The sequence below is a fragment of the Cynocephalus volans genome, chromosome 3 (assembly GCF_027409185.1).
Source record: "Cynocephalus volans isolate mCynVol1 chromosome 3, mCynVol1.pri, whole genome shotgun sequence".
NCBI classification, from domain to species: domain Eukaryota; kingdom Metazoa; phylum Chordata; class Mammalia; order Dermoptera; family Cynocephalidae; genus Cynocephalus; species Cynocephalus volans.
Window position 1 is genome coordinate 186583757 of NC_084462.1, and position 59814 is coordinate 186643570.

Genomic DNA, 59814 nt, shown 5'->3' on the forward strand with positions numbered 1-59814 from the left:
GCAATGGCACAGAGAAGGGCAGTGCACCTTCATGCTGGGTTGGCAGCCGGAGACAGGGGCTGGATATCCACATGAGGAAAAGATAAACTGGATCCTTAACACCAGTTATACTGTAAAAAAAAAAATTCAAGTTAAATTGTAGATTAAAATATGAAAATTAAAATGTTAGAGATTTAAACAATTTTAATTTCTATAGTATGCATAAAATGGAAACAAAAGAAAACAAACAAACAAACAAAACACAGGGCCTAAAATACAATAAATATAAAGGAAACATTTGATATATTGGGGTTTAAAATTTGAAATTTTCTTCATCATGTGACACCATTATGAGAATGAAATCAAGAGCAGCAATGTGGGAAAAAGTGAATCGACGTACATTTACCCCCCGAAGATTCCCATGCATGCACCTGCCAGAGTGGCTGAAAACACAGACGAGCAGCGGAGGACAGGTAGAGGGACAGGAGCAGCTCCGGTGCCCATGGGGATGACAGCCAATCACATTTTTCAGTGCCTCTGATGTGACAGTAGGTCGATGTGGGCAATGGGACCATCTGTGTGACAGTGTCTACTAATGCTGAGGAGAAGAGTCATCCACACATGACTCTATTTCTAACATGTGTTTACATGACAGATTTACCTACATATCTCCACAAAAGGACATGCAGTTTTGCCCCTAGCAGCACCATGTCTATGTCTTGAACTGGGCACCAGCTGCCTGTCCTCTCACAGCAGGTTTTCAGTGCACACAACACTCCATGTTTGGATTCATTCACATGCAGTCAGAGATGGGCAGCACGAACCCATGGTTTAGACATTGGGTGTGACTCATGTGCAGCAGGGCTTGGATAAAGGGGCTTCAGGGGCTGTGCTACAATTGTAAAGTTGCAGTGGTTATTTTACAGTTTTGGAGGCTGGAAGTCCAGGACTCAGGGGTGCATCTGGTGAGAGCCTTCTTCTGGGTGGGGGCTCTCTACAGGGTCCCAGGGTGTCACAGTTGTCACATGGTGGCTGAGCAAGAGCTTATGTCTATGTGCTTCTTCCTCTCTTTGTAAAGCCCCCAATCTCCTCCCTGGTAACTCATTAAACCCTTAACCCAAGAATCCATCCATGAGGTCCCAATACTCACAATCCAATCACCTGTTAAAGTCCCCAACTTTCAAGTACCTTATTGGGGATTAAGTTCCAACATAAGCTTTGGAGGGGAAACACATTGAGACCACAGAAGAGACCCTGGACACATTGTGAGTTTTGACATAGGTGCACTGTAGCGAGTGGTGTGCAGTGGTGACATATGTGGCATGTAAGGCTGGCACTGTTTTCTGCAGCACAGCCTTCTTGTCCTGGAGTGTCACCAGGGCAGTGGCTGGTGGGTTTACACTAATGAGCGCCCTCACAGACATGACATGGTACCTTGCCTGAACATCTTTGGCAGCATACCTACCAGAGTGCTACTCCCCATAGAGTTGTGTTCTGACACTTTCTCCTCCTGGCTTCTAGGAGCAAAGGTCATGCAAAGCGATGGCTGGAAGGACCTTCTGTCCCACATTAGGGGTTCTATCAAAGCTCCTGAGATGGGGGCCTGGAGATGTCTGCTTCTGGCTCTGGATACTTTTCACAGAAGAACGCACACCCATCTGTCCTCCCACACTCCGTTCTGACCCACGCTTATCCTCACCACTTTGGTGAATGGTCTCAGTTCATGGAGAGGTAGCAGGACTTGAACATGCCCTGGTGGAGGACAAATCATTGTCTACTTTTACCTTTTAAAGCTTATCCAAGTGTATCATTGGCGATGGGACAATTGATTCACTGTTGTTCATTCTCCTAAGAACGTGTCTGTTTTCCTGGATGAACAAATCCTATCACTAGAGCTATGACATGGGACCCACCTGGGACAGCTCAGCAGAACTCAGTAGCTTATGACTGGGCAGTGCAGGAGAGTTCCCTGGTGGCCTTGGGACTCCAGTTCTCCCCCTTTCCCTGCTTGTAGTTCTCAGGAATAACTGTTGAATGTGCTGGAAAGACAACGTCCTGAGACAGGAAGGGACTGGACAGAATGTCCTGGGCCGTGTTCCCATCCCTCCCAAGGAATGTAACATCTTGAGTTAGGGAGGAACTGGCTGGGACACTCCAGCATTTTTCCTTCCTCCGCTGGATACAGGATGCCCTTCAGAGCTTTAGCCAAGTGGGGCATGTGACCTCTGGGGTTCACCACCTGGAGTAGGCTGCCTTTCGGGGTCCTGTTGCTGTGGTACAGGTGGGACACACACAGTTGAGACTCCATCTGCCCTGGGCAGCTTTCCTGAGTGTTGGGGACAGCTCACAGAGATCCAAGGCTTCTGTCCCTTGTCTATCTGTGAGTGATAAGCCTACTTCGTGTAACCTGTTTGTGTGAGCATGCTCTGTCTTGCTGGATCCAGACACGTTGGTGACTGTGTGCAGTGAGCCTGTGTCTCCAGCTACACATTCACATTTTGGTGCGCTGCATCCACCCATTTCCACCTGAGCTCATGGCTGCTGCAGTCCCTCTGCCACTTGGCCAGGTCTGTTGTGGAGACCTGAGAGCAAGAGCCCCTCTACAGTCTGCAGGTAACCTTGAGACCCATGGGGACATGGAGAACTAGTGGCCAAGATGAGGTGTCTATGTCCCGCTCCACCAACCGGTCCTTAGCAGGAGTGGCCCTTGCTCCTCATGACTTCAGCCCAGCCAGGTGTGGACACATCCTCCTCACCTCAGGCTTGACCTTGGCTCTGGACACTTGGTTAGGGGGGACCATTGGAACCTGGACCACAGCTCCCTTCTCCCTCCCTGTGCCCATGCAGTGCCAGGGACCAAGGGACTTGTAGGTGAGTAGCAATTCAGAAAGGAAATCCTCCCAGGCCTCCCTTGCACTTGCCTCTGGGACTGGACCACTGCCTGCTGTGGGTTCCCTGTTCCACCTGGCGCCCCTGCGTGCCCTTGCAAGGAGGTCTGTGTCTGAGCTTGCACTGACATCCCCTCTCTATGTCTCACACAGTAATGCATGGCTGTGTCCTCAGGGGTCACACTGTATTGACAGATACAGCGTGTTCTTGGAATCATCTCTAGAAACAATAAATCTGCCTTTTACAGGCCCAGCGCACTTTTCGTGAGGCCACCTGCAGGGTGTCTTTTCAAACCAACCCACTACAGCCCTTCCCTTTAGCCTGCTGGACTCAGATCATTCAGTTGTTGCTGAAGGTGAACCCTGAGGCTACACAGGAGAGTCTCAGAGACCCCAGAGGCTGCACCAAGTCTCCCCTGGACTCCACCAGCTGCACCTCATGCCAGACACCTGCAAACAAAGAGACATAATATTTATGTTGACTCTAATGGATGCAACAGAGGCACACCCAAGACTCTCAATGCACCCCACTCCTGAAAAACGACTTTGGTCGATGATGAGGAATAAAACCCAGCTTGGCTTGGAGTTCCTGGTGGAGCTGCTGGGTTCTGTCCTGTCCCAAAACCTGGGTGGAGCTTCTCTGTGAGAATGCCTGGCAAGCCCCCCATTTGTAACAGCAGAGGAGAATCCATTTGCATGTGCTGCAGACACAACTGTGCAGCCCAGACATCGTGCTGTGTGCATGAAATTTTCATCCTATGAATGACCGAAGGTGCAGCCAGAACCAAGAATGCCTGCAAAAAGGTGGCCCCTGTCCTGAGCATCCCTCCCACTCTGTCTTCACAAGACCCAGGTGCTCCGACCCATCCCTTCTGATATGATCCTCAGGAATTGAAATTCCTCTGGCCTCAGGGTTCTGTGGATGTGGGTGAGGAGCCTGTGAGGTCTGCCCCAGAGGTGCCGTCGTTGGGGTCGTCTTCCTACTTTCCTTCATTTCCTGTGTGATGTGTGAACTTCCCAGGTCTTGGGAATAAGAATTTAAAATGGAACAGCATTTTTATTTTGAGTTGGAAACTCTTATTTTTCCCACTAGGGTCTTACACAAAACTCTAACATATAAACCTGGTAGAAAGCCTTCATCTGAGGCTGTCGCGGGCATCCCTGTTTTATTGACTTCTCTCTTGCAGCATGAAAACTGCCTTCCTGAAATGAAGGTCTTAGTCCCCGTCACCACTGTTATTGTGCGAGAGTTTTGTGTCCCGCAAGCATCTCCAGTTCTGATAATTTCCCTCAGTTGTAAACAAGAAAGGAACATGTTGGCTGTTAGGATCAAAACTCCTGGATATAAAGTTGAGTTGATGAAATATCCAGGCACAAAGGACCCCACAGGGATACCCCATCTCCTGCCGAGCCTGGGTCTTACAGAGGGAGCGAACTTTCCTAGGGCTACAGATTGGAGTTGAGGGGAGAGGGGGAAGGGAAAGGAAGTTGAGGGATCATTGGAAGGGGACAAAAGGGACAAAAGTATTTTCTGGTAATGGGTGTACCCCCAATATGAATCTGGCACCTACATTATGGGCAGAAGGGGGGACAATCAGCTTTGTATCTTGAGAATGTTCAAAATAAATAAATAAATAATGAAATAATGAAATAAATAAATTTTAAAAAAAGACAAACCAAGACTAGAACAACTTAATAGACCAAATGGACCCAAACAGTACGTAGAACTTTCAACCAAACCAAAAAATATGTACATTTTTCTCAAGCACACATGGAACATTCTACAGAATAGATTCTATTTTATGCAACAAACACATATGAAGATTAAAATTGTTCCAACATCTATTCTGACCACAGCAAATCAATAGTCACAATAAGGTGTAATTCACCAATGTGAAGAAACTAAAGAGCACTCATGTGAACAACCATTTTATCAACAGGAAATGAAAAGATGATTTTAAAATATCTCCAGAAATAAAAATTAAAACACAGTTTAACACAGGTTATGAGATGTGGCCAAACCTTCCCAGTGAAAAAGAACAGTGAGGAACAGCTTCGTTGGACAGTTATGGGACCTCAAACAGCCAGCCCTTGTTTGTTCTGAACACTCTAGTTCTAGAACATATTTTGAACCATGACTAAGTAGAGACATCGCTGGGATACACGGATGGTTAATATAAGCAAGTTGCTGCGTGAGATAAACCACATCACAGAATGAAATAAAAACAGCACAATCATCTCAGCAAACGCAAAAAGGGCACTTGCTACAATTCAAGATATTTTTTATAATAAAAAATTTCAGCACATTATTTATAGAAAAAATATACCTCATTACTTTAAAGGTAACACAGAGCAATCCCATAGTTAACCACATGCTTCACAGCGACAGTGAAAAGCTTTATACACATGATCAGGAACAAGACATAACCCCCCTCTCCACTACTCTTCAACATGGAACTGGAAGCACCAGCCAGATCAGTAAGTTAGTAATGAGAAATAAATGAGGGCTACATTGGAAAAAACAATGAAAACTGTTTCTGTTTGCTGATAACATCATCTCATATATGAAAAAACTAAAGTCCACACCCCACCTAATAACTGTGGGAACTAAGAATTTAGTATTGCTGCACGATACAAAATCAACACACAGAAATCAGTGGCATTTCTATAAACCAAAAACTATCTATAAAACAAATCAATAAAACAAATTCATTTTCTATAGCATCAGAAAAAAGAATTAAATTCTAGGAAAAAAATTAAGCAAATAGGTGAAAGATGTGTATACTTAAAATTCTAAAACATTAATGAAAAACTAATCAAATGATATAATGAAGGAAAGAATAACTTGTGTTCATTGATTTTAAGAATTAATGTAATTATACGGTTTATATTACTCAAGGCTAAAACACAATCATTACCAGCATCCCATTGTAACTTTTCACACATAAATGAAAAGTAACTCTAAAATGTGTTTAAAAACACAGAAAACTGCAAATACCCAAAGCAATTCTGAACTTAATAACAGAGTTGCAGGCCATCTATGATTTTTATATTACAAAAAAAAAAAAAAATGTTTTCTACTGAACCTTTCAAAGATCATTAGAGTTTAAGTCATGTTCAAATTTCCTGGAAAATATGGGTTTTAGATTTTTGGCTTCTTTAGACAACTGTAATCTCAAGTGGCTGCAGACTGCAAGTCCTGACGCTCCTGCTGGTAACTGTCATCCCAATGTCAATGTGGGCTTCTTAGTCCTTGACGCACAGCTCAGGCATGATCCCTTGCACACCTCTCAGGAGGCAGCCTGGAGCCTTGACTGTGATCTGCACGCACATTTCTTCTCACAGCCTGTGCTTTGTGGGTCCCCTTCAGCTACACACCTGCAGGTCAGGAGGTGAGCCAGGTCTCCATGCAGATGCAGCAGCTTCCTCTCCACCTGCTCCTCTCCCTGCTGCTGTCTCCACTGGGTGCTTCCTAGGGGGTTCCCTTTCTGTCTTTATTTCCACCAAGGCAGAGTTTTCACTGTTGCTGGTGTATGAGTTCAGCAGGGATGGAGAATTCCAGATTCTCACACCACTAGGTCATGGCTGGGATGGAAAGGGCTGCTGCCTGGTGGTTGTCACTTATGATGTTGTGTGAACCTGGCTGAACATTTCTGATCCACAGGAACCACAGTCATCACCTTCTAGTGTCCAGAATATGATACATGATGAAGGTGTATAACCCAACCAACCAAAGTTGTGAGAAGCTCAATTAAAAATGGGCAAGGAATGGAATATACAGTCAATGTGATTAAGATAAATATCTGAGGAGCAAATGAAAAGATCACTAAACTCATTAGTCATCAGGAAAGTGCAAATAAAAACACAATATAGCACTTCAGAGCCAATAACATGGCTGTAATTTTTAAGAAAAATACCGTTTTCCTCATGGATATCTAGACATTGGAAAAATTACAGAGAGCTGGTGGTCAGGCAAAATTGTAAAACTGCTGTGGCAATGATTTGGGCAGTTATAGAAAAGGTTAAATGCAGAAAAACCACATGACACAGTGATTCCACCTCTATATATATTCCAAGATAACTGAAAAGAGCTGTCCAACAGAATTTCCATGAACGTTCACAGCAGCACTATTCACAGTAGCCAAAAATAAACAATGCCAAACATTCACTGACTGATGAACTGATAAACAAATGTGGTAAATTGATAAAAATGTAAACTATTCACCTATAAAAATGAATGTGACACCGACAAATGCCACAACAGAATGCACTTTGAAAACATTACTCTACATTAAAGAAGCAGACACCAAAGGCCACATATTATATCAGTGAATTAATATGAAAAATCCAGAATAGGTGAGTCCATCGAGACAGAAATCATATTAGTGTTTTTTAGGGGCTTTGAGAGACAGGAATGTGAAGCGGCTGCTTTAAGGGAATGGGATTTCTTTTTGAGGCAAGAAATGTCCTCTAACTAGACAGTGGTGACATTTAACAAACCATGTGAAAATACTGTGTCACTAAACTGTACAGTTTAAAATGGTTAATATAGAGAATGTAATTTATTTCAATTCTGCCATCACACACCGTAAAAAAACATTACATTCAATTTATTTGTTATGTTAATCTTTTTTAGGGTAACAGAAACCACATTTTAAAGGAACCCACAAAGCAAATGAAGAAAAAGTAAGAGTTCCCAACTGTGACTTCTGTTGAACTTGGACAGGAGACACTGAGGACAGAAAGGACAGCCTGGGTACCCTCTGCACCTGCTCCTCAGTGGAAATTCTGTACTAAGTGCACACTGAGCTCCTCCTAATTCCAAGTCCCCTCTTGTCTATAAGCAAAGAGGTTTGTGTCTGGGCTCATGCTGAGTTCCCCTCACTGTGTTTCTTGTGCAGTCATACACAGCCATATCCTGGACAATCAGCTGCTCATGGTTAAATAATCTTGGCTCTTGGAGGTGTCCCTCATGATGCTGACTCAGGATTTAAGATCTGTATTATAAATTGTGCTTTCACAACCTCATATCACACTTACCCACTGCAGCCCCTTTCCTGAATGCTGGTGGATCCAGTGCAAACAATAGCTAGTTATAGAGAATCCAGAGACAGTGGAGGTGAGGGACAGGGTCTATGAAGTTACAGCAGGCCAGGTTCTGACTCCTGAAGCTGCACCTTGGATGGGACAGCTGGGAACAAGGAGCATCACCATCAGTCAAACACACCAGAAGCCCCATGCCCAGGTCCCATTCCTGAAGTCCCAGAGGCACTCACAGCAGGGAGCAGCCACCAAGCACAAGAGTCACCTCAGGACATCCATATTCTGATGAAGGGCTCCTGGTGAGAAGGAGACTGGGGATGCTCAACCCAGGGCTGTGCTTTCTTCCTGACACTGGGGTCTGCTCTGCATGAGGGGAGTCCCTGATGATATAAGTGGGAGAGCAGAGCGCAGGGTGTCGACCCACCCTTCATTGTGCAGAGTGTTTACGTCGTGCTGCTCAGAAGAACTGGGGAGACAGAACCTCAGGGACTCTTCTACGCATCACTGCCTGGTCTTCCTGTTTCCAGAGAAACATTAAGAGAAGTGGAGATGGAGGATGCAGGGCTTGATAGCACAGAACATGTAGAAGTGTTTAACTTAAAGTGATTTCTGGTTCAAGGAGAAATCCATGACCTTTTGATCCTCAGGTGCTCCCTTCACCATGTCTGGTGTTTGAATCTGGCTGTCAGCTGTGACCTCAGTCTCTCTGCACACAAAGCCCTTATGTGTGACTTCAATTGAGAAAGTTGGGCTTCTATAGATTGTAGTAGATTGTTCACTTCAGAACAGGCAGACGTTCCTCAGAGAGACAGATATGCATATGCATCTGTGTGTGTGTGTGTGTGTGTGTGTGTGTGAAGTTTATGAGAGAGAGAGAGAGACAGAGAGACAAAGGAAGACAGAGAGACAGAGAGAGACAGAGAGAAACAGAGAGAGACAGAGACAGAGAGACAGAGAGTCCTCTACTCCATCCTGCTTCTCAGAGACAATCACTAGGGGAAAAACAGACATAAGATCCCCCCTCCATTTTGATACAAACACACGGGATAAGAGATATTACTGTGGAGGTTTCTAGAAAACTCATCTTCTTCAGTCTCATTTAGAAATCCTCTGTTCACACTCCTGCCCCAACACTTCCAACGTCAGCCTTGACTGTCACATCAGACTCAGTCTTGAGGTTCGTGATCTCGTCACTTGCTTCAGGTCACAGGTGACTCCTCGGTGGTGTTTTCTCAAGCGCAGCTCCTCCTGCATCTGCAGACCTGTGAGATGGACACTCTGTGCCCTGCCTCCCCTTAACCCAATGTACTGTGGAGAGTCACATCCAGGTTGACCACTGTAGACCATTCTGTTCAAAGACTAATACCAGGCACCTGGGAGTCACTGGATCACAGCAATTCTGAGCGTTAGTTGGGCACGTGGTACCCCTGTCTGAGTTCTGGTCCATTTCTTGTGTCTGGGAATGACACTGCATGACTCACAGATTCACTATTTGGAATACTAGTCCCACCCTGTTTGGAATATTTCCTTTCTCAATTTGAAATTGGCATTTTCAGTTGATTACTTCTTTTAGGTTTTTTTATTTAAAATAAGCTGAAAGCAGTTACAGGTTGTGTAATTGTATTAAAATATATGTACAAAAGGTTACCTTATAGCAGTCAAGGGCATACAGCAGATAATCCTAGCTAATCACATCAAAAACAAACAAGCAAACACTAAAAGAAAAAAAAAAAAAAAACAGAGACTATGCATCTATGTAAAACAGCAGATTCCAAATGAGGAAATGGTAAAGTCACTGGAGTAAATGACTGTTTCTCAGAGTCTGGGCTTAATGGTAAATTGTCACCTTAAAGTGAGAATGTGGAGCAGGTCTAAAAGTATAGATTTGATCATAGAAAAGGAAAGTTCAGACCTCTACAAAAAAAAAAAAAATGCTCACCCCAAGCCTTGTTCTGCACCTGTCTCTGCAGCTGGGCCCTATGGGCACACGGTCCTCAGTGCCGTCTTGACCAGTTCACTGTCACCCTCCAGGGCTCTTGCTGCATTTCCCAGACCAATTTTGTAGATATTTTCCTCTCAGATTTATTCTAATAGTTTCATAGTTTCAGGATTCAAATTTAGGGTGCTGGCTGGTTAGCTTAGCTGGGCAGAGCATGGTTTTGTAACACCAAGGTTATGGTGTTATCTCCGTATCTGATAGAAAGTGAGCCAAAACACCAGGGACCAACCAAGATTTATTAAGGGAAGAAAATCTGCCAGGCTGCACTCAAAATGGAGGGCAGCACCAGGCCTGTGGGTGGGAGAGCGTGTCTAGACTGCAGGGAAGGCTGACGTAATCAGGGAGGGAGTTGGTGCTGGAGTGGAAGATAAGGCTGGTGGATGCCATCAGGTGGAAGGTTGCACCCATGTGGAAGTAGAGGAGTTTCTATTTCTCAGAAACCAAGAGTTTTCTTGTAAGGAAAGGCTGGCAGCTATTTTGTGCTTATTGTGTGTAAAATGGTACCAGTCAAGTTTATGTGTAAAATGGCACCAGTCAAGTCTAAGATCCATCATTCCCACCTTTTAAGTATAAGGAGAATGGAAAAGGGGTGAAGGTCTCATTCTTCTGAAGCTACTTCCTGCTGAAGATGGGCAAAGATATGAAAAAAATAAAATACTTATGTCAGCCTGAAAAACAATTGGATGGCAGGATATTGGTTTCATGTGGGGAGGCTGCATTCCTCCAGGGAAGGGTCGCTGATTCTGAGGGGCTGATATCCTCCTCCCATGAAGATTCCAGTGATCTTCTGGTTGGTGAAGGCCTGTAAGACACTAGAGAAACACCGAAAGAGGCAGGGGCCAAGGAGGACAATTCCCATCGTGGTCGGGGTCCGACGTGTGTTGCCCTGAACTCCTCCCCATCACCAAAGCCTAGGTGAGTGGTTTGGGTGAAGCACAAATGTTTTTATTGAGGTGGCGGGTACTGGACTCCAGCAGAATTCCCTTCAGAAAGAGCTACCCAGAAATTTTTACCCCCATAAGAACATGATGTGGCAGTTGTCTGGTCATAGCCTTTTGTGGGAATGTAGTCACAGATGTGAATGTGTCCTGTAGGGTTTCCCTGAGGATTCTGGGTAGCAGACCCAGGAGGTTGGAAAGTGTCTTTCCTCCCACCAAGACCTTGGTTATACATTGTGACCAGGGTGTGGCATTATGTCTCTGTTAGGAAAAGAAGCAAGAGGAAGAGAGAAGGCAAGTGCTCAGGGGCTGAGAGGTTGAGAGGGTGCATAGTAGGAAAAAGGAGTAGAGAGTAACCTTGTCGGGGTGTAATTGCAGAGGGCGCCCTGCCAGGCTAATTCAGTTACCCACTCAAGGATGCCTTCGACACTGGAGGTGGCACATTGGGACCAGTCTTGGAGCAGCTCCTCTGTGAAGGACGTGGAGCGGGCCTGCAGGAGTGAGAGGATAATCACCAGGGAAAGATCATCCCTCTCATGGGATTGGGGGAAGAGTGAAGGTCCTGGAGATTTTCAATTATGTGGATCCTAAAATGGATGAAGTGTGAGGAGATGATGGGTTGGGGGTTGAGCAGAGGGAACCCTCTGGCTTGATGTTAACAGATTCTTTGGGTAAATTCTCAGGTGCTAATTTTACCAAGGATAAGTGATACCAAGGGGCCTTTCCTAGTACCTTTACTGCCATGGGGGTGGTGAGAAGTGCTGTATAAGGCCCTTCCAAACATGGTGAGAGGAGCTTTGGGATTCTGGTTTTAATATACACTTGCTGTCCCGGGCTCAATTTCAAGTCTGAGGAGGTGGTGAGGAAAGGATGAGGTAATAGAAAGTTGGCCTGTTCCCTAAGAAGATCCCTAATGAGTGAAAAAGTAGGGAGATACTGGCCTAAAGGTGATGAGCTGGAAGGGAGAGGTGTGAGGGTGAAGGGTCTGCCATGCATGAGTTTGAAGGGGCTGAGGCCAGTGGGTTTATGGGGGGCAGCTCACAAGTAAGTGAGTGCTAGAGGGAGAAGTTGGGTCCAAGGGAGGTGAAGTTCCATGGACAGCTTGGTGAGGTGTGTTTTTGTGAAGTGATTGGCTTTTTTCACTTTTCCTGATGACTGAGGCCAATACAGTATATGTAAGTCCCATTTGATATGTGATGCCTGTGCTGTGAGTCATATAATCTGGGAAATGAATGTCTTGCCATTGTCAGACCAGAGACTGGTGGGTAGGCCAAAACGACAGATGATTTCAGAGGTGAGAACATGCATTACTGCTGTAGCATCCTCTGAAGTGAAGGGAAAAGCCTCAACCTAACCTGAAGAGGTATCTACTAAGGTTCGAAGATAGCATGTCCTTTTGTGGGGAGGCATGTGAGTAAAAGTCAATTTGCCAATCCTGGCCAGGAATGTACCCTCTGGCATGTTTAATGGAAAGGGACCGAACATGCAGGCCACCTTGATTGGAGCAATGAGTACAGAAAGGACACTTTTGAGTGATTTGTTTTAGTAACTTGGCCATGTGGGGAGAGTAATATAAGGGCTGAAGAAGTTGTAGTAGTGATGGTAGCCTGTATGAAGTGAATTGTGGAAATCTAAAAGGATTTTCTCAGCTTGTGTGGTAGGGAGGACATAGTCACCGGATGGAGTATACCAATTGTCCTTCCTCTATGCACCAAAATGTTGGAGGTGTTGTATTTCTTGGAGTGTGTATTGAGTTATGGGCATAGGGGCCATGAGAAGGACCTGAGTGGGAGAGGAGGAGAGGGGGCCTGGTGATTGAGCAGTCTTTTTTGTGCTTAGAGCTGCCAGTTTGTTTCCTTGGGCTATGGGGTCATCAGATGTTTTGTGTCCTCTCCAGTGTATAACCTCAACCTCCTTTGGGAGTTGTGCAGCCTCAAGAAGTATCTTGATAAGGTGTCCATTTTTTATGGGCCTTCTTTGAGTGGTCCTGTATCCTCTCTCCTTCCATATGGCTGTGCAGGAGTGTAGGATGTGGTAAGCATACTTAGAGTCAGTGTATATATTGACTTGTTTGTTACTTGCTAGAGTGAGAGTGCTGGTGAGGACAATGAGTTCTGCCTGTTGGGAAGTGGTATTGGGGATAGGGGGCAGCCTCAATAGCTTGTGTTAGATTTACTATAGCATAACTCACCTGGGGAGCAGTCATGGAGGTGGCGGTCCCATCTATGACCCATGTATGTTGGGGTCACTTAATGGGATGCAGGGAGATGTGTGGAAAGGGATTGAGAAAGAGGTCTAAAGCCTCCCTGCAATTATGATCTAAGGGTTGTGAGTGTTTTCAGATGAGAGTGGCTTGATTTAAGGGAAGGCAAGTTTTAAAGGAGACCTGGGAATTTTCAACGGAGGTAAGGTGGATAAGTTGTATGTGGGAAGGGGAGAGAACAGGCAAGTGCTTATGGCTGAGAAGGTCTTGAAGATGATCGGAGGAACAAATGACTGTTTGTTGTCCAAAAGTTAGTTTAGAGCTTTCTTGTGTCAAAAGGGCAAATGCTGCCAAGGCCCATAAACAGGGATCCCATCCTTGAGCTGTGGTGTCCAATTGTTTGGAAAGGTATGCAACATGGAGAAGATATCTCCTGCCTCTTGTGCCAAAAACCCTGACCACCAATCCTTGGGTTTTGGTGATGGATAGGATAAAAGGTTGAGATAGGTTTGGGAGGGATAGAGCTGAAGCTGTGAGGAGAGTGGCTTTTAATCACTGGAAGGGAGAATGAATTTGCTTTGTGGGATCTAAAGGGATGGCAGGATCCCCTTTGGCTGCACCATTAGTGGTTTTGCTAGCATGCCAAAGTTAGGAATCCATAGGTGAAGATAACCTGCAAGCCCCAAGAAAGAAAAGACTTCACCCTTTGTGGTAGGACTGAGGAGTTCAGAAACAAGACTCTTGTGATCCACCATTGTTTCTCTGGTGTCGGGGGTTAGGTGGACTGCCAAATAGGTAACTGCAGGAGCAGAAATTTGGGCCTTCTGGGGGACACTCAATATCCCCTGGAGGCCAAGAAATTAAGGAGAGCGACAGTGTGGGCTGTGAATCCTCATAGGAGGGGCTACAAAGGAGGAGGTCATCCACATATTGTATTAAAGTGCTAGAAGTTGGAGGAAGTTCAGATAAGTCTTGAGCTAAGGCCTGGCTGAAGAAGAAGGGGTTATCTCAAAACCCCTGAAGTAGTACTGACCTGCTGAGTTGTGGGGAACAACAAGTACCGGGATCAGTCCAAGTGTAGGCAAACAGGTTTTGACAGGAAGGGTGTAAGGGGATAGGAAGAAAAGCATCATTGGGCTCAAGTACAGAGAAGAAATGGGTTGCTGTTGGGATTATGGATAGAAGTGTATAGGGGTTAGAAACAATTGGGGTTATGGGGGAAATGGCAGCATTAATGGCCCTTAGGACTTGAACTAAGTGGTATGAGACATTGGGCTTTATAAGTGGAATGATGGGTAAGGTGAGTGGGTAGCCACAAGAGATGAGAAGAAAGGAGTTCGTGCATTATGGGTTTTAAGTCTATTAGTTGTTTGTTAGTGATGTGGTATCGTGGGACATTAGGGAACAAAGAGGGGTTCCACAAATTAACATGGATAGGGGAATGGTTCATAGCAATGGAGGGAGAAGACGTTTCCCATGCTAGGGATTAACATTTTCTGAGGGGAAGGTGATGGTGGAAGCCTCGGGGGCCAGGTCTGGGGCAGCCTGTAACAAGAGTATTGTAGCTGCAATTAGAGTGTTTAGGGTAAGGGTAGCTTTGAATTTGGAAAGGATGTTCCATCCCAGTAATGGAGCTGGGCATTGAGGCATTATTAAAAATTTGTGTGTGAATTGCGTGTGATGTAGGGTGAAGGAAAAGGGTTTAGGTATCCATGGGCAGTATTCTGATCCCATGACCCCTGCTACTGTGATAGGGGATGGGGTTGTTGGTTCTGCATAATTGAGAAGGGTAGAACAATTGGCCCCTGTATTGGTGACAAAACAGATCAGCTCACCTGCTATGAGGACAGTTACCCTGGGCTCACGAGGTGATCTCTGTGCAGGCCTCGGGTCCTGGGCATCATCAGTCCTCCACTTGGGCAAAGTTGAGAAGCTCTGGTAGGAATGGCCATGGAGCTAAAGGTTGTGGGTTAGGGACTGGGCCACTCCCTCTCTGGTGAGTGGAACAGTTAACCCCCCAGTGACCTGGCAGTTTGCAATGAGAATAGGGCCCAGGAAGGGCCCTGGGGTTAGAACACACCTGTGCCCAGTGGCCTGGTTGATGGCATTTGAAGCAGGTCCCAGGTGGCTTGTCCCTAGATGCGGCTGCCTTTGGAGTGTGTGAGTTCCAGATGGCATTTTCCAGGAGCTGGTATTTGGCCTGATCTCTTTTGTAATAATCTTTCTTCTCCTCATCCCTATTGTTAAAAGCTTTGAAAGCAGCATCAAGGAGGTCTCATTGGGTCATATTTGGACCATCCTCAAGTTTTCTTAGTTTTCATGAACATTAGAGGCTCATTGGGTAATAAAATGAGAGGGTAAGAGGGCCGTGCCTGCAGGGGAGTTTGGGTCTATACATGTGTATTTATGTAAAGCCTCAGAGAGGTGGGTTAGGAACTTGCTGGGATTTTCAGTGGATCTCTATGTGATTTTTCTAAGCCTGTCATAATTGAATGACTTGTGAGTAGCATTTTGGAGACCGTAAATCAAGTGTGTGGTCATGTTATCCCAGAGATCCTGATCCCCATGGCTGGCCTGGTAGTCCCAATTAGGGTTGATACGACAGACAGTGATGGCTCCCATGGGGCATCTGTTATTTTGAGCATGTACCTCATCTGCCTGTTGTTGGGCCATTATCCAGACCTGCTCCCTGTCTTCAGGGACAAAGTAGTAATAAGAAGCATAAAAATATCATGCCAGGTGAGATCATAAGACTGGGTGAGATATCTGAATTCTTTAAGATATGTGTCAAGGTTGGACTGGAGAGATCCCAGTCATTTTTCAATTTGGGAGAGATCAGAAAGAGAAAAGGGGATATGGACCTGGACAATTCACTTCACCCCAGCCCCTTCACAGATGGGGTATAAAGGAGCCGGTGCTGAGGTGGGGTTGTCACCTGATGATGGGGGAGAAGGGGAGGGGTTGGGTTGCTGAGGCCAAGCATCTCAATACCAGGTGTGGAGAATAGAGGGAAAAGGTGGAAGGGCTAGTGGAGGATCTGGAGCGTAAGGAGGTGGTCAGGGAGCAATGTGGTATGAAAGATCAAAAGATTGATCCTAGTGCAGAAAGTGAGGTCAGGAATGAGCTAGGAGAATTTAAGACATAGGACAGCTTTGACAGAGAGAATGACACAATCGAAGATAGAAGAAGCCTTGAACATAAGGAATCTCAACAACTTTGCAGTTTCGGTGACAAAGGTGTCTAAATATCCAAGCAGATCTAAATTGAGAGTGCCATCTTCTGGCCACTGGGATCCATTGTCTAGTTTGTATGTAGGCCAACACTGATTGCAGTAGAAAACAAGGTGTTTGCAATTAATGTCTCCCTGGAAGCCAAGAGGTTGTAAATTGGCCAAGAGACAGCCTAAGGGTGTAGAGCGTGGAGGTTTGCATCGTGAGGATCCCATGTAGAGGGTGAGAAAGGAAATGAGTAATCCTATTAGAAGGAGGGTCATGACAAAATCTCCCTGGAAGCCAAGAGACTGTAAATCATCCAGAAGACAGCCCAGAAGTGTAGAATGTGGAGGACTGAATCATGAGGATCCCATTTAGAGGGTGAGAAAGGGTGTGATCAGTCCCAGTGGAATAAGGGTGACACCGAGGAGCATCCTCTTCGGTGTACACCTTCCTTTTGAGAGAGAAGCTACCGACTGGCTAATGAAGCATCATCCAATAGCTGGAGGGCACAAGAGGGTTCCCTCAGCCAGATGCCTGGTCTTCAGGAAGGAGACAGTGGTCATAGAAAGTAGTCAGGGAAACCCATAGAAGTAGGACAGACCCAATGACTCACCCTGAATTGAGGCCAATGTTGGATGTGTCGGCCTGAAACACCAAAAGGAGAGAGTCCGAGAGGCACCTGGTTCAGCAGGTCCACGAAAGGTGGCCAGGAGGGCCAATCAACCCAAGAGAGGGGATTGTCCGAAGGTCCCAGCCAGGACCCTTCTTGGGTTTTGGCACCAAAAGGAAGGAAAGTGAGCCAAAACTCTGGGTACCAATGAAGCTTTATTAAAGGAAGGAAATCTGCCAGGCTGCACTCAAAATGGAGGGCAGCACCAGGCCTGTGGGTGGGAGAGCTTGCATAGACTGCAGGGAAGGCTGATGTAATCAGGGAGGGCTTTGGAGCTTGAGTGGGAGATAAGGCTGGTGGATGCAAACAGGAGGAAGGTTGCACCCATGTGGAAGTAGATGAGTTTCTATTTCTCAAGAAAACATGAGGTTTCTCATAAGTAATAGGCTGGTGGCTATTTTGTGCTTTAGTGGGTAAGATGGCACCGGTCACATCCAAGATCCTTCAATACCCTTGTACCATCCAGCCACGAAATTTGGTATATAACCAAAAGTGGTGGGGAGAAAAAAAAAAGAAAAAAGAAAACGACTCTAAGTTTTATTCCATTTTGAATTGATTTTTGTATGAGGATGCAATCTAATTATTTTGCATGTGGGTATCAAATTTTCCCAATACAATTTTTTGAAGAAACTGTCCTGTTCCCATTGTGTGTTCTGGCAACTTTGTTAAAAGTCATGAGACCCTAAATATTTCTTGTTTTAGTCCGTTTTGTGTTGCTATGACAGAAATACCTGAGACTGGGCAATTTATAAAGGAAAAAGGTTTTTTTGGCTTACAGTTCTAGGACAGCTGCATCTGGCATGGGCCTCAGGCTGCTTCTACTTTTGGTGTAAAAACGGCAGGCAGCCACTTGGTACAAGCAGATCACATGGTGAGAGGAAGCAAGAGGGAGAGAGAGAAGTTGCCAGGGTCTTTTTAAGCAATGAGCTGTCGTGGGAACTAATAGAGTGAGAACTCACTCAGTAATCCCCCCTCCCCCAGGGAGAGCATTAATCCACCCTAACCCTAACCCTAACTTCTATGAATTAATTAGTTTCCCACACTGCCATATTGGAGATCAAATTTCCACATGAGTTTTGGAGGGGACAACACATCCAAACTCCGTCATTCCACCCCAGGACCCCCAAACCTCATGTCACGCTCACACACAAATTATAAACTTCCTATCCCAACAGTCCCAAAAGTCTTAGCTTGCTCCAGCACCAACTTAAAAGTCCAAAGTCTCATCTGAGACCAAAAGCAAAAGTCCTTCCAGCTGTGAACCTGAAAAACACAACCAAATTTATCTTCTGCCAAGATACGATGGTGGAACAGGCATTGGGTATACATTTCCATTGCAAAAGGGAGAAATAGGCCAGAAGAAAGGAAAAACAGGCTCCAAACAAGTCCAAAACCCAGCAGTGCAGACATTATGTCTTAAAGCTCCAAAATAAAGTTTTTGACTCCAAGTCCTGCATCCTGGGCACAATTGGGCATCTGGGCCCCCAAAGCATCCCGTAGCCTTGTTCCCACAGCTCTGCCAGGCACAGCCCAGTGGGCCGCGCTGGTGCCTGTGGCTTTTCCAGGCCTCTGTTTTACGTTACCAGTGGCTCTGCAGTTCTGGGGTCCTGGCAGCAGCCCCACTGCCTTGACTCTACTAGGCATTTCCCTGGTGCGAGCTCCCTGTGGGGGCTCTGACCTCAGTTTCCTGCTCAGCATTGTTCTAGTAGATGTCCTCTGTGTTGGCTCTGCCCTGGTGGCAGGTCTCTGCCTGGGCCCTTCCATACATATTCTGGAATCTGGGTGGAGGTTGCCTTGCTTCCACTTCTCTTCCATCCTGCCAGCCTGCAGACTTAACACAATGTGGATGCCACCAATGATTTTGGCCTCTCCACTCCAGGGCTGCTACAGGAACCACACTTGTGGCCTCTCCAGCCAGAGCAACTGGTATGCAGGGACCAGGATACCAAGGGCAGCTGTGCCCCAGGTCTTTCCTCTGGGACAACTCAGCCCTTCTAAGCCTCATGGCCTGTGATGGGTGCGGCACCCTTCCAGACTTCTGAAATGCCTGCAAGGCTTTCCTCTCATTTTCTCCACAATTAGCATCTGGCTGCCTCACCACCAAGATAATGTCTTTAGCAACCAGTTTATCTGCTTCACCCTTGCATTGTTCACCAACTTTCTGCTTCTTTACCTCATGGCCAGGCTGCAAATTAGCGACGGAGCCTCAGTCTTGTTAACTCCACCCCTCCTCTCCATCTTGTTAAACTCCACACCACTTCCCTCTCTGCCCTCCCTCCCCGGAAGGCAGGAACTGGAAACTGCATCCTGCTCAGTTCCTTACCATATATGGGCAAAAAACTCACCCACAGCCCTCCCCTATAAATACCCGCTTATATCCACCCTGGGCGAGACTTCCCTGTCCTCACTCCCTTGCGGGGCCATGGAACCTCACCTGGGAGTGCCCCTGTTAAAGCCTACCCTAAATTTACTGTCTGGCTCCTGGTTTTCTTTGCTCAGGTTCAAGACTAAAACCTTCAAGATTCAAACCTAACATCTGCTGCCAAAACCTGGGGAGGTTGAGGCCCTGTTCTGGTGGGAGGCCTCTGTCCTCTCATTACCAGGACCTCATCTGAGTCCCACACCTCGAGACACCGGGTAAGTTCCCCCGATTCTGTGCCCCAATCTGTTTGGTCCTGCCTGAGAATGTGTGGCCACGTCAGGACTACTCGACAGAGTCACCAGGTGACTCCTGCTCAGTGCCTGAGGACCAGGAGACATCCTCATCCTCAGGACAGCCACCTTCCCTCCATCCACAGCCTGGGATACTAAACGGGGACACCTGTTTTAAGCAGTGGCCTGCCTGGCAGGAACCATGGGAACTGCCCAGTCCAAATTTGACCCCAAAACCCCTTTGGGTTGCCTGCTGGCCTTTCTGAAAACTCTGGGCCTCTCACAAGACTTGAGAAGGAGCCGCCTTATTCATTACTGTTCGGTGGCCTGGCCCCAATACCAATGGACAATCAGTCTCGATGGCCTCTCGAGAGCACATTTAACTATCAGGTCCTCACAGATGTGGACAACTTTTGCGGGCACCAAGGCAAATGGTCCGAAGTCCCTTATGTACTGGCTTTTTGGGATTAGCGCTCTCATTCCTCCTTATGTTCCCAGTTTTATCTTACACTGTTTTTCCATTGCCTGTTTTACCTTCACTCAATGGTGCTCATTTTGTCCTTTTCTCTGGAGTTCCTGGAGCTCCCCCTGCTCACTCTTTCACTTTCTCCTTCCACAAAGTTTATACTTTTCTCTTCTTACCTGGTCCTGCCCTGGTCTTTGACTCTGCCCCGGTCACCAGAGGCTTCCTGGGTCCTGGCCACTACCCTTGAGCTCCTGGAGCTTGCCTCCTCTGTTTTACCTCCCTCTTCCCGCCCTCTCTGCATTCCTGGAGGTCCCTTTCCTTTCAATGTCCAGTGGGACCTGCCATTTTGTTCAATTATACCTGTTACTTTGTTTTTACCTCTTGAGCTCCTGGAGCTCCCGTCGTCTGCTTTGTAGATTGCTTTTGTTCTGAGCCTTTAACATTCTCCTGGCTGAACACCCGGAGTTCCCATCTTTGACCCCCAGAACTCCCTGCCACCTTTTATCCCCTGGATTCCTGTAATCCTCCTAATCAGTCCCACCTCGGTCACCTGAGGCCACTCAAGTCTTCACCCCTATTCCCCTTTCCTGATCACCTGCACTTCTCCACTCCTTTTTTGGTAGATAACATTTTTAATTGGCTAACTCAATTCACTGGGTGGGGTGTCCTCTGCTGTCCTCTGCCAATAAGGCCCTCAAACTCCCATTCCTGACCTGGTGAGAATGGCATTTAAAGTTTTAATGCCCAGGAGGAAATGGCTGAACTTAAAAGACAAGCCCAGGTCCAGCAGAAGGTCCAACTCCAAACCCAAGCCTTGGTAGCAGCACTGTGGCCAGCTGGCTCTGGGACCCAATGGAAAGGGGTAACCCAGTGCACCATCCCCTCTGGGGGCCTGCTGCAAGAGGGGCACTGATGGACCCTGGGCCCGCCAATGTCCAGATCCCAGGGTACCAACACATGTTGTCCTCAGTGCTGGAGGATGGGTCACTGGAGATCTGACTGCCCCAGCATTGGCGGGGCCCCGGCGGCTCCATGCAGAGGAAACTCCTAGCTGGTAAGTCCTGCCTTCCAGCTACTTGGCCTGGATGACGACTGAAGGGGCCCAGTCTTGGAAGCCCCTCTCACCCACGCCAAGTCCAGGGTCATGCTCCAGGTGGCGGGTAAGTCCATTTCCTTCCTGTTGGGCAGGGGGCCTACCTACTCTGTTCTGCCTTCCTACTCGGGAACCAGCTTCCCCTCCCCAGTGGCATTCATTGGAATTGATGGCACCTCATCTAATCCATGGACCACCACACCCCTTTCCTGTAGCCTGGATGGGTTTCCCTTTTCTCATTCTTTCCTAATAATCCCCTCCTGCCCCATCCCCCTCCTCAGCCGGGATGTCCTTCACAAGCTCCAGGCCACCTTTCATCTTTCCCCCTCACCCACTTTTCCCACGCACATTATCTTGGCCCTAGTTTCACCCGACCTTTCTCAACCACCCCCCTTCCCATTGTTGGTGGACCCCCAGGTTTGGGATACCTCTAAGCCAATAGCAGCATCTCGCCATTCCCTAGCAAATGTACAATTAGAAGATCAGACCACCTTTCCTGCCGTCCTCAATTCCCCATTTCAGAAACCCACCGAAGAGGACTCAAACCAATTGTAGATTGGCTCCGCCAGCAGGGACTCCTTATACACATGAGCTCCCCCTGCAACACCCCCATACTCCCCGTAAAAAAGTCCACCGAGCCCCCACAGTTCCTTACCTAGGCATATCCCTAACCCCCACTTCCAAGTCCCTTACACGGGACCATATCCACCTCCTCTGGGATCTCCAAACTCCCCAGAGTTCCAACGACATCCTCTCCTTTCTGAGCCTTGTGGGTTTCTTCCAACAGTGGATCCCGATCTTCACCCTCCTAGCATGACCCTTTTGCAAGACAGCTAAGGGCACCCTGCAGGGACCATTAACTGACCCCAGTGCTGTTAAACACCTTTTTCTAGGCTACGGGATTGTCTCATGGCAGGACCCACTCTGGCTCTCCCGGATCCTTCAAAGCCCTTTCATCTATTTATGGATCAGTGTTCTGGCTTGGCTACTGGCTTCCTGGCCCAGCCTACAGGACCAGCCTATCAGGCAGTGGCATACCTATCAAAACAACTAGATGTCACAGTCCAAGTGCAGCAGCCATGTCTCAGGGCATTAGCAGCTGCTGCCTCCCTGACCAAGGAAGCTCTCAAGCTTACTTTGGGCCAACCCCTCACAGTCTTTTCCTCTCATTGCTTGGGGGACCTGCTCAGCCACAAATCCCTCGACCATATGACCCCTTCCAGAATCCAAATATACCACCTCTTTTTTGTCAAAAACCCCTAGATTTCCTTATGCACCTCCCCCCACGTTAACCCCATGACCCTTCTGCCTACTCCCCCCACTACTTCCTACCCTTTACATTCCTGTCCTCAACTTTCATGGGACTTTATTCCCTCACACCCAGGGCTCTCTGACTTCCCCTATCTAATCCTGACCATGTGCTTTTTGTAAATCGTAGTTCTTTCACTGCCCTGGATGGCCAAAGGCATACAGCCCATGCTGTTGTTACTCTAGATGCCACCTTAGAGGCTGTACCCCTTCCCCTCAGAACAACCTCTCAAAAGGCAGAGCTAATAGCCCTCACTCGGGCCCTCCACCTGTCCAAGGGACAACGGGTCACTATATACACAGATTCCAGATATGCTTTACTCATCACCCATATTCATTCTGTTCTCTGGCAAGAATAAGGAGTCCTCACTACTAAAGGGACCCCAATAATCAATATGCCCCTCATCTCAAAGCTACTTGAGGCCCTTAGTTTCCCAACTGAGGTGGCTATCGTTCACTGCCATGGCCACCAGTCCTCTAAAGACCCTATATCTAAGGCCAACAACAAAGCTGATTCCACAGCCTGGGCTATGGCTCTAGGCTCCGCCCCAACTCCTCTCCTTTTCCTCAACACACCCCATTACCCCTCATATACCTAAGAAGAAACTCAGACCCTCAAGCAGTGAGGGGGAATTATTGGAGACAAGGGTTGGATTTTATCAAAGATAAAGTCACCCTCCCAGGCCACCTAGCCCACAGCATCATTACAGACGTCCACCAATCTCTCAACATTGGCCCACGATCTTTATAACAGTTCCTAGAACCCCTTTTCCATAACCCATACCTCCGAAAGCTCATTGAGGAAGTTCATCAGTCTTGCAATACCTGTTCTACTGTTAACTCTCAAGGGGGAATTCACAGAGTGGGGCCTAACCATCAACTCTGGGGCCATCAACCGGGGGAGGAATGGCAGCTTGATTTCCCCCACATGCCACATCCCCAAACCTATTGTTACTTACTAACTTTGGTGGACACCTTTACAGGATGGATTGAGGCATATCCCACAGCTCACTAAACAGTGGACATGATAGCCACTGTACTCATTGAACATATCAGCCCAAGTTTTGGCCTCCCATGGAACCTACAATCTGACAACAGCACAGCCTTCACCTCTAGTGTCACCCAGCAGGTCTCCGAAAGTCTGAACATCACCTGGAAACTCCACATCCCTTTCCATCCCCAATCCTTGGATAAGGTTGAGCAAGCCAGTGGCCTCCTCAAGGAACATCTTACTAAACTTTCCCTTGAGAACCACTTATCTGGGCCAACCCTCCTCCTGTTGGCACTTACAAGGCTTAGGGCCTCCCCTATGGGACCATCAGCCCTCAGCCCTTTTGAACTCCTCTATGGATGGCCTTTCCTGCTGACCCACAACTTTCCAGCCTCACCCCCACCCCTTTTTATCCTACTTACCCTACCTAACCCTTTTAAGTGCCCTTTTGTGAGCCCATGCTGACTCAGTTACTTCCACCCCTGGGGACCCCACCACAGATACTCCCCAGGCTTTAACCCTAGGGGATAGCATCTTACTGAAAGAACCACATCCAAAAACCCTACAGCCCAGATGGACTGGTCCCCACACTGTGGTTCTAACAACCCCCACAGCCGCAAAACTCCTGGGACACCCTCCCTGGGTACACCTTTCCAAACTTAAGAATGCCCCCCCTGAGGCCCTCTCCCAAGATGTATGGATGGCACAACCCATGCGGCCTACCCAGGTTCGGCTATCACGTCACCATTCTCCTAACTGTCTCTTAGTCCCATCACTACCGATTCAGGATACAGATGGGGATTTTAGTTAACAGAAACCTGGACAAAGTGTGTCTGTCTGTGCAGAGTTCTGCAAGTGTTAAAGCAGAAGCTTATGGAAAAAAAGCATAAAAAGGCTTTTTGAAAATCAAAGTGCTATGAGAAATGTTATCAGAACTATCAGCATACATTTCCCGCCTTGGTTTACTGGTTAAACCGGGTTGCATTTATCTCTGCAAGAAGGTTTTAAGGCCAAAGTTGTGTATGCAGCCAAAAACAGATCATTCTGTATGCAATTCTCAGACAAATAAGGTTAATTTGGTATTGTTGCTAAAAAGGAAAGAAGATTGTAGGAAAAGAGGAGATATGGGAAAGCTATGAAGACATAGTTGTGATTAGGAAGGTTAAAAAGAAATAATGCTTTTGTGTGGGAAAGCATCTTGTGCAGTGAATTTTGTCCTAGAATAGAATGGCTGGATTTATCCAGAATGGAAAGAAGCATGGGGACAAAGAAAGAAAGTTTAAGCACATCACAGAAGGTCTGAGTAAGTTGTAATAGTGATTTGTGTAGGGTGAATGTGTAAAAAATTTTGCAACTGCCAGGCCTCAGTTAATTTCTCTATCCCCACTCTTCACCTTTGGCACCCACACTGCAGATAGAGGCAGCCCCTGCATGTTCCTGAACAAAGAATGCTGTCACTACATCAGTGAAACAGGCGTAGCCAAAACCAATCTCTACAGAGAGACCCTACCTCACATCAGTGGGGGCAAAACCCATTAACCACATGGCTCCTCCCCCTACTAAGCCCACTCCTTATTTTCAGGATATTGTTAAATGGAGCCCCTTGTCTCCTTCGCTTCATTCAGGAACGAATTCGAGAGTTGTCTAGGGTATCCGTCAACCAGCTTCTGCTCCATCCTACTCCCGCATGCCCACTTCTGACAATCCCTACAATGCCCCTTATTCAGCAGGAAGTAGCCAGATCTGAGTCATCACCCTATAACAACAAAAAAAGGTCAGAAATTTGGGCCAGCAGGATCGGGAGGACCTGAAAGTGGCAACAAATTAGCGATAGAGCCTCCATCTTGTTAACTCCACCCTGCCCCTCCATCTTGTTAAACTTCACACCACTTCCCTCCTTTCCCCTCCCTCCCCGGAAGACAGGAACAGGAAACTGATCCCTGCTCAGTTCCTTACATTATATGAGCAAATAACTCACCAACAGCCCACTCCTATAAATACTCACTTGTATTCAACCTGTATGTGACTTCCCCAGCCTCACTCCCTTGCAGAGCCATGGAACCTCACCCAGGAGCACCCCCATTAAAGCCTACCCTAAATTTACTGCCTGGCTCTTGGTTTTCTTTGCTCAGGTTCGAGACTAAAACCTTCAAGATTCAAACCTAACAGTTATGACAGAAATACCTGAGACTGGGTAATTTGTAAAGGAAAGAGGTTTATTTAGCTTATGATTTTGGGACAGCTGCATCTGGCCTGGGCCTCAGACCGCATCTACTCATGGCAGAAAAACAGCAGGCAGCTGGTGCGTACAAGCAGATCACATGACAAGAGGAAGCATGAGAGAGACAGAAGGTGCCAGGGTCTTTTTAAGTAACAAGTTCTCACAGGAACTAATAGAGCAAGAACTCACTCATTATTTCCCCATCCTCCAGGGAGAGCATTAATCCATTCATGAGGGATCCGCCCTATGACTCAATCAGTTTCCAACACTGCCACACTGGGGATCAAATTTCCACATGAGTTTTGGAGTGGGCAACACAGCCAAACTCCATCATTTGTTTTTATTTCTAGGCTCTCTGTTCTATTTGTCTATAAGTCTGTTTGCATGACATTACCATGCTGTTTTGATTACATTAGCTTTATAATATATTTTGAACCATAATTAACTAGGAATTATCTCTGGGATGCAAGGACAGTCTAACAGAACCAAGGTAATAAAGGTGACAAACTATGTTCCACAATGAAGGGGGGAAAATGTATGATCATCCCAGCAGAAGCAGAAAAAAAATTAAACATAATTCAACACCATTTTAATAACAAAAATTGCAACAAATTACTAATAGAAAAATATAACTCAGTACATTCAAGATCATATACAACAATCCCACAACTATCAACATGCTTAGCAGTGAAAGTTAAAAGTTTGTTATGACTGATCAGAACAAGACAATAACACCCTTTCCCACCAATTCTCTTCAGAATAGAACTGGATGTTCTAGAAAGTGCAATGATGTAATAAAAACAAATAAATCACATCCACTTTGGAAAACAGAAAAAAAATCCTTTCCGTTTGCTGATAACATGATATCTTATATAAAAACCCTTTAAAGTCCACCTGCTACATGTGAAAACTAATAAACACATTTAGTAATATTTTGATATAAAATTAGCACACAGAAATCAGTAGTGTTTCTATACACTAACAACAAACTATCTAAAATTAAATCAGTAAAACAATCCCATTTACAATAGCATCAGAAAAAAATAATTAAAGTCTTCAGAATAAATTTAACCAAATTAGGTAAAGATTTGTACACTGAAAACTCTAAAGCATTGGTAAAAAAGTGGAAGTATGAATGGATGATAAGTTTTTGAAATTGTTGGCAACATAAACATGTAGAACAAAGAAGTCCACAGAGCACCAAACACAATGAATAATATCCACGATGAAGTGCACGGACACACACACACACACACACACATGAACAAAACACACAAACACATGCACATGTACACACACACTTACATACACACATGTATACACATTAACAAATACACAGACACACACAAACATATACACACATGAACACGCATAAACATACTCATACACACACACATCCACGTACACGACCAAGATATTAAATGTTATCACATTAAAAATGCAGCACATACTTAAAGCAGTTAGGTTTAAAACGCTTACATAAAATAACAAAGATAAGATTACAGAAGCCTTCTCGTCAGGATCCACGCAAACAAAAATTGAGTGGATTGAAATTCTTAGTGTTGGAAGCTGCAAACACCACCAGGCAGGATTCTATATTCAGCTAAATCATCATTTAAAATGGAAAGAGACCAACATCTCCTAATATCCTCCTTCCACCCAAGAAGGAGTAAATATGTGACAGATATTGAACAGCATGGCAACTATAGCCAATAATAATTGACTGCATATTTCAAAATAGCAAACAGAGTGAATTTCAAACGTCTCACCACAAAAACGGTAAGGTGACGTGATGGATCCTTTGATCAGTTTGGCCCTACTATTCCACGTTAAGTACGTTCATCAAACCATCATGTTCCCAATAAGTGAGTGCAATTTTGACTTATCAATCAAGGGAACGTTAATAACAACATGAATGAGAAATAGCCTCTCTCAGACCATACAGTGGAAAAGGATCAAGGCATCCCTCAGAAATCATGAACGTGGTGAGCACGGTTGCCAGCACAGCTCCTATTCGGCATCTTCGATGTGACAAGTGGAAGGAAACAAGCAGCAAGCAGGAGGACACACACACACAGTCCTTGACCTTCAGGTGTGACACGAGGAGTTCTGGTTTCACGTCTTGCACGTAAGAAGCATGGACGTCATCACTCCCATCCACGCAACAAGAAAATCACTGAACAGGTGTAAAATCAGTAGGTTTTCTTTTCTTATATTTATAAAATAAGTGAAGTCAGAGGGTGAACTGCTGTCTCCAAAGTTGAAGTTGGAGTCAGGAAGACACAGAGGGTCACAGCAGGTCACAGCTTGTCTGATCAGAAACTCATGACCAGGAAACTGTGAGATCCAGGACAGGAATAGAAAATCCAGAGCTGTGGTTGAAGAATTGCTGAAGACTCACAGTGGGAAAATCCGAGAGTTAGGGGGGCCCCAGGGGTACAGTCTTAGGGTTCACAAAACTTTTAAACTCTACCTCAAGGGCCTCCATGGTTTTCAAAGGAAAGATGAGAAAAGAATCCTCATGCTCCAAACAGAAAGGGGGAAAGAAGACATTGTGAAATACACCAGAGCAGGATGTTCTTTAAAGCAGCCTGACCACAGGAGAAGCTAATTTAGCTGATTCTAATAGGTCGGGGCTTCATCAGAGCAAAACTGAACATAGGTCTGAGAGAACAGCCAACTCCATCTCCCTCGGCTGAGAGCCTTTCAGTCTCCAGTAAGGGAGGATACAGGGAGAAGCACCTGTGAAGGTCACACCCAGGACACGGCTCACTAAAGGACAGAACTCATCACAGGACTGTGCACTGCTTCCGCTACCCCACAACTTACCCATGTCAACAGGGCTTCTGTGTAATAACAGGGAAAAACTAAAACAGCACATTCAACTTAGACACTGTTTAAGAAGTCTCCACTAAATCCTAGTCCAAAAATCATTATGGAACAGGAAATAAAGTTTGTAATGACCCATCTCATTCCCAGTTCAGTAAATTGAAGACTGCCCTGTAGGCTGGGACAACCAATTAGTAATTAATTATTTAAGAGTAAAATAAAAATATTATTTCAATTCAGTTTTTTTTCTTAAACATGCATTGTTAAAACAGAAATCCTATTAAGTTTTTTGGACCTAACTACTTAATAAATTGAAGTGTTAAGCATTAAAAAACAAAATCAAAATCAAAAACAAACAAACAAAAAACTAGAACACAGAGGAAACATAAACAAAAAAATCAGGGGACATTTTATACAGTCTGTGGCTTGTCATGTTTTCCTCTTTACAGGGTCTGTTGCATTGACCAAGATTTGATTAATGATTCCAGCCTGTCAATGTTTCTTCCTGGATAATGCTGTTGTCTTGTCCTCTGTGCATGTGATTTTTCCTCTTTTCCTGAAAAGTACATAGGCCATAGGTTCCCTGCTCATCACCACATGAGGTCTGTGTCATCACTGTACAAACTTATTACTGAGCCTCTGATCTGCACCTGCACGGGGGAGAGTTGGCAGGAAATGAGCAGGGCTCTAGACCCATGGAGCTGAGTGTACAGGGACAGATCTAGTGAGAATTTACACAGTGGAAGACAAACGGTGATATTAGGGGGAGTGTCTTTGGGATATTGGGGACAGGAGATGGTGGGCAGGAATCAGGACTCTGTCTACCTGGTTCTCATTTTCCACATGGAAACTGCCCGTGGAAGCTGAGACACATCTTATGGCTCAGTTCCAAGGTCTACTTTGAGAGACATGGACAAAATTCAGTCCAGCAGTGCTCTGATGGGTTTTTATCTCCGTGCTTGTCACCCTGAGTCCTCCAAATGAAAATATAAGAGCCTTGTCTGGTCTGGCCCTCTAGCAGCTGACTGTCCATCCAGGATACTGGAGGACGGACAGAGAGTGGGACAAATCCTGAACATCAGTGTCCACAGTGTGGATGAGGATCTGGAAGCTAAACTACTCTGGGAAGAGCAGGGACCTGTGTCCAGAAGGCCTGGAGAATGATCATTACCAGCTGGGGACACATGTGCTTGACTGAGGGAAAGATCCACGTAGGGACAGTGCACTTCTGCACAGAGCTAATCTTTAGGAAAAAATTCTTGATCATTTGAAGATAAAAATGCTTACAATGATTTCTGTGTCAGGAAAGACAAGAGGTCATGTTAAAACTGTAGAAAAGGAAGGTGCCAGTGGATGGAAACATCTTATCTACAAATGAGGAAATTTCTTTAATTCTGTGTTGCCAGCAGGGAGAATGTGAGAAATTCGAATCACAAAGAAAAAAGCAGGAAATGACCCTGGGGGAGGGGACATTTGAGAGTCAGCAGAGCAGAGGAAACCTCAGATCCCAAGAGGAACGCCCCATCCCCTCTCTGCACCTGCTCCATGGGGCACAGGAGCTGGGTGGGCCTTGAGCGCCCCCTGCAGCCCAGACCCCTCCTGTATCCTGCAGGGAGGTTTGTGTCTGGGCTCATGCTGACTTCCTGTCACTGTGTCTCTCGCACAGTAATACATGCCTGTGTCCTCGTTGGTCACAGAGCTCAGCTGCAGGAAGAACTGGTTCTTGGATGTGTCTATGGTGATGGAGATGCGGCTCTTGAGGGATGGGTTATAATATGTGCTTCCACTATAACTAATGTATCCCATCCACTCAAGGCTCTTCCCCGTGGGCTGGCGGATCCAGCTCCAGTAGTAACCACTGGTGATGGAGTCACCAGACACTGTGCAGGTGAGGGAGAGGGTCTGCGAGGGCTTCACCAGTCCCGGGCCAGACTCCTGCAGCTGCGCCTCAGACAGGACACCTGGAGACAAGGAGAATCAGTTCCTGTCAGTCACATGCAGTCACAATCATCCCATAGACCCATGTGTGACAGTTGAGACACTCACCTTGGGGAGCTGTCAGCAGGCAAAGGAGAAGAGTCCACAATCTCATCTTCTATTAGGCCTCAACTCTTCCTTCACCAGAGACCTGAGCACTGTCTGAGGAGAGACCTGTGAGCTTTCACAGCTCAAGTGTCTACATTTACCCTGGAGCCTGAAGGAAAATTTGCATGTGGGAGAGCTCAGTCCTTATAAGTGCTGAGGAGCTGCAGTGAGAACCTTCGTATTTTTTGAAGTGGCTTTATGCTCTTTTCTCCTTTAAAATATTTGACATATAATTATGGGATTGAAGAGAAACTAGTGAGTTTGAAACACTCCAAAACATGGTCCCAGCATTCAGAGACCAGATCCGCCTTCATTCAATCCCTGCCTTCTCCTGTGCTATCTTGGACCCAGCCCAAGTCTGCCTCATAATCTCAGGCTCTGGGTCTTGCTTCCACAGTTATGATCACAGCCCAAACCCTGCTTTCTTTCCCTGTACCCTATCAGGTGATGTGGTTCTCATCACCCCTGAGAGGTTCTTATATTGTTACATTGTTGCTGTTCCATGACTTCCGGGCCTGCCTTGTGCTCCATACACCCTGTGATAGAAGACAGCACTTAGAACACACAGAGACTCTGCAAAAAATGGCACCCTGTACAGTGCTCAAGAAACTGATTCTCACTGTTGAGAAAAAGACTTTTCAAAATGTCCCCCCTCCCAAGGTGATTCCTGTTCACCTAAAGTGTACAAATTTCCATCTATATATTATGAATGTTGATCTTTTATTTAATATTTTAATCTCATCAAAGATCCCAACTTTAAAAACATCAATCCTAATGGCTAACATGCAAGCAGTAATCACATCCCTAATATACAACTTTTAAAAACACGTTTCCCTTTGATGGCTGTGTGTTGCAGCCCATGACAACTGTTCCATGACTGTGGGCACTGCCATCTGTACCACTGCCCACTACGTAGAAAGAGGCAAGGGCCTGGGATAGATGCTGTGTTTTATCTCCCCCTGTGAGCTTCCTCTTGGTCCCAAGGGCAGTCACATATCTTGGAGTATCAGCCCTTCAAGTGTTCTGAATGAATTTTAAGTCAGGAGATGCTGATGGAAAATTTGAGCCTGATTCTTCAGTTTTTGTTAACTCATGTATTGTGCTGGAGTTTTCCCAAAATGTTAAAAAGACCTGGTAAAAGGCAAAAGAAAACAAATACTCTGAAATGACAAAGCAATCGTGTGAATCAGACTAAGATAGAATGCTGATTGTGGAATTGTCAGAGAAGAAATCTAAAATAACTAGGTATATGTGCAACTACGGTTCAGTTTTTCCCAGACTTCAGCTAACTCGACAGAGTTCTAATTTCCCATCTCAGTTTGCACAGGAGAACTGAGCAGGATGCCCTGCCTAGACGAGCAAACAGCGCAGCATCTCAGTGGGATAAGGTATAATAACAAAGACCTACAGCTTCCTCGTTTCTATTCTAACGTGCTCAGGAGGGAGCCGTGGTGAGAAGAGGGGTCTGATTCATAACGTCACTCAGGAACCCAGACTCCCACTGAACCAGTGGGACCAGAGAGCCAGAATCTACAGCTTGTGGGCTGACATATAACAGGAAATGGAAGAAGAGGGATAATGAATTTCAGGTGGACAATTTCTTCACTGTTGTAAATAAACTCGAAATGAGATTTCTCTATTAACACGTTTTGAGGGCACAATACAGTATTGTTAACTGTGGGCGCAGGGTCGTACAGCAGATTCTAGAATGTGTTCATCCTGCACAACTGAAATGTATTACCTGTTGAACTTTAATTTATTAACTAGGCTGTGAGTGTGTGTGTCATATCTGTGCATGTTTGTTTTGGCATAATTAGTCATATGGCCCTGACTTACATCAACAGATCAAAAATGTACGTTGTCTATTATTTCAGGATGAACAGGGACAATAGCTGAGTTTATGTGGGCTGGAGTCTGACAGGTGACGCAGGTGTCACATCTCTCTCTGTCTCTCTGTCTCTCTGTCTCTCTCTACACAAACACACACACACATCCCCCATCAGTATTTTGAAAATATATGTAGAACTCTGCCTTTGATTGATGCTGAGCAAGTCCCTGTAACAGACAAAAATGTGAACTGTCACAGTCCTTTCATGAAATAAGCCACAGTTTGTGAGAAGAGTCACACAATGTGCACAGTGAGCAGGATGACACGGTGCGTCGTGGAGATTTAGTGTGTCGCACGTGTTCCTCTGTTTCATAATTTTCCTGCTAGTCTGATGTACATGCTGGCTACTAATTTGCAATAGGAGTGTTTCTGGTTGGATTTATTATAAAAATATATTTTTGGAAAAATATATTAAAACTTCATTAAACAAGCATCTCACAAAGAGAAAAGGTATTCAAGAAAATAAATGGTCTCAATGTCAGAAAAGTGGGAAGTCATACTAGCAGAGAAAATTGTAAATGTACAGTAAATAAAAGAAATAATATCAGCAACAATGATTATACGGATAATGATAGTAACATTTAGTAGTACTCATGTGTTTAATGAACCACTAAGGAAAACTAAAAACAAACAAACAAACAATGGCATTGGAAAGCAGCAGAGTGCTGAAGTAAGGACATCACCTTATCTCTTTGATTTAGAAATTATGAAGGAATCACTGTTCTAAGTACCACAAGACTCGGATAGAGCACAAATTTGTAAGTTTTCTCTTTGGAGCTTCCAGTGACACAAGCACGCACACGCACAGCCAGACAGACACGTGCACACACACGTGCACAGACCCACACCCATACACCTCTTTTCCAATGTGCACTTTATCGATGCCGTTGACTCTACTTTTTAAAGGTCATCATCTCATGAATCTGCATTTTAGCTGCTCTCCCATCTCTCCCACAGCTTCATAAACCTTGTGGATGGTTCTTCAGCACTTTCCGAGGTGTCCTCATGTACAAATCAGTGAATGTCCTCATTACACATACTGTTCATTGATGACTGATGAGCCTGTGGACAGCAGCACCACAGCCCATGCCGGAATGGAGTTCACCAAGCACATACATTCTCCATGAGGCACATCAAAGCCTTCTTGGCACTTGGGAACACTGGAAAGCCCTACTATGCTAAAACAGCAAAATTAGACATGAAAGCAACAAGTATGTGAAAATCTGGCACTAAATTGCCCATGCAAAAGACACTTGTTTCACGATGGGAAGTGAGACAAGATGGAAGAGTCTTCCCTGTTGACCTCAGCTGTGGGTGTGCAAGCTGTGGCTCCAGTATTTTCCAACCAGTTCAAGCCCACAGATCACCATGAAAGGCAGCCAGTTTAGATTTGGGGATTCAGATCAATGTTAGTGGGTAGGTGGAAGCATGAACACGTAATCTGTGAACACTGAGGTCATCTGTACACACAGTGTCAGGACAGTGTTGCACTAGAAGTCTGGAACAGTGCACATTTCAGTTTTTACCTTATTTATACAATGCTGTTGTAGAACATAAATAATTTGACTTCTCTTTTCATGTATTCAATAAATAAATTGAAGGATCTGCACATGGTTTGGTATCTTCTGAGACTTCCAGGATATTCACCAAGTTTCAGAATTTCAGGCTCACTCTGAAAAATAAGGTGAGACTTATTCTTATAAGTAACCTCCTTGAATAAGAAAAAAAAATCTTAGACCTTGAGTAGTAAAATAATATAATATGTTAAAACAGGATAATTACACAACTTTACTTGAAAATAAGACAAAAACATTAATAAAAGTATATACATCAAAGGGTCTCTAGAAGACTGTCTCGAAAGAGAGAGAAAACCACAGATTTTAACAAGTCCTCCCCAGGTCTCCGTGCACCTGCTCATGGAGCTGAGCACTGGACATAGTGGGTCTTGAGTGCCCCCTGCTGCCCAGTCCACACTGTCTTTCTTCAGGGAGGCTCAAGTCTGGGCTCACACTGACTCCCCCTCACTGCGTTTCTAGCATAGTAGTCCATGGCCGTGTCCTCAGCTCTCAGGCAATTCAATGTTAAATACAGTTGGCTCTTTCGGGTGTCCATGCTTATGCTGACTTGGGATTTAAGAGCTGGGTATATGCTTCCATCAGTCCACATTGCATCGACCCACACCAGCACCTTTCCTGGAGGCTGGTGGATCCAGGTCACAGCATTGCTGGTTAAAGAGAACCAGAGACAGAGAAGGTGAGGGACAGGGTCTGTGAGGGCTTCATCAGGACCGCTCCTGACTCCTGCAGCTGCACCTGGTACAGGACACCTGTGGACAAGGACCATCAACATCAAACACACAGGAAACCTCATACCCACATTTCTTTCCTGAAATCGCTGAAACACTCAAAGCAGCGAGTGAACACCAGGCAGAGGAGCAGCCTCAGAAAATCCATGCTCTGATGAAGGGCTCCTGGGAAGGAGGAGACGGGGGCTGCCCACCCCAGGAGTGGGATTTCAGCCTGAGACTGGGGTCTGCTTTGCATAAGGGAGGCCCCAGGAGATATTAGTGGAGGAGCAGAGGGGAGGGTCTCTAGGGTAGACCCGACCCTAGGATAGAGTGCTTGGCCATGGGCTGCTTAGAGGAAAAGTAGACAAACCGTCAGACTGTCCTGCATCTCTGCCTGCTCTTCCTATTTTCAGATAAAATAGAAGTGGGATGCTGAGTGTGCAGAATGTGGGGTCACAGAACATGAGGGAAAGTTTCATATTAAGTTCTCCCACATTCATCCAGAGGAAGGAGACCAGGATCTAGATATGCTCAGGGCATTTGCTTATTGTGTAAATACATGTGGAGAATTAAGAAAAGGGTTGGGCAGTTCACAGAAGTGTGTTTCTTTTTGGTAATGCAGGGTATATTTTTAATTGTTGGTCTAAAGTTTTTCTGATGCTGCACCAACATTTTGTGCCATTCTATGTGATCATATTTTTGAACTTTTACTGTAATTCTCTTTGCATCCCTCTTAGACCCGATGTGCACCTTTTTCCCAAAGGATCTCTCACAGTGTCTGCATTTTCAGAAGAATCTCTGTGTCCACTAGTTGCCCCTTTCTCAGCCTGGCTTGAGCTGGCATTGTCATCTTGAAATGTCAAGTGTCAGTGCTGTGTGTGGACAAATGACCCTGATGGTGCAGGGGTGCTCTGTTCCTCCCTTCCTGGGCCCTGCCCCTGCAAGTTCATGTTGTCATCATGAATCAAGTCTTTGTATTTTCTGTTGTGTCAGTGCCGGAGAATCCTGTTAAACTCCTCAGCATTGTTCTACATCAATCACAATAAATAAAGCAGACAGATGTAGGGCAATGCTCAGAGATGAAGGTCATATGTGCACTGAGGACATTCCATCTTATCCCATCCCTCCTGCCTTGCGTGTACTTTAGCTGCGCTGAACTGAGGACACCCCATCCTGCCCACCCGTGCAGCTCTCGCAGCCCCCCCATTGCACTGCCCCCTGCAGAGCTGTGGGAACTTAACTGTTTCTCCAGGATCCCACAAAGCTGAGAAGCTCTAATCGGTCCCAGCACACCTCCTCCTGCTGAATATTCTAAGGTAGAGTAAAACCTACATTGTTAATAAACTATAAAGTATTTTTGTTTGCACTTCTGATGAGAATGCTGTTGAAGTTGCCAAATTTCTAAACAAAAGTGAATACATACATGGAGTTTAGTACATGAACGTGGGACACATACTGAGAAGATATAGGAACAAACTTAAATATATCAAGATAGTCTCTAGAAAAATCCATATATGGAGAACTGAAAATGACCTCAGCGTCAGCAGCTTAGAACAACTAGAGAGCAATTGATATTAAAACAGCACAGACATTAATCACAGCCAACATCTGCAAACAGGAGTTGGGTATTCCTGAGAACCCAAAGTAATTTGAGTCTGCTGAGCGTGGAGCATTCCTGTCTGTGTGGGAGAATAAAGAAAGAGGCATCCGGGCTTCCTCTGAACAGCTTCTTCTAGATACTTGAGGTAGACGTGTCACTTATTTGTGACCTTATTTTTAATACAGGTGTTTGCAACTGTTTAAGTTCTGAGAACCGTCTTCAATTTAACCATACATATCGGAAAGCATTGTTTTAATTTTCATTCATCTCAAAGTGTTGTCTTTTTCACATTTGATTTTCCTTTTTTCAATTGGTTACTTTGAAGATATGGATGAATTTTCATTTGCTATCCCTTCCTGTCTTCCTTTCCCTATCTGTTGGAGAAGATATTGTGCATGATTTCTGTCATTTACAGTTGATCACCTTTATTTATTTATTTTTTTGCAACCTATCACATGGTATGTCCTGGAGAATATTTTGTGTTCTCTGGAGAAGACAGTACATTATGCTTTTTGTGGATTTAGTGCTCTGTAAATGTCTGTTTGGTCTAGTTTGTTTACAAAATTATTCTACAGCTTATAGTGATGTTTATTTATGAGTTAATATTTACTCTGCTTTTATTTATTTATTTATTTACTTATTTTTTATTGTACATGTTTATGGGGTACAATTTGCTGTTTCAACATAGGCATACATTCTATAATGGATTAATCAGAAGACTTAGTATATCTGTCTCCTAAACATTTATAATTTCTCTGTGGTTATAAAATTCAAGACCCTTCTTTCTGGCTATCTTGAAATATACGACACAGCATTACTAGCTAATGTCACCCTAGGGCACCAAAACTGCTTCTTCCTATCTATATGTAACTTTGTAACATTGTGCAAATCTATCAACCTTTCCATGTTACTACCTCTTATCTCCCTTTCCAAACTGCCTTTTCTATTCTACTCTCACTGTGCTATTGTCCATTTCTGTCTCGTTTCCCTATTTTTATTTTATAAATTGATCCATGGTAATTGTGTATAATTATGGAGTACAATAATGGAATACACCGTGTGTAACAGTCATATCAGGGCACTGAGTATATCCACCGCCTCAAACACTTGCCACTTTGTTTTGGGAAAATTCAACATCTTGAGCAGCTGCTCAAGATCACAGTACTTTGCTGTTGACTGTGATCTCCCTACATCACCACGGAACTCTCGATCCCCATCTTCCCTTCTCTCTAATATTTGTATCCACTGACAACCCTTTCCTCATCTTCCCCAATCTCGTCCCCCCACCAGTCTGTACTATCCACTATTCTACTCTCTACTTCTATGAGATCAACTTTTTTAGCTTCCACACGTGAGTGAGAACATGTGATATTTCTCTCTGCATGTCTGGCTTATTTCACTCAACATAATTTTTTTCAAGCTCATCCACGTTGCTGCAAATGACAGAATTTCATTCTTTTGTATGGCTGAGTATTATTTCATAATGTATGTATATACCACATTATCTTTATACAATAATCCATGTGAGAACATTTAGGTTGATCTCAATTCTTGGCTATTTAGAATAAAGCTGTGGTAAACATGGGACTGCAAAGGCTTTTTCGACTTGTCAATTTTCATTCCTTTGGACATATACCAAGTAGTGAGATTGGCGTATTCTGTGGTAATTCTATCTGTAGTTGTTCGAGAAATCTCCATACTATTTTCTATAGTGGCTGAACCAATTTACACTGACACCGACAATGTATTAGAATTTCCTTCCTCTGCATCCTCACCAGCATTTGTTACTCTCAGTCTTTTGATAAAAACAATTCTACCTGGGGTGAGATAACATCTCATTGTGATTTTGACTTGCATTTCTCTGATGATTAGTGATGTTGAACATTTTTTATATGCCTGATAGTCGTCTGTATGTCTTCTTTAAAAAAAATCTATTCAGTTTCTTTGATTATTTTTAATTAGTTTTTGTTTTTACTGTTCAGATCTTTGAAATTCATTGTATAATCTTCATATCAATCTCTTGTCGGATGCTTAGTTTTGAAATATCCTCTCCAATTCTTCAGGATGTCTTTTCACATGTAGATCGTTTCCTTTGCTGTTCAGGAGCTTTTTATTTTGGTATGACACAATTTTTTACATTTTGCTTTTGTCCACTGTCCCTCTGAAGTATCATTCATAAAATAATTGCCAAGAACTATGTGCTGAACTATTTTCTAAGTGTTTTCTTCTAGAGGTTTTATAGTTTTAGATGTTACATTTAAGTTTAAGGAATGTAGCAGAATTTCTGGAACTGAAGGATTCATTCAACAAAATAAACAATCAAATAAAGAATAACAAAAAGCACCACCAGGTGTTTAAGTAGCAGGTTAGAGCAAGCAGAAGAAAGAATTTCTGATCTCAAAGATGAACTTTTGAAACAACCCCGGTGTGGGAAAAAAAAGGATTTATTAAAAATAATGAAAATCTTCCACATATAAGTGAGAACATATGATTTTTCTCTTTCTGTGACTGACTCATTTCACTTACTATAATTCTCTGTAGGCCCATCCATGTTGTTGCAAATGACAGTAATTCATTCTTTTTTACAGCAGAGTATTATTCCATTGTGTTGATATACCACTCATCTGATGATGGACATTTGGGCTGGTTCCAAGCCTTAAAATAAATAAATAATTCAAAAAAAGGGAGGGGGAAAGAAGACATAAAAATTAAAATTATTTGAAGTTGACACGATGAGCAAACAGAAAGGACATTGTTGGGAAGGAGGGGGGAGAGGGAGGGAGGTTTTGGTAACTGGCCACAATAATCACCACATTGTATATCGACAAAGCAAAATAAAATAAAATATTTTAAAAAATAATGAAAATCTAAGTGAGCTAGCAGACAAATTTATATACACAAACATCCAAATTATGTGTGTTCCTGAAAGGTAAGGGAAAAGGAAAATGTATTGAATACAAAATCAATGAAGTGTGTGTGCATATGTATGTTTATATGACCAGCCTAGTATATTATACCCAACAAGGCTATCCTTCAGAAATGAGGAAAAAATAGTGTATTCCTAAGTAAAACAAAACCTGGGAGATCACCACCACAAGACCAGCCATGCAAGAACATCTCAAGGGACTCCTGAATCTGGAATCTGAAAAATGATAATCATGACCATGAATATACAAGAAAGAACAACAAAATCCAATTTTGAAATAAAATTGCAAACAAAAAAATATAAAACAGAACTGAATCTCACCACCCCATAAAAACAACAAACTTTGAAGTCGAATAATAAAAGGGAGAGAAATAGACAAAACCCAGTTCAAACATCTAAACAAAAATTAATGAAATTACAGGAATAAAAGAACACCTTTCAAAACAACCATAAATGTAAATGGATTAACTTTCCACTCAAAAGACACCCACCACCTGATTGGATTGAAAAGTTAGACCAAACTATATGCTGTCTCTAAGAGACCCACCTCACCTGTGATGACACACACAGACCAATAGTGAAGGGATGGGGAAAGATATACTACACCAATGGAAATCAAAAGTGAGCAGAAATAGTTATTCATGTATTAGATATAGACTTTAAACCAAAAACTATGAAAAGAGGCAAAGAAGTCCAATACGGAATAATATGAAGGTATCTATCCATCAAGAAGAAAAAACATTATAAATATATATGCAACCAATACTGAAGAACCCAGATCTATGAAGCAAATACAATTAGACCTAAAGGTAGAGATGGACCCAATACAATAATACTGGGAAACCAGAACATGCCCAGCATTGAACAGAAAATCTAGGCAACAACTCAACATAGATACTCAGGATTTCAACTACACTTTAGAAAACTTGGACCTGGCACATATCTAGAGAACATTTTATCAGACAACTACACAATATGCATTATTCTCATCAGCACATGGAACAGTCTCCAGGATAGATCACACATTAGGTCACAAATCAAGTATCAACATTTTTTTTTGAAATAGAAATTATTTCAACTATATTTTCAGACAGATGGATTAAACCATAAATCAATAATAAGCACGAAAACTATACAACTACATGGAAATTAAACAACATTCTCCAGATCAACTATGGTTCCAAGAAGAAGCTCAGCAGGAAATCAATAAATTTCTTGAAACTAATGAAAATACATGCACATCCTTAAAAACATTTGGGATACTACAAAAGCAGTACTAAGGTCAAAGTTTATTTCACTAACCACTTACATCAAAAGTATAGGATTATTTCAAATAAGCAACCTAATGTTACATCTCAAAGAAATAGCAGAACAAGAATAGTTAAATACCAAAAATTTTAGATGGAAAGAAATAATTAAGATCTGAGCAGAACTAAATGAAGTAGAAATGATACAAAAGATCAATGAACAGAAAGTGGTTTTTGAGAAGATAAACAAAATAGACAAAGCATTATCTAGGTTAATAAACAAACAAACAAACAACAGTTAGAAAGTCCCAATAACAAAAATCAGAAATGAAAAAGGAGACATTAAAACTAATACCATATAAATACAAACTATCATTAGAGTGAATTATAAACAAATACATACCAACAAATTTGAAAACCTGGAGGAAGTGGATTAGTTTCTAGACATATACAAACTACCAAGACCGAACCAAGAAAAATGCAAAAGTTGAACAGACTGATAACAAGTAACGAGATTGAATCTGTAATAGTGATCTTCCAATAAATAAAAGCCCAGGACCAAATGGCTTTACTCCTGAATTGTATCAGACCTTAATAGAGAAATTAATTTCAATTCTCTTCAAAATGTTACAAAAAAGAAAATGAAACTGATTTCACTCTCAAACTAATTCTGTGAGGCCAGCATCACCCTTATACCAAAACGAGACAAAGTATCAACAAAAAATCTAAACTACCAGACGATCTCTCTGATGAACAAAGATGGAAAAATACTCAACAAAATACTAACAATCAGAATACAGCAACACATCAGAAAATTACACACCATGATCAAGTGGGATTTATCCTAATTAGGCGAGGATGGTTTAACATACACCAATCAGTAAACCTGAGAAATCACATCCAAAAAAATCATGGCCAAAAATCAAGTGATTATATCAATAGATTCAGAAAAAGTGTTTGACAAAATTCAACATCCTTTCCTGACAAAGACACTCAGCAAATTAGGTACAGAAGGAAGTATCTCAGCACAATAAAAACCATCTACTTCAAGCCCTCCACCAATATCATCCTAATGAGGAAAAGTTGAAAGCATTTCCTTTAAGAACAGAAACAAGACAAGAATGCTGACCCCACTGCTGGACTCCACCAGCAGGTTTTCCCTCCCTTTCCTAACCTCTCCCATGCCAAATCCAAGAGCCAGCTGCCCTAATGCTTCACCCCTCAGCCCTAGAGACAGCCAGAGGATCTCCCTGGGGGGACTGAGTGATCTGCCAGCCAACCCAGCCCCATAAAAAGGACACTCAAATGCGGCAGGGGTTCCATCAAGCAGTTCCGTTTATTGTTTGTTAAGCAAGCGTATTTAAGCTTTGCCAGTGGGGAGTTCACTCAGCCCCGCCAATCAGGGTAAAGATCACGTGGTCATGCTTGGGGGTTCCTTAAGCTATAGTAAGCAATCATGCCTTGATCACAATCATGGAAAACCAGGGCTGCCAATGGAATTAAACAAAAACAAAATGCAGAACCCAGTTGTCCCCTTCCACCTTGCTTCCTCTCGGCGCCATCTTTAGGTGGCCGCATGAAGAGGGCCTTGCCTATATCGCCATTTTGGTGTTACTGAATCACATATGAGCCCAACATTTCCCCTTTTTGTTTTTTATGAGGGTAGCCGAAGTCGCCTAGCCACTTGGCCTCATCGTCTTCCATGCGGTTGTGTCTGTCTTAGGTTGTCCCCACTGATAGGGGATCTTACCCGTCACTGACTATCCAACTGAGTGCTGGGGGGTGGGGGGGAAGCAGTACTCTTATACCTGAGCATGAAGCTTTTGCATAGCCATGTTGACCCACGGGTTTCAGGGGTTGTGGTCTTGTGCGACTTGCTCAACCACCTGAGTGAGCATGGTGATGGAGCCAATATTTCTTTTTATTAAGGCCACTATTTTTCCTAATATTCAATGCCCAAAGGAAACTAAAGGGAGTAAAATAACAAGAGGACCTGCCACAGCAAAAAGCAAGGTGGTAAACCAAGGGGAGGCGGTGAACCAATTTTCAAACCAACTAGAGGTGGCGCTTTTCTCCTGCTTGCGTTTTTCAATCCCCTCTTTAATTTTAGCTAGAGAATCTGTAACCACCCCTGAATGGTCAGTGTAAAATCAGCACTCTTTGCTGAGGGCCACACAGAGGCCCCCTTGCTGGAGGAACAGTAGGTCCAGTCCTCGGCGATTCGGTAAAACAACCTCAGACAAAGACGTTAGAGATGTTTGCAAGTACCCAACTGCCTTTTGCACCCTGTCCAGGTCTAGGTCAATCTCTTCTCTGACCCAGATGAGCACAGTTATGGTGGTCCTGTGAAGAGGGGGAAGAGACTGCACTCCTCCAAACTGTTGGAGACGTTATCTTTGTGGACGTGGGGGGAAAACTTGAGGTTTCAAGCTGGCATCCATATGGGGCTGGGTGCATTGATGGGGAAGAGACATCCAAACCCTCAGCTCATGGTTAATAATGGGTCAGGGCCTCCCCACTGGCCCGTGAGGGGATCTTTCCATCTTACTTGAGCCTCGAGCCGAGCTGGCTGAGTTACCCAGTGCCTTTGAAACACTGACAGGGGGTTTTGTTGGGAAAAATTTAAAATGTTTAAGGTAGATAAAGCTGTGCCTAGTTGCACGAGGGGGCTGGTGGTCCCCCCTTTTTGTTTGAAAAGTTGGGTTTTTAATACCTGATTTTGTCTTTCTATGATGGCTTGGCCTTGTGGTTTGTGGGTGATGCCAGTGGTATGCTGGATGCCCCACGTGTTTAAAAATGTTGTAAAGGTAGAGCTGATAAAGCAGGGGCCATTGGCAGTTTTTAGCTGACGGGGGAGGCCCAAAACAGCAAAGCACTGTAATAAATGGCTTTGTGCATGCTTACTTTTCCCCCCGAGTGGGCTGTTGCCCAACAGGCATGAGAATAAGTGTCAATGGACCTAAATATGTGTTTTAACTTTCTGAAGCTAGGAAAATGAATTACATCAGTTTGCCATAATACGTTGGGCTTCAATCTCCGGGGATTAACACCCGGGGCTTGCAGCAGTGGGACCTGCAAATAGAGTGAGCATAACTTACAGGTATGGACAATTTTCTTTGAGCTGGGAGATGGGGACCTGTGGATAACGGGTGTGAAGGCCCCTCCAATTGACATGCGTTAGCTCATGCAGTTGGATGGCCTGTTGAGCGGTGTTGACCTCGGGCCCGCTGGATGCTAGCCGGTCAGCAATATTGTTGCCTGATGAGAACATCCCAGGTAAGTTCTGGTGCCCTCTGAGATGTGTGAGGAAAATGAGGGACTCCCATTGCTGCAGCAACGTTCGGATTTGTATCATAAGGGGAGTAATGGGGTTGTTGTCTAAGCATATGTGGGAGCGGGGCAGTCCCAGCAACAGGTTAACCATGTACAGGCTATCTGAGAACAAATTCATGGGGTTGTGGCCTTTTTTAGGGTGAGTGCAACTGCCAGCAACTCTTTAAATTGTGCTGATCCCTCGGCTGGCCGGAAAAGGGTTTGCTTGGGGGCCCCAGGGGACTGGCCCATGGGTGCAAACACTACTACTGCTGCCCCAGCTTGTCCTCCATCTGTGAAGACATTGTACCCATTTAACAGGGGACTGAGAGAGAATAGCTGGGGGGCCACCCAGGGCAGGTGGCTGATTGCTGCTAGCCACTTGCAAGGGCCATAGTGACAGTCAATAACTTCCATGAACCCCTCTAAAGCTATGGCAATTCTGTTGTTATTTCTTGCTAACCAGGTAAAATCTGTTAATTTATACATGAGGACAATTTTTTTCAGATTCCTTAGCATAACAGCGCAGAGCAGTAGTCCTTCCTTTTTGAAGCAAATTGGCAGTTTGGTTGACTAAGGTATACACCCTGGGGCCCCTCCCAAAGGATACATGGACCCATTGGATGGCCGTGTTGTCTTGGACCAGCACGGCCATCATAGATTGCTGGCTGTCAATAAGCCACAACTACAATGGTTTGGTAATACTGAACCTTCCGAGTTGAGCCTGATTTAGCCGGTCTTGGATGGTGCGGAAGCAGTCCTGATGTTTTCTCTGCAACACGATTTTTTGAGTGTCACTGTGGGTTCGCAGCAACTCAAACAGGGGACTGAGATCCCCTGTTGACAAGGGTAGCCAGGGCCGAAGCCAATTAATTTCTCCCAATACCTTCTGTAGCTCTATCGGGGTGTATTCAGTTTTAACAGATAATTGCGGTTTAAAGGGGCTGACCCCCTCCAGCGTTAACAGTGAACCCAATATTTTAAAAGGAGACACCATTTGGGTTTTATCAGCAGAAATACACAGATTTCCTTGTGTTAAGCATTTTAGCAACACTTGGTAAGCCGATGACAGCCCCTCCAAAGAGGGGCTGCCCAAAATATTGTCATCCATATAAACATATAGCGTGACATGTGGGGAGTTGCAAGACAGGTTGAAGCAGCTGGTACATATAATTTTGACAAAAGGCAGGACCCTTGGCCATGCCCTGGGGCAAAACTACCCACTTGTAATGCTGGTCTGGTCCATGGTAATTGACAGATGGGACGGAAAAGGCAAATTTCTCACAACCCCGGGGGTGTAAAGGGATAGAAAAGAAGGAGTCCTTGAGGTCGACCAATGCCAAGTAGAAGTGGCTGGGAATGGCAGGAACCCAGGGCATTCCCCGAAGGCATGTTCCCTGGATTACCATGCGCTTGTTAACTTCCCAAAGGTCTTGGAGCATTCTCCACTTGCCTGATGACTTGCGGATTACAAACACAGGGGTGTTCCAGGGACTAGAGGAAGGGCGTATGTGGCCCAACTGCAGCTGTTCGATAATGATATCTTTTAAAGCCATTAACTTGGAGGATGGGAGGGGCCACTGCTCCACCCATACTGGTGGGCCCTCCTTCCACCTGATGGGGGGGTCAGGGCAGTGGCACTTAGGACTGGGGGTTCACTATGATTCTGGAGCGGGGTTGATGGGATCTTGCTCTCTCGAATTCAAGATCCCTTCGATAATTGGGAATGCTACTGAATCGTGGGGCAGGATCGTGAAACTGCTGCTGGTATTCCTCCTCATCCAGAAGGTCGTCATAAAACCCCTTGTGGTAGGTGGTAATATATGCATCAGTCTGCCCTAGGAAATCCTGCCCTAGAAGATTGGCATTAAGCCCCGATGCAATAAGTGGCTTGAATTGACCCACCAAGCCATCAGCGTCCTTCCACTGGATGTATGTTTTGGTTTCATATGAAGGTGTTTGGCCCCCTACCCCAAGGATTTTAGGCCGGGGGACAAGCTCCCAGTTGGGCGGGTCTCCTCCCTTCGGAGGACGGTGCAGTCCACTCCTGTATCTATAAGGCAGCAGAACCACTTTCCCCCGATAGTGATGTCCATCTTAGGTCTAACCCCCTCAATGATGGGGACAGTCCTGTTGGTCCCAGGGGCCTTTCTTGTGTTTGGACACGATAGCTCCGCTTCTGGCGGACTTGAACTACTCCTTTGGGATAATGGGGCTGGGAGGTTCCCCCCACCTAGTTTAAAGGGTTGCTATGCTTGTCATACTTGGATCGGCACTCCCTCTTCCAGTGGAATCCCCACTGGCACCAGGGGCAGGGGGTAGAGGGCTGCCCGGCTTACCCCTCCTGGGGGGTGCCCCGGGGGTGAATCCTGTCCCTTGGGGCACTGTTTCTTAAAGTGCCCAATTTCCCCACAGCTGAAGCACTATCTTTCTTGGGGCCCAGTTTTACTGGGGAGGGCCAAAGAGGCCATAGCTTGGGGCATGGCCTCTGGTAAGGCTTCTGTTTGGGCCCTCAGGGTGGAAGAAAGGGATTGCGACTGGGACTGGTGATGTTGTGTCCCCACATCCGTGGCAGCTAGGACCCACCATTCCAGGGCTCTTTCTTTAAGACCAGTGCAGGCCAGTTTGTGGTTGGCGGTCATTCTTTCCCACACCAGCATTTTAATAAATTGATCCCTTAAGGGACCGGGGGGGGGAACTTCCTCTTGATACTTTCCTCAACCCAGGCAATAAAGGATGGGAGGTCGTCAGTAGGCCTTTGGGTAATACCCGATATCGGGGGTTCTGAAGGGCCCTCTGCGAGTTTCCTCCATGCATATAGCGTGGCTGCCCTGACCTGATCCTGGTAAGGAGGGGGAATTGCTGCTTGCTGTATCCCTGTACTGTACTGGTCTGTTGTCCCTGAGAGCATCCCGAATGTGATGGGGATTGGGGGGTTGGCGGCTCGGTTTCTTTCAGCTTGCTGATGACATTCCTCCTCGTAGAAGGCACAAAACTTAATGTAAAGGTTGCTGGCAGCACTGCCCGGCACAGCATTTTCCAATTCTGGGTAGTACAGGGCTGGTGGGCCAGCCCTTGGAGAATGGTTTCAGACCATGGGGAGTTAGGGCCGTCCTCAGCTACTGCCTTCTTTAGCTCTTTTAGGTCTCCCACCTCCCATGGGTACCAAAGGGACGGTCTATTGCCCCCCGGGTTAACATTTATGGGGTAGGCTTGGGGCTGATTAGTACCTGCTGGCTGACACTCCCAGGGGTCCCTGAACACCTTAAGTGGTGCAGTAAAGGGTGGGGGAGGCCCCCAGGCAGCCATCAGGGCACCTGTTTGCCCCTTGAGCCATAGGGTCACTGGGGCTCCTCTGCATAGGGGCTAGGTACTTGCCCTCCAGAGGTGGGAGGGGAGGATAAAGACTGTGTTGAATCCCCTCTTGTGAGGCGGTCAGGAGGAAGTGAATTCGCATCTTCCACCTTTTTGGCTGAGCCCGCCATTTGGGCTCACTCTTGGGTGAATTGTGCCCAATGGCATTCCACTTCCACACTCTCTGACCCACCCATGGAGGGGGCTGGGAAGCAGAGCTTAAGGGCTGACAAGCTGGCGTAAAACCCCAAGGGTGGCTCGACCCCCTGGTGAACCTCCCTCTGCCAGACCAGAGTTTGCACTCGGTCCCAGGTTTCAAGTGAGAAGAAGTTCACTGAGGGGACCCAGGGGGCTGCCATTAAGATGGTCTCCCATGTTCTGTGGCCTGTGGTGTCAGAGAGGTTGATCCCGTGACTTTTAAGCAGATACCACAGGGCCTTAAGGGCCAGATCGTCTCCTTTACTAGACACACCACCCATCCTTATACTTAGATTACGAGGACAAAAAACACTCAAAAGTGAAATTAAACTGGCCACAGCAGACGTTGGCCCCCGACAGATTTGGACACCCAACAAACATACACTTACATGGAACAGAAATAAAGGGGGGACTGATGGCCCACGTCACTCACCCGATTCCTTTTTGTGCTTGATCCCACAGGGTGTTGACCCCTCTCACACTCAGAGGTTCCCAGACAAAGGCTTAGCTTCACCGTCAGTTGCCAACCATCCCGCGGCTGGCCAGGCTCCCCTGAGTGGGAGGAGACATGGAGAGTAAAGTAGTTTTCTTCACACAGGGCATCAACTGCTGGGTTCAACCAGCAGGTTTTTCCTCCCTTTCCTAACCTCTCCCATGCCGAACCCAAGAGTGAGGTGCCCTAATGCTTCACCCCTCAGCCCTAGAGACGGCCAGGGGATCTCCCTGGGGGGAGTGAGTGATCTGCCCACCAACCCAGCCCCGAAGAAAGGACACTCAGACGCAGCAGGGGTTCCATTAATCAGTTCCGTTTATTGTTTGCTAAGCAAGCGTATTTATGCTTTGCCAGCGGGAGAGTTTCCTCCACCCAGCCAATCAGGGTGAAAATCACATGGTCATGCATGGGGGTTCCTTAAACAGTCATGCCTTGATAACGATCATGGAAAATCAGGGCTGCCAATGGAATTAAACAAAAACAAAATGCAGAACCCAGCTGTCCCCTCCCACCTTGCTTCCTCTCAGCGCCATCTTTAGGTGGCCGCATGGAGAGGGCCTTGCCTAAATCGCCATTTTGGCGTTACTGAATTGCATATGAGCCCAACACCCCACCACTTCTATTTAATATTTAGAATTACCAGCCAGAGCAATCAGGCAATATAAAGAAATAAAGAACCTACAGATTGGAAAAGAGAAGTGAAAATGTCAGTCTTTTCAGAAGACATGTAAACCTACTTGGTACTTTTAGGCATGGTGAAAGAACATAAAGAATGGCCAGGAAAGCATTCTTTGTAAGTGTGTGTACTAAGAGTTGCAGCCTTGTGTGTGTGATCCAGCTGTGTATCACTCTCTCAGCCCTTCTTCACATCTGCTCCACACCATTGGCAGTCGCAGTCATTTGAGTGCATATATGGGGTGTGGCCATTGATGACATTGGCCATATACATTTTGGGTGTTCAATAATACATTTTGCTATATGTATACATTGTGAAATGATTAATGAAAGTGATGATTATACGTATCACTTCACATAGCTATCATATGTATGTGTGTGTTGAGAACACTTAAGATGTACCCTCAGAATTTATGAAGTACAAAATGCATCATTACTAGGCAGTGTCACAAGGGTGTACATCAGATCTCCAGAAATTACTCATCCTGTTTCATAGAAGCTTTGTAAGCTTTAAACAGTGTCCCTTGATTTGCACAACTCCAGTTCTCTGAAAACCACCATTTGGCTCTCTGTATTTGACTGCATATATGGGGTCTGGGTTCCATTAAGGGTTAACAGCCAGCACACCCCGTTCTCTGACCACTGTGTGACCCTAGCATCCCATGGTCTTGTTCACTAAGGTGTTCTGAGGCTGGCGGAGCCATCTGGACTCACTCTGACATAGGTGTGTGACTTACTATAGGTGAACTGGCATCAGCAGCAACTTGTGCCCCTCAAGAGATGCAGGACTGTCCTGCACTAGTGCCTGAGTTGCCTAGTTATACGTGCAAAAGACACATGGGCATAGGTAAGGAAGCTTCAGGGAGCCAACCTGTCACCTGTTGGTGGTTCCACAGATGGATGAATACATGAGATGGGCATTAACAGATTGAGCGAGGTCGATAGCATTGACGGACAAATCTTTATTCAAAATCACAATGGACAGGGGTGTGTCTATGTGAGAAAAGTGGTTCCTATACAAACAAAACGTGTTTGACACAGGACGTAGAGTACAAGGTTACGACACACAGAAAATAGGCTTTGTTTCTTTTTCAGTTAAATTATTTCCAGTCAATGATGTTCAGAATCTTCTGGAAGATCTGTTTATCGTGAATGAAATATGAGTCTCAGTGAAACAATGGCCCTATAGACAGTTCACATCTCATCTGAAAAAAAAGACATGTCAGTTTCTCCCTCACTAACAGAGTGAGGATGAGAGAAATTAAAAACATAAAGAAAAAGGCATGAAGTGTCCCAGAGGACATCTGAGAAGTTGGAGAGGACAGGAAATCCCTAATTTCTACAGGAAACACTTCACTGTCCTCTGCACCTGCCACTGGCACGAGGCCCCTGAGTTCAGTGTGTCCTGCGCGCCCCCTGGTGGTCAGCGCTCCCTGCAGTAGGTTCGTGTCTGGGTTCCCACTGACGTCCCCTCACAGGATTTTTCACACAGTAATACACAGCCATGTCCTCAGCTCTCACATTTTTCATTTGCAGATGCAGCGTGCTCTTGGCATTTTCTCTGGAGATGGTGAATCGGCCCTTCACGGAGTCCGCATAGTTTGTGCTTCAACCATACCAATCAGTGGGTGAGACCCACTCCAGCCCCTTCCCTGGAGCCTGGCAGGCACAGTGCATGTCGTAGTCAACAAAGGTCAATCCAGAGGCTGCACTGGAGGGTCTCAGGGATGCACCCAGGCTCTACTCAGCCTTCCCCAGACTCCACCAGCTGAACCTCACACTGGAAATCTGCAAACACAGAGACATTCTCTTCAAGAAAAGTCTCACGCACATCTACTGTTTCACCTACATACACTCACATTTTCAATGTCTGTCTTTCTCCATTATATGACCTTTTAATACAGAAATAAGGGAAAGCCAGCTCAGTCCAAACTCCGTGATGAGTCATCTATGTTCAGTCCTGCTCACTGTACTGGAGCACCTGGGAATCTGAGGCTGGGGCTGCTCTCCTAGAGCTGCAGGGTCGGGTCTGAGCTGCTTTTCTTCAGCAGAGGGAGGCCCTATCTGCATGTCCTCCTGCTATACAGCAAGCTCTGTGGTGGGAGCCTAGGAAGAGGGCAGAGTCCAGAGCAGATGTGAGCGTCTTGGTGGAGATGGGGACAAAAATTACATTTGTGAAAATATGATTTTTATTATATGCTTGTAACTTGGTAAAAATTTTTAATTCATCTTATGTTATATTTGCTCATAAACACAAAATATTTGATGCAATTCAGAACGCTAATTCTTTATACAGGTGTACAGTTATAAACTGAATCATCAAAGGATTATGCAGTGTATCCAAGTGCTCATGTATGGTCAGAGGGAGCCTCAGTGTCTGGGTCTGTGCTCCACACCACGGATCCAACACCAGGACAGAGCTGGGCCTGCCTACTGACATTTGCCTGGTTAGATTCTCCTTCCTGTAATCACACTTTGTGAATTTGCTGTGTTCTGTCTTTTATTTCCATCGTATATAGAGAACCAGAGTTCATGCAAATGCACCTTAAAGAGTCTCTACCATTATATGTTTTAGGATCGTTCTATCTCTCCTCTACTGTAACATACTTTTATCTGCAACAACCCTATGGAATTATAATAGATATAATGCACAGCACATATTTAAAGTGTTTCCTGTGGTTCTTCTGTGATTTCCTCTTCCCATTCCTTCCTTCCTCACTGCCCACGCCCAGGCAACTCATGACCTTCTTTATGTTACTTCTTAGTAGTTTCTCTCTCCTAGAATTTAAGTAAATGGAACTTGGAGTAAGGACTTTCATTGTTTATCATATTTCTCTGAGATCATTATGGGAAATGCAGTCTTGTTCTTGTGTGAATCAGGCACTCATGAGTTTTAACACTGAGTGGGATCACAATGTGTGAAAGCCCCCCCTTTTTTCAGTTTACCAGTTGATGGGAATTTGGATTGTGTCATTTCTGGATATCATTACTTAAGCCGCTACAAATGCAAATGTAGAGATAAAGTACTTTTTCTTATTCTTTCAACAAACACAACAAAAATAGGAAGTCCATGATATAAGTGGCAAATTAGCACGTTTTCTTAAACAAATCAAATAGTAAAGTTAACAAGACAAACAGCAAACCTGAAATCTGGAGAAAGTAGTTTTCAGGCAAAACAGGACCAAAACTTAGCTCACCTGGGTCAGAGATCACTAGATGGCAGACACACTAGAATAAAGATGAAATTAGAAATATTTCATGAATTTCCAAATGTCCAGTGTGCTAAAGCATCAGAGTGTGAATCTGGCAGGATGCACATACCTGCAGGGTCCTAACTTCTTTCTGGCTTCTCCAGGGTTGGGGAGAATCACTCAGCTCCGGCCTCCTGGGCTGGTGCTCAAGGGAGAGAGGAGCAGCCCCCCTGCCTAGTGCTCCAGCAGCTCCCCCAGATCCTCCACACGACAAGTTATCAATGTGCACGGGAGGCAGCAAAGCCAATATTTATGCTTTATATTTTGAGAAACTGCTGAACCATTTTTTGAAATGGATATAAAATTGTACGTTCTCACCAGCATTTGATGAACAAACCAATTTGTCCACATCCTCATCAATATCTCTTATTACTCTTCACTTTTATCATGTTCATACAACGTGGCACAAAACAGAAACTTAAAACATAAAAGAACCTAAATACTGAACACTGCATGTTACTAATTCCACTTATGAAAATTATCCAGAATAGGCCTGCATGGAGACAGAAATTAGGTTAGTGGTCCTGGACCTGGATAAGGAGGAGGAAGGGAGGACTGGAAAGTGACACTGAAGAGACGTGTTCCTTTTTGGTTATTCAAATAATCTAAACTTAAATTCTGTTGGTGGTTGCAGAAATTTTGTTAATTATTTTGTGAGTACCGTATACTGAAGTCTTCTAAACTGCACACTTTCATAGGTAGCTTTTATCACAAGTAAAATATATTTCAATAAGTTTAAAAATCTATCCATCATTTTCAAATATTAATACAGTTATACAATTTTATACAGTTTATAACCCCCATGAAATGTACTTTTCTGAAATAAACAGCAAACATATTGTGATGTCAGTAATTTAAAGGATATGAGAGCATGAGAAACTGTGTGGTATTTTGATATAGTCCAGTTCGTTTATTTTCTCTTTTGCTGTTTGCGTTTTCTGGCTCATGTTCATAGTCTGTGCACACACCTAGTTCCTGAATTGTTTCACCTACATTTTGTCTTAGTGTTATTTAAGTTTCAGGTCATATAATTGTCTTTAATTCACTTTGAGTTGATTTTAGTATATGGTGTGAGGTAAATACCTGGTTTCATTGTTCTGCTTATGGACATCCAGTTTTCCCTGCATCACTTGTTGAGAGGAAGTCTTGTCCGCAATGTAGATTTTTGTTGCCTTTGTCCAATATCAGATGGCTGTGAGCCTGAGGGGTGATTTCTGTGTTCTCAATTCTGCTCCACTGGTCTGACTGTCTATAGTCAGTACTAATAGTGTCTACAGTCAGTAACAATACATTTCAAAATAGCAAGGAGAGTAAGTTTCAACTGTCTTCCCTCAAAAATTATAATGTGATGTGATGGATATATTGACCTTGTTCCAGTTGTCGAGAAGACAAAACATCACTAAAGCCAAAATGCCTCATTAGATTAGTTCTACTATGTTTCCATTTGTATTGTCAGGGCTAGTGCTCAGACCCTTCAAACCCATTGTACAAACTGGGTGACAAACCCCTCACATGCCAGGCTGGGTCACCAGACACTTCACACACAGGTCCACGCTACATAATTGGAAAAGATCCTGGTACCATTGGCAGATGACATGAGCTCCATCTTCAGCGACAGCAGCAGCATCTTACATGTTCGGCAGATTTCAGGTCGAGGAGGTGGTGGTGGCAGTGGCCTTGCGGAGGGTCCCGGTGGCACTGGTAGCAACAGCTTGGATCAACACCCTCCAGCAGCAGTGGAGGCTTCCCCATGGACACGGTGCACCTCCCAGGGGTGGGGGGAGCACCGTGGGTCAGACCCACTCATCCATTATACTTCAGTCCATAACCCAGGAAACCTGGGTGCACATGCGCAATTACATTAGACAGTAACCAAGGAACACCTGGGCGCACGTGCATATTTACATCAAATGCTCAGCAATATTTTGAACATCTGAGGGGTCCTGACCATTTAACTATATTTTCCCAACAGATCTAATTATTCCACATTATATACATTTATCAAAACATCATTATGTTCCTCATAAATGAATACAATTATGATTTATCACATAAGATGATATTAATAAATAGAGAAGGAGATATAGCCTCTCTCAGACCACACACTGGTAAAGGATCAAGACGTCCCTCAGAAATCACGAATGAGCTGAGGACAGCGGCCAGCACAGCTCCTATTCGACACCTTCAATGTGGCAAGTGGAAGTAAACAAGCAGCAACCAGAAGGAAACATCAACACAGCCCTTTTCTCCAGGGGTGACACGAGGAGTTCTGGGTTCAGGTCTCACACATAAGAAGCTTGGACGTCATCACTCCCATCCAGACAAAAGTAAAAACTCTGAACAAAATGAAAATTGGTGACAATTCTTGAATCTGTAGAAGAATTTATGTCACCGGGTGAACGGCTGTCCCCAAAACGGAAGATGCAGCCAGGAAGACACAGAGGGTCATAACCTGTCAGATTAGAAACTCATGAGCAGAAACCTCCATGGGACCCAGGACTGGGGGAGAAAAACCAGAGCTGCAGCTGAAGAATTGCTGAAGACTCAGAGCTGGGAAGTCTGAGAGTTGGGTGCAGCCCAGTGGAATGGTCGCAGGGATCCCCAAACTTTAAACTCTACCTCAGGGGCCCAACAGTGTTCTCGTACAAAATATCAGAGACGAACCCTGATGTTCAGAGCAGAGAAAGGGAGGAAGGAGCCATTCTGAAATACCCCAGACCATGACCTTCTCTATAAGACGCCTTGACCTTAGGAGAAGCGAGTTTAGCTGATCCTAATGGACTACAGATTCATCACAGCATCATTGACCTGAGAGAAGAGAAAAAATGAGTCCCCTCCCCCTCCCGCAAGAGACTTGCAGTGTCCCCTAAAGGAGGGTAAAGGGAGAAGCACTTGGGAAGGTCCCTCCCAGGACACAGCTCACTAAAGGACAGAAGTCATCCTAGGACTGTTCACTGCTTCCCTACCTCACACCTTACCCACATCCACAGGGCTCCTGTATCATGACAGAGAAAAACTAAAACATAACATGCACCTTAGACACTATTTAAGAAGTGTCCATGAAAATGTAGTCCACAGAGGAGACAAAAACAAGGAAGTCAGGGGACATTTTATAGAGTCTGTTGCTCGTCTTGTCATCTTATCATGTCTTGTCTTTGAGAGACCCAGCACAAAATTCAGCCGAGCAGGGCTCTACTGTGTTTTCATCTCTGTGCTTGTCACGCAGAATCCTCCACATGGAAACATAAGAGCTGTGTGTGGCCCTCAGGCATCTGCTTCTCCATCGAGGACACTGAGGACTGGACAGCGAGTGGGACAAATCCTCAGCATCAATGTCCACAGTGTGGATGAGGACCCAGAGGCTAAACTGCCTCATTGAGGATAGAGACGCCATGGGCAGGGGTCCTGTAGGATGATAGTAACCACGTGGGTGTAGCTGCACTTTGTATATGGATAAATGCTGATTTAGGAACAGGGTCCTCAGGACTAATCTAAAGTTTCTGGAAAATAATACTAGATCATAACGATTTGTGTGTCAGGAAAAAAACAGGTCATTGAAAAACCTGAGAAAGAAAAGACCCCAGTGAAAAGAACCTTCTTATCTGCACATGAGGAAAGTTACTTCACTCTGTGTTGCCTGCAGTGAGAATGTGAGAAATTAGAGTCACAAAGAATAAAGCAGGACATGACCCTGAGGGACATCTGAGAGTCAGCAGAGCAGAGGAAACCTCAGATCCGAAGAGGAACCCCCATCCCCTCTCTGCACCTGCTCCATGGGGCACAGGAGCTGGGTGGGCCTTGAGCGCCTCCTGCAGCCCAGACCCCTCCTGTGTCCTGCAGGGAGGTTTGTGTCTGGGCTCACGCTGACTTCCTGTCACTGTGTCTCTGGCACAGTAATACACGCCTGTGTCCTCGTCGGTCACAGAGCTCAGCTGCAGGGAGAACTGGTTCTTGGACATGTCTCTGGTGATGGAGGTGCGGCTCTTGAGCGACGGGTTATAAGCTGTACCACCACTATAATCAATTACTCCCATCCACTCCAGCCCCTTCTCTGAGAGCTGGCGGATCCAGCTCCAACGATAACCAGTGGTTGTGATGGAGTCACCAGAGACGGTGCAGGTGAGGGAGAGGGTCTGCGAGGGCTTCACCAGTCCTGGGCCCGAATCCTGCAGCTGCACCTCGGACAGGAAACCTGGAGACAAGGAGAATCAGAACCTGTCAGTCACTTTCAGTCACAAACTTCCCAGAACCCATGTGTGACATCTGAGACACTCACCTTCCGGAACTGTCACCAGGCAAAGGAGAAGACCCCACAGTCTCATCTTCTGTTAGATCTCAACTCTGCCTTCCCCAGACACCTGAGCCCTGTCTGAGGACAGACTTGTGAGCTTCCACCACCCATGAGTCTACATTTACCCTGGAGCTTGAAGGAAAATTTGCATGTGAGAGAGCTCAGTCCTTATAAGTGCTGAGGAATTCAGGTGGTAACTATTGTATTCTTTGAAATGCCCATAAGTTTTTTTTTTTTTTCTCTTGAAATCATCTGACATGTATTTACGGTATGGGAGGGAACTTTGTGAGCTTCAAACATGCCAAATTGGGGCCCCAGCTTTCTAGCCCAGATCTACCTCCTTCAACCCCTGTGTTCTGTGCTGACTTGGACCCAGCCCAACTCTCCCACATAAACTCAGGCTCTGGGTCTTGCTTCTAGAGTTCAGATCCCAACGCAAACCCTGTTTCTTTTCCTGGACCCTCTCCTGTGCTGAGGTTCTCATCACACCCGAGAGATTGTTACTTGGTATATTGTTGTTCCATGAGTTCCAGGCCTGCCTTGTGTTTTCCATCCTGCCATACAAGACACAGCACATCAGGACCCACAGAGACTCTGCAGAAAATGGTGCCCAGTGCATTACTGAGGACACTGATTCTCAATATCTGAGAAAGATAAAAATCCAAAATGCCTCCATTCCATGGTCATTCCTGTCCATCTAAAGTGTACAAAGTTTCAACTTCAATTCACTTCTCACCCACATTTTATAGACTTTATTCCTTTTTTTAATCACCAGTCTTATCAGATATCAAAAAATAAAATTGATTACAATGGTTAACATGAAAGCAGTAATAACATCCCTATTACTAAACTTTTAAAAGCTCATTCTCCCTTGATGTCCACCTGTCTGTGGGCATGAGAGCCAGTCCATAACTGGGGGCATCACTCTCTGGATGACTGCCCACCACAGAGAGAGCGGCCAGGAGCCGGGCTGGATGTTGTGATTTGTCTGTCCCTGTCACCTTGATTTCAGCCCCAAAGACAGCTGCATGTCAAGGAGGGACAGACTTTCAAGAGTCCTGAATGAATGACAAGACAGGAGCTGCTGATGGGCAATTTGGGGATGATTCTTCAGGTCCTGTTGACTCGTACATTGTGTTGGAGTTTTATCAAAATGTTAAAAGACCTGGTAAAATGTGATGCAAAACCAACACTCTCAAATGATAACATAAGTATTAGAAACAGAATAAGATATGACACAGATTCTGGAATTATCAGAGAGGAGAGTTCAAATAACTCTGTGCATGTGCATCTATGTTTTAGTTTTTTTCAAACCTTCAGCTGACTCTCCAGCGTCCTAGTGGCCCAGCTCTGTGTGTCCAGGAGAACTTGTCAGGAAGCTCCACCTCATGGAGAAGCAGCCCAGCCTCTCAGTGGAGTAAGGGACAAGGACAAAGATCTGCATCTTGCTCGTTTCTGTTCTAACGTGCTCAGGAGGGAAGTTGCAGTGAGAAGAAGTGACTGATTCATAACGTCACTCAGGAACCCAGACTCCACTGGTGTAAGACCCCAGATCTACAGCTTGTGGACAGACATTTACAGAAATCAAAAGGTGAGGGAATGGTGAATTTCAGGTGGAAAGTTTTTTAACTGCTGTGAAGACACTAAACATGAGGTCTCCCTAGTAACACAATTCAAGTGCATGACACAGGATGTGAACCACGAATGCAGTGTTGTAGAGCAGATCTCTAGACCTTGTTCATCCTGCATAACTGCCACTTTCCTCCTGTAGAACGTTACGTTAATTAGCCAGGCTGTGAGGGTGTGTGTTATAAGTGTGTACACTTCCTTGGGCATAATATGTCATATGGCCCTGACTTACATCAAAAGCTAAAAAGTGTGTGTTATCTGCTATTTCAGGATAAATGAGAACAACAGGTGTGTGTGTGGACTGGAGCCTGACACACTGAGTCCGTGTCACCTCTGTCTCTGTCTCTGTCTCTCTCTCTCCACACCCACCCACCCATACACACAAATGCTCACCATTGGTCTTTAGAAAATCTACCCCGAACTGTCAATTTGATTGATCCTGATAACTCCTCATAGAATAATATGTGAACCTCACAGTCCTGTTCTGTAGTAAGTCACAGTGTGTAGGAAGGATCTCCCTTAGTACAAAGTGACAGGATGGTCCTGTGTGTTTGAGAGTCAGTGCATCACAGCCTGTTTCTTTGAATCTTAATTGTCCTGCAGGCCTCATGCACATGCTCGTCTCTAACTTGGAATGAGTGTTGTGTTTTATGGATAGTCCTAGTTTAAAAAAATATTTTAAGATAATTATAGTATTGAAAATTCATTAAGTAAGACTCACACACCACTGAAAAGAGAAAATATCTTCATAAAAAAAATGGTCTTAGATGGGATGTCAGAAAAGTGGTAAAAGTACTAGCTGAGAAAATTTTAAATGTCCTTTAAATAAATCAAACAATATTAAAAACTATTATTATGTCATTAATACTAAGAATTAATATTCCTTGCATTTTTAGTGAAACCCTAAGGAAAAAATAATGATGATAATAATAATAATAATAATAAACAATAATAGTAAATCACCAAAAACCCATGTGATGAGAAACCAGCAGAAACATGAACTGAGGAGATAATCTCTTTATATATGTGGAATCATTGATATAGAAGAAAGAGAGATAAAGAAAATTGTCAAGATGAATAAAGAGATGAGATTTAAGAATAGACCTATTAGGCAGAGAAGAAAGGGGGCATATGGATCATGAATAATGTTAGAGATAAATCGGTGATACACCACACCTTCTCAAAATGTGCCTGTAATTGGATGAAGTTTAAGTAGACTGAAAGGTAAAAGAAAAGGCAAAATGGGTTTTCATTACAAAAATTGCATGCCTTTAGCAATATTTGCTGTGCAACGGTGTAAGTACATGAATACAAGATGGTTGGGAGTGCAGGACCAGAAATCAACAATAAAAATACCCGCCAGAGCAATGCAGATATAAAAAATTAGATGTTAGACAAAGGCTTTATTGAAGTTCAATTATGCGTGAAGATAACACTACAAGCTACACGTTTTTGATACGTGGTAACAAACCAGTCACCATGTCACACTTTGTTCATGGTCTTCCTATCAGACTTTCTAACACAGAATAATGCAGTTCAATTTCAAATGTAACAGTTTCTTGAGGAAATTAGTAAATGTTAACTAAAATACTCTGAATCACCTCAGATTTCCCCTTTAAATACAAAAGTGAGTGTGACACTGGTTGATTTGCTGTTTGTATATTACGAAGTCAGCCCTTTGAAGTTCACATCTCATCTGTGTGATAATTTTGAGACTGTCACTGTATGTAAAGGAAAACCGCATGTAATCATTTAAAAAGGTCTCCATTAATAATCACGCTCAGTTGAAACATAGAGACACACTCTTCTGTCCTGTGTCCAGGTTCCAAATTAGAAAACTGAGCTCATTTGCTAATGTGATTTAGTAATTTTCCCCTAAAAGTGTTCTCAGAGGAACATGTCTATCTCCATCCTGCTTCCGATCTGTTCCCAAACATTAGGGCTCTTATATTTAGCTGTATATGTGTCCTGTGGTCATTGAGTCACAGGGCTTGATTGTTTGGACCACACTACTCAGCCCATTCCCTGACTGATGTCTGACCCCAGCCTCCCATGGGCTTGTCCCCCTCAGTGCTCTGCAGCT

General features: G+C 44.7%; 2 gene segments (V, D, J or C); both read right to left on the reverse strand.

Moving 5' to 3' along the window:
- Positions 1–3207: 3207 nt before the first annotated feature.
- On the reverse strand, positions 3208–30587 carry LOC134372882 (immunoglobulin heavy variable 4-30-4-like). The segment is given in 3 exon segments: positions 3208–3317; positions 30034–30456; positions 30542–30587. Coding segments are annotated over 3 exon segments (579 nt in total).
- Positions 30588–56602: 26015 nt separating this feature from the next.
- The window catches only part of LOC134372883 (immunoglobulin heavy variable 3-23-like), a 12076-nt gene continuing 8864 nt past the window's right edge, over positions 56603–59814 (reverse strand). Inside the window, 1 exon segment of the V gene segment in view lies at positions 56603–56656. Coding sequence covers positions 56603–56656 — 54 coding nt within the window.